This window comes from Halichoerus grypus, chromosome 4 (assembly GCF_964656455.1).
Source record: "Halichoerus grypus chromosome 4, mHalGry1.hap1.1, whole genome shotgun sequence".
In the NCBI taxonomy this organism is placed as follows: domain Eukaryota; kingdom Metazoa; phylum Chordata; class Mammalia; order Carnivora; family Phocidae; genus Halichoerus; species Halichoerus grypus.
Window position 1 is genome coordinate 82,438,877 of NC_135715.1, and position 72,089 is coordinate 82,510,965.

General features: G+C 42.1%; 1 long non-coding RNA gene across 1 annotated transcript; it reads left to right on the forward strand.

Annotated features, from left to right (window-relative positions):
* The first annotated feature begins 15,628 nt into the window (after positions 1–15,628).
* Positions 15,629–30,888, forward strand: LOC144381598 (uncharacterized). The gene is made up of 3 exons (XR_013447056.1): positions 15,629–15,974; positions 27,474–27,620; positions 30,746–30,888. It is a non-coding gene; the product is annotated as an uncharacterized LOC144381598 (long non-coding RNA).
* Positions 30,889–72,089: the final 41,201 nt, after the last annotated feature.

Here is a 72,089-nt window from a genome sequence, read left to right on the forward strand (position 1 = left end):
TTCAAAACTGGTAAAAGCAAGAGTATGTTGCAGAAAGTCAGCTTATAAAAAATGTAGATGGTACTGTAAGCGGTATACCCTGGTTATTTGCTATAGTACTTAATTCAACAGAGCTCAGATAATTTCCACATATGGAAATATGATGGACTAATACAGAAATAGATAAGCCCTTGAAGGTAAAATATGATTTTGACCATTTGACTATTTAGTTGGTATTAGAAGTTTTTTTACTTTGGGTAGAGTGTTAATTATACAATATTTTTTCTACTTAGAACAAAGCAGGTATCTTCAGTGGTCTCTAGAATATGTTCCAGTGCACCTCATACAAATTTGGTATTGATTTGGTTTTTTACTTTGGTTTTACTTCGAAACCTAGAATCAAACTGGGACTGTATCAGGTTTGAGCAAATCATAAAAATTTGTGGATAATTTGCATCAGAATTTTTAAGTTTTGCAGAATCTGAAGGACCGTTCAATTCAGTCCTTTCATTTTATACTTGGAGAAACTAAGGCTGAGAATCTCCGTATGTTTCTGTTTAAGGTTTTGTAACTGTTTAGTCAAAGAGCCAGAACTAAAAATGAGAATCTCAGACTCTGGCTTATCATAAATTAATTATGGAGTCTAAACTGGGAGAAGAATGTTCACTAGAAAGAAAAGAGTTAACCTCTCACTATAGCAGAACATATATATCTCTCGACCTATTTGTAGATGAACCAGTCATTTCTGTCGAAATTCATGATAACCTTAAGACCATTCTAAGTCATTAATGTTGTTGGCTCCAGTAAGTGAAACACTGCTCAAGTAAGAATAGCTGTCTTTCCTTTCTCTTGCATTTCTAAATTATCAATGCCACATGATTGATATCTCAGAAATACCTTCCAGATGGCTTTACTGTTTGTTTACTGAACTGTGTTGCAAAACTGCTTGTTCCTCATTCAGGCTGGTCAGATAGGGTTGGTTTTTGTTTTTGAGGTAAAGAAGACTGTTTGCATATAAATTCATTGTGTTTTGTGTGTGTGTTAAAAAAAAACTTCATTTTTCCAAGTAGTTTGATGAATTAAAACCTTTTTATTTTAGTTTTTTATCTGTGTAGAATTTTACTTTTAATAAAGCTTGGAGGAAAGTAAAACATCCCTTTCTAAAGTTTCTCAAAAAATATCAGGGTATCCCTGCAAACAGTCCCTTTTTCTTCCCTCCATTACTCAACTCAATCCCCCCAAAATATTTGCAGAAGTGGAGTTCTAAGGCTGGTCAGAGCCATCAAACTTAGGATTTCCCATGAGATCCTCTTAGAAGGGATTAAGAAGACTTCAGGAGCCCCTTCTCCTCCACACCCTCCCCTAGTGCTCCATCTTTTCTGTCTTTTGTCACTCATTTCCCTCCCTGAGGTTGATTTGCTGGTTTTTGTCATCTTAAAATTATAATGCCTAAAGGATGATAAATTCTGTGTTCAGTGAGTAGTTTTGAGATTTTTATAACTCTTTAATTGCAGGCATTTAATCCTGTGTTTAGAAAGCTATGTGTTACGATGCTCAAACCCTCTGGCGCTTTCCCCGTCTCCTCCCAAAAGACCACCAACAAAACCCCAGGCAGGAACAATGTATTGAGCACCTTCTCTGTTTCAGACCTAACTCTATGTCCCACAGCAGTGCTCTTACGGGAAGTCATACTATGTGATTTTACATTTGAGGAAACGGAAGCCCTCTGAGGTCAAGTGATTTAATCATTAGTCTCTACGAGTTCTCTTGTGCATTCAGTTTTGCAGTCACTTCCTACCCTTACCCCATCCCTGGTACCAGGGAAATGCCGATCTGCTTCCTGTCACTATAAATGAGATTCTTTCCCTAGAATTTCATATAAGTAGAATCACACAGTATACAGTGTTGGGTCTGGCTTCTCCTCCACATTTTTTTGAGATTCATCTGTTCTGTTGAGTATATCACCAGTTCGTTTTTTTTCACTGCTGAGTAATGTTCCCTTATATGCCACAGTTTACGCATTCATATGTCTGTGGAATCCTTTCCAGGTCCAGTCAACTTTTCATTTGACAGTTTATGTCATATGTATTGTCCCAGATTTGTAAATAATTAGGTTATAACGTGATTATATCTTTGTATCTTTGGAGGGAGGGCTGTAATGTTGGACCTTTTAGATAATGGTGTTAATGTCCTGGCAGATGCTGTCCCATTCCCTCTTGCTATTCGTGGCTCGATCTTTCAACTTAGGGTTTAAGCTGATGAGTTTGACATGGGTAGGGATTATTACATTTTCTTTATAGTCCTCCCACTACTGAGGACAGGAACTACCATACACTCACCTTTGTAGTTTGTAACTTCACAGTAATAACAGAAGCAGTAGTAATAGGTGATATTGAGCACTTAGTATAATAATTATATGAAGTTGGTGCTATTTTTTGCATTTTACCTGTAAACAGACACAGGATTTATACAACTTGCTTGTCTGATTCTGTAGCCCTCCCCTTTTAACTCTGCTGCCTCAGTGCTTAATAATTGTGGGACAAACAAATGAATGTGTAGAAGAATAAGGATTGCTTCATAGTTCTCTGGATATGGTGTTAGTTACACAAAAGTATATAACTTCGTCTGAAATGACTCATTGGTAGTCTTAGTTTTCATCATCCTTCCCTGTTCCCACAATAAATGATGTGACTTTATTAATCATATACACACAGAGCAATATCTAGAACTCCATTATGGTTGCCAGAAGTGAGGTTACTCTCTGAGGCAGAGACAGTCTAGATGAATTCCTACTTGGATGGTGACAAGCAAGTAATCGGTCTTCATTATGTTAAAGCACTGAGATTTTTTGGCTTGTTTACTGCAACAGCTAGTGTTAATGACCTTGATTTTATTTATTTATTTATTTTAAAGATTTTATTTATTTATTTGACAGAGAGAGAGAGAAAGAGATCACAAGCAGGCAGACAGGCAGGCAGAGGGAGAGGGAGAAGCAGGCTCCCTGCTGAGCACAGAGCCCGATGCGAGGCTAGATCCCAGGACTCTGGGATCATGACCTGAGCCGAAGGCAGACGCCCAACTGACTGAGCCACCCAGGCGCCCCATGACCTTGATTTTATAGTGTCATTAAGTTTCATACTTTATGTCTGTATTTAGTTGTGGTTTTGAAAGGAGTTATTATTTTTAAACTAATTTGTTAATCTATCAAAAGATATTAAAAATCTGTCTTAAAGTTGATGTGTGGTTTAATCTATTATCTTAAAGAACAATATAAGTTTTTAGATGGCTTTAATATCTGTTGCTTTCAACAGAATTCAGTTTGTAAGTTGACATTTACAAAGTTTAAACAAATATTACTAAATTAGATTAATTTAGAAGTAAATAATGAGATGAGATTCAGTAGTAGGTCCTGAAAACTCCACTTGGAATATCATTGTTAAACACAAATCTGGTCATGTCATTCTTGTGGAGCATAGGGCCTTTTGCCTTATAGGTAAATTTCAAACTCAATTTGGGGTGGTCTGGCCTGTGCCAGTCTCCCTCCACTCTGCTTCCTTGTCTCCAGGCTCCAGTTACATTAAACTTCCTCAGTTCCCAAAATACTCAATGTTCTCTTTTCTCTAAATCTTATAGATACTGTCTCTCCCTGCTTTCTTCTTCCCCTTCTTCCTTTACATACCACCTTAAATATGGCATTTTTCTGGCTAGCCTTCCATGACAAAGCCAAGGCTAGGCACCCTTCCTTTGTGCTCCTATAAACACTGTGTCCCTTATATTGATACACTTTCTGTAATATTGTAGCACTTTTCACTTATATGTATACCCCACTGGATGGGGAACTTCTGGAAAACAGGGAAAATAGCTATTCCCAGCACTTGGCAACCTGCCTGCTACATAGTCAACTCAGAGTAAATATTTGTGAAATATTGAATGTGTGAATAAGTGAATGAATGATGAATGAGTGTGAATAATGCCCCAATCTACAAACTTTATGGTCTTACTTTTTTTACTCAGGTACAGATCCTAGTAAATTAACAAGCTAACTATATCAGCGTCCCAGTCCTGCCTTTTAGACTTGATAGTTTTACATTACAGTCACTTACATTGCATTTGAGGTATTTAAAATAGCTCTAGGGGCACCTGGCTGGTTCAATCTATAGAGCATGCAACTCTTGATCTCAGGGTCATGATTTCAAACCCCATGTTGGGTATTGAGCCTACTTAAAAAAAAAAAAAAAAATTAAAAAAAGATGAGCGACTCATATTTTAGACTTACTTATGCATATTTATGTCTATATAAATTCATGCCAAATTATCAGTATAAAAAATTAATACAAATTGATATTAAGGACAATCATTGGAAGTTGTTAATAAGTGTCAGGGTAGCTAATTTAAACATATACAAATTTCTGGGCACCTGGGTGGCTCAGTCAGCTATGCATCTGCCTTTGGCTCAGGTGTTGATCCCGGAGTCATGGAATCGAGCCCCAGGTCAGGCTCCCTCCTCAGCGGGGAGTCTGCTTCTCCCTCCCCCTCTGCCCCTCTCCATTGCTCGTGCTCTCTCTCTCTCTTTCTCTCAAAATAAATAAAATCTTTTTTAAAAAGTTTCTCAAAAAATATACACAAATTTCTTTAGAAACTGAATGTGAAAAACCCCCAAACTCTAGAATTGCTGTTAAAAAAAAGAATCCAAAAAAGTTGGTACCCAATTAGAAATATATGAAGTATGATGTTATCAGTTACTACACAGATAAAAATTTCTCTCTTTCAACATATATCTTTTGAGTGACTAATATGTTATGCATTGCTGTAGGCACTTGGGATACATAATTGAACAATGTTAACTTCCTGAATGCTTTAATAAATAGGAAAAAATGGAGCCTAGGACACATACACACACACACGTTTATGCATATATGTAAAATACTAATTAGTATGTTTTAGATAAGCCTATTTCTGAAACCAATACCAAAAGATTTTAGGATTATTTAAAGTGAGATATTAAAGTTACTGTGAAAAAAACTAAATGATGGTAGGATTTGGGAGGAAAGGGGGAATTGTGCTTTGAATTTCCTTAAATGTAATAAACAAATACAATTGATCTTCAAGAATAATATACCTGGCCCGTATGGTAGACTGTGTTATTGTTCAGAAACCTTTGCTGCTCCTCCCTATCCTATTGGCCTCATGCCAGGCCTTAGCTTTGCCTTGACTAATAAAATAAGAGTGGAAATGATTTATGCTTACTTATGAGCAGAAGTTTTGAGTCAGAACATAGTGTCCTATATTCTCTTTTCTTCTCTGCTCTGACAACCAGCAGATCTGATAGATGCTTCTTCCTCACCCTAACGTCTGAAATAAAAATGACCTATAAGACGAGCCATTGCCAACCCTTGTTTGACATGTAACATGAGCAAGAAAAAAAAATGTTGAAAGCCATTGAAATTTTATTACGGCAACATAACCTCACCCAGTGGTTGTCCAACTTGAGCATGCATTAGAATCACGTGAAGATTCTGTTAAAAGGCGATTGTACAGGTTTTACACTGTTGGGCCCCTTAGAGTTTCTGAATTCAGTAGGTCTGGGGTGGGGACCAAGAATTTGCATTTCTAACAAGTTACCATCAGATGCTGAGGTGCTTCAGAGCCCGCACTTTGAGAACTCACCTTCCCTGATACAGCCCGTGAATTCATATTCCTGGATACTCTAATTACTTAATAAATATTACAGCAACAAAATGCGGAATATTTCCCAACTTCATTAATAAAGAAGTAAACTCTGTAAAATGCTCCTTTGATTTGTGGAATATGGACACACAAAATGTCGTAAGAAACCCTAAATTTGGTAGAGTGGATTAGATAACCATGGAAATTACTATCATATTAGTCAGATTCAAATAAAAGGTGCTAAAAATATACAAAGAGCAAAGGGAATTTGAGAAAGAAACAGTCACATCTGATTGTGGGAGAAAATGCCATCCTGATGGACTTAGTAGGAATTCTCTCAAAAAAGGAGGGTAGTTAAAGAGGTCATTGCATATGGAAGGACCACGGATGACCAAAATGAGAGAGGTGAGAAAGTGTGAAATGCATCTGAACGTAACACTAATAGAGTTCGCTACTGAGAGACAGATAAAGGAGAGTCTCTTTCAGAAGTCCAGTTTCTAACTTGGTCTGTAATGAAACACAGTGAAGCTTCAGTTCAGTACTGTTTTTTGTATTCATGTTTACATTGAGGTGCTTTGGGAGTTTTTGTTGCTAAAGGTGGCAAATTAATACCAAGGGTAGGCCTTATGATTGTCCAGGAAGTCCTGGAGAGACTGCTGTGAATAATAGCTATTGTCGAAGAGGAAGTGGGTGAGAGAGGCCAGCATGGAGTCTTGACCAAAGGACACTCCCCAGTACGTCAGGTTTAGCTAGGAGACATGTGGAAGTGAGGAAATGGAAATTGGTTCCATGCGCTTCAGTCCTGTGTAAAGTCTTTGCATAGAACTAGTTGGAAGAGCATTGCTCTCTGTGTTCACATGTTTTGTGGTTTCTTTTCTATGGCCCAAGGTCCCACTGCTTCTCTGTGGTATTTCTCCTTCACAGGGAGACCTCAGCAGGCAGAAAGGGAGTTGACTGGGATGTAGAATGATTTTAGTGTTGTGCGAGGGTGTCTAGGAACAAACTGTTTTCAGGGAGATCACTTAACCTCTTTGGGCCTTGGTTTCTTAATTTGTAAAATATAATTCTCTCAGGTTCCAGTATTCCATTTTTCTAATACTTTCGGCCAACAAAATTCCGGTATGTGTTAACTTGCCCAATTTCTATTATACATACCACAAATTAAGTTCATAATCTTTGAGATGCATGAAGTACGCTGCAGTATTTGAAATAAATGTATTTCTTTTAGAGTTAGGATACTCTGTAGTGCTCAATCAGAAAATAGTTTTCTAAAAGCTTCCAAAATTTTGTTTTTACTCCATTACCTATAGATGGCGTATTTTATTTTTAGATTTGAACTTTGATACTGAATAAGCATAAACTTATGAAAAAGCATGGCCTAATGTTATAGTTTCAAATAGCTGCTTATTTTGTTCAGTATGAAAACCAATTGCCATTATTATTTTAATGACATAGATACCAACATGCATTTGAAAACAAATTAATGTTGATTCAAAGAGTCTGTATAATTGAAAACATTTGTTTTAATCTTTTACAACCATTATGGGAGGGAGAAAAAATGAAAATACTTGCCAGGCTTGAAGTCTTTAAAAAATGGATTGGTTCAGAATTGTGGTTATAATTCTGTTTAATGTAAATAATTTGTGGCTATTGCAATGCCATGATCTTAAGGAACTTGCAAAGTTTTTCCTTGGATTTACATAAAACACCATTTTGATCTTAAATTTGGCTTTTGCCTCTAGTTAATTTGTCAGGTCTCAACACATGCCATTTCCTCAGCAACTGCAAACAGGCCTTTCATGTTAGGTCCAATACAACTCAAATCTACTCCTTTTACAGGTATTTTAAAGCTTGACTAGTATTGCTATTACTGTTTCATTTTGGGAGGGAAATTCATCCTAATTAGCATTTCTTTTAGAAACATTCTGTAGGTGATTCTTGGTTCATATTTAGGACACACCAGAAAAAGTGCACAATAATCATCTGGGGACTTACAAACACACTTGATTACCCGTAACTGCTGCCTGCTTCAGTAACGTCCCTTAGGTTCTTGAGAACAAAGCTAAACACCAATGTTCCATTCCATATGAAATAAAGTACTGTAAAATATTTGCCAGAATCAAAAATAACATTTTTGATGCTCTTGGAGAATTCACTTATATTTAAAGAAATCCAATTGAAAATTAGTTTGAAGATATATAATGTGTTCATGAAGCAAAGAAAATAATCGTCCTCAAATTTCTTGATTTGTTGCTATTCCGACTTCAGATTTTTGTATGAGGTTCTTAAGATAGGAACATAACATTAGTTATTTTGCTTTCTCATATACAGTGCCATATGCAGACTGAAACTGAGCTCTCTCAGTCTATTAGTCAAATAATATTAGATCTAAGAGAAAAAGTCTCTTGTGTGTATGTAAGCAATGAATGTATTTTAATTGAGCACCCCAAGTTCTGAGTAGTAAATTGAAATTGTTGATTTAAACTATTGGAACATGCTATGTGATTAAGACAGTGAAGTGTTGGGCGCCTGGGTGGCTCAGTCGTTAAGCGTCTGCCTTCGGCTCAGGTCACGATCCCAGGGTCCTGGGATCGAGCCCCACATCGGGCTCCCTGCTCAGCGGGAAGCCTGCTTCTCCCTCTCCCACTCCCCCTGCTTGTGTTCCCTCTCTCGCTGTCTCTCTCTCTGTCAAATAAATAAAATCTTTAAAAAAAAAAAAAAAAAAAGACAGTGAAGTGTTTTTTTTGTTTGTTTGTTTTTTTAAACAAAACGAAAACAAAAGGCTGGAATTAATTCCATGTCGATCTTTTTTTGTTATTCTTATGATAAACAGGTGTCAACCAAAATTCTATAGTTGTTGATCAAATTTCAGTTACTAATTTATAACTGAGTACTTAGATGAGTTTCTACACTTGAAAATGGATTAGGAAAATTAATTAGAAAAAGTGGTTTATTCTTTTATGTGAGTTTTCAAAACAAAATAAGAAAAATTTAACTTTAAGTTGAGTTCAACAAAGATGATGCAGATGGCCTCAAGAGCAGCCTAATCCCAGAACTTGCACATCCCTTGTGGAAACATTGACATTTTCATTAACATTAGGAAACCACCAAATACATTAATCCTGTCCAACTCTGCTGAATGGGCTAGACTTGGCATATATCTAGCCAGAAAAGGGAGCCAGAGAAATAAGAATATACCAGGGCTGCTCAGTCTCTAACATAAATATATTAATCAACTTATGGATATACTATAACCTTCCTTTTTTAGAAGTCAACTAGATTCAGGAATATGTCATTTTCAATGCTGTATTGGTTTAGGATATATGATTTTAAGATCTTCCAATGCTGTACTAAAACTTTTTTTTTTTTTTTTTTGAGAGAGAGAGAGAGAACGCATGCGAGTGTGCATGAGCGGGGGCGGGGGTGGGGTGGCTGGGAGGGGCAGAGGGCCAGAGAGAATTTTAAGCAGGCTCCATGCCCAGCGAGGAGCCTGCCCGCAGGCCTCGATCTCACAACCCTGATGACCCAAGCTGAAATCAAGAGTTGGATGCTTAACCCACTGAGCCACCCAGGGTGCCCAAGTGTATTAAAACATTTCAGTAAAATCATGGACTTTTTCTTTCATTTAAAAAAAAAAACTATATAAAATTGCATGAGTTTTCTTTATAATAAATACAACAATGAGTCACAAATTTGAAGCATTTAAATAGGCATTCTGGTTCCTTTTTTAACTTTCACATTAAACTTTTCAGTCATATTCACTCCAAATATATTTATGTTTTTAATACCAGTAATAATTAGACAAATCAAAACTTTGATTTTGATTCAGCTATTATCTGTAACTATTATTTATAATTAACTTTATATGTCATTCTTTTTATACCTTCTATATGCCTGAACTTTAAGCATTTTCTGTTTTAAATAATTTTGTTCACATATAATAATGTAACTTGTTTTTGATACTGAGTGACTTAGGTGATTACAATATAATCAACAGAATAGAATATTTTAAGGCTTATCAATGTACTCAACTATTTTAAATCTAATTCATCTCTATTTATTGCCAGTCTTTTAGCATCGTTAATTATGGTTTTGCATGTACTGCTTTTCTCAAATCAAATAATTTAAGAAGATAAATGAAGAAAAAGACTGGACAAAGAAATTTGAAGCTGAATTATAAATATAAAGCACGGTAGAGTAATTAAACTCTTGAGAAGCACTACTGATACAAGAAATTTTGTGTCATAACTTGTAGTCAAGGTTATAACTTTTAGTCAAGGTTATTTTTATTCTTATGAGAAACAAACACAGAGCTTTGCATATACCTTTTTTTTAATGGTCAGAGATGGCATATAATTTATCTTTCCCTTCCTCAAGAAATAAGCAATACAGTGTTTTCTGTGTATTAGCTGCCCAATAAAGAAATGACTGTTGAGCGAATAAAGATAGATGATGTAATATTTAATCAATATTTGAGTTTCCTTTTAATCAATTCAGTGATTAAAAATGGACAGAACTCTGAAATTGATACTTAATGCATGTTTCTTTCTTTCTTTCTTTTTTTAATCCTTGTAGTCACCTAATTATCCATGTTGATTGGGGATATAGTTTCTGAAAATTTTAATCTAAACTATCTACTTTAGTTAGTAATTTTACAAAACTTTTACAACAGTGAAGTTGACTACTTTGAGTTTACATTCTCTGCCATTGTGGGGGTGAAATAGAGATGAATAATTTGCACTGTTTAATCTGTTCCTAAGTACTCAAGTATTGATGTTTTAAATGAAACTACACAATATATAAATATATACTTGTAAAAATTTTTTTAGTAATATATAAATAGAGAGTAAAAGGTTATGTTCTTTTCGTGCATCTTAACCCATTCGACTTCATTAGGTAGCCTACTATCAAGGGTTTCAGATATTTCTTTTTGACCACTTTTTCATATGTATATAAACAACATTTTTACGTTTTCTCATTAATTATATTTCAGCATTGATATTTAATATAGATAATAATGTAACATTTAATCATTATTGAGATTATATCTATAGAATTCCTTCTTTTATTTGATGGTGTTTCTTATCAGGTCTTTCTATAGCAGACTAATCCAATAGTTGGTCTTGTAATCTTAAAGTTAAAAAAGAAAAGGTTCCCTTTGAACCTTTGCAGGAATAAGTTCCACATCAGTAAGTATTACAAAACAATAAGCAAATGTAATAATATTAGTAGCAGGCCAGTAATCTCAAGGCAAATTCAGGGGGGTTTTTTGTATGGTTTTTAAAAAATTTTTTTATTCTCGATGGTGAGATCAATTTTTTGTTTATGTTACTAGTGACAGAATAATTCATTCTATTTTTCTATTGTGATTTCTAATAACACTAGCAGTAAATAAAATGATAAAATAATTGGTAGAATTTCAGAATTAGAAGACATTCAGTCAGTCAATTATGAAGGTAATTTACTTCCAGGCTCTTGTTTAACAGACAACAAAATTGAACCCTAAAGTTAAATGATTTACTCCAGGTTGGTAGTGAAGTTATGACTGTGAATCATTCAAATCAAGAGTCTTTTCCACTGTAGCATGCACTGCCTTCAAGAAATATTTTAAAGATTTATTGAGTACTACATCTTTTATATTCCATTATGTTTACCAAATAAAAAAAGTGGGAAACAAAATAGTTTTCATTGTTTTCAGCTTAATAGAGACCATAATGATATAGCACATGTACATACCAGATTTTATGTTGGTGTCAAATGGTGGGGTGTTCTTAAAGATTTCATAACTGTATAGAATGATAGGAATGAACATCAGTTGTAATTAAAAGTCTAATATGACGATATTTACTTGTGGGAATTTAATGCAATGTAGCTAAGATGAACAACATTTCAAATGTCAGTAAATGTGTTTTTAAGGGAAAACATGCAAAAAATGATAAATCACCTCACAGAGCTACAAACTCTTCAAAAAATGGTTTACTAGTGACATCTGCTGGTGTAATTTGGTAATAAAAATAAAAGTATCTCCTGGAAATAATTTCATGGAAATTAAGCGTGAGACAAAGAATCTTTGTGGGCAAATTGTTTTGTTTTTTTTTTTAACTATCATTTACACTTACAATTTAAAAAAAAATTGTGTTTGTGGGTTCCCCCTCTCATTGGCATTTGACCAAGTATGTTATTCTAATAACAGTATGAAACTTTATACTTTCTTCTCCACAGTGTATAATTCCAGCCTGAACCTCTCTAATAAGTTGTGTATCACCTAAGTTGTTTGATATGGTGCTGCACTTTTTCCTCCTCCTCTTTCCTGAACCTTGCACATAACCTTGCAAATGTAGAGATTCAGTAACTACGATTGACTCTTACTAGATATTTATGCCATTTATAGGCTAACTAATAGAAAAGTCTGTGTGTACATGAGTTATAGGCATTATATTTATGCACGCTCAAAAATAAAAATGAGACTTTGTATTAGAGAACAATTTCTTTAGGAAGAGAAATGACTTTGTTTTTTGTTTTTTTCCTATGGAACAGATTTTCTGCACTATAAAATAATAGAGAAATAAAATACACTCAGTCCCTGGGTATTTTCTCTATTGGCACTTATTTCCTAGATGATTGTACTGTGGATTTAAGTTCTACTTATAGATGAATCACCCCTCTTCCTTGACCCCCAAACCTGTACAGCAGCCACTTGTTTCATTAACATTTCCATTTGTAGGTAACAGTCATCTCAAACTTACCATGTCCGAAATAAAACTGATTTTCTCCTCAAACCTGTTCTTCCCGTAGTCTTCCTCACTTCAGTAAACGGACGTTTTATCCTTTTGCTTGCTCAAATCAAAAATATTTTAATAATTTGTAAATTTTCTCTTTCTCTTGTACCATCAAGGAATTCCACCAACTCTATTTTTGAAATACCTTTGGAGTCTTACCACTTTTCTCTACCTCTACCACTTAATGACCTAGTCAAGCCACAATCGTCTTTCCCCTCCCAATTCACCTCTTTGCTGGTTTTTTTTTTTTTTTTAAAGATTTTATTCATTTGAGAGACAGAGAGAGACAGAGCACAAACAGAGGGAGAGGCAGAGGGAGAGGGAGAAGCAGACTCCCCGCTGAGCTGGGAGCTGGGGCTCCATCCCAGGACCTGAGATCATGACCTGAGCTGAAGGCAGACGCTTAACCGCCTGAGCCACCCAGGCACCCCTCGCCTCTTTGCTGTTAACCTTGCCTTCCTGTGGTTTGTTTTCCAATGAGCAACCAAAGATTATCTTAAAATTTAAGACAGGTCTTTGTCACTCTTCTGCTGAGGTTTTGTTTTGGTTTTTTTTTTTACCATGCCTAAAGGGCCCTACCAAGAACTTTGGACCACTCCTTCCCTCCTCCACTGTGACTGTGACCTCCTTTCCTACCACGGCTTCCCTCCCCTCTTTTGTTCCAGCTACAGTAATCTACTTTGCTGTTCTCCTTCAGTGCCACGAAAACTCCTAGTCAGGAGCTTTGTGCTTGCTCTTCCTTCAATCAGATACTCTTCCCTCCATCCTGTAAGGCTTCTGATCACATCATCAAATTTCACCTTCTTGGAGAGGCCCTTCTGGATTACACTACCTAAGATAAGAAGGCCCGACCACATCTGTTTCTCCTCTTCCCCTGCGTCGTGTTTTGCCATAGCACTTATCACCACCAGATATATTTACTTGTTTTCCTCGTACCTTTCCCTGGCCCAGAATGTCACCTGTATGGAAACAGAGATTCTGTATTGTCCGCTGTTACCTCCTTAGATCTGAAACTAGTGCTTACACATAGTAGGCATTCAGTCAGTATTTGTTGAGGAAATCAGTGAGCCTTAAGACGTGAATGTAGAAAGTAATTTGATTTGCATTATAATAACTGGATCTGTTAAATAGTGAGGCCCCTTCTAATGGGGTCTGTTCTGTATAAATCTTTCTGTGCATACCATACTTTTTACATTTAACTCAGATTACGATAGTGTTTCATAGTTAGGCTAAGGCTCAGACAATACTCTTGGTATCAAAATGCAGGGCGATATTATTATTTTAAAGATTCTTTTTAGGGGAATAATTACTTTTTGGTTCTTTTGACATAGACATCTGACCCTCAATTACATTAACAGACCTTATACACATGAATGGAAAGAAGAATAGCCCCTTTTGAATTCAGGCTAAGACTTTATCAATATGAAGTGCTTCCCACAGGGTTCTGCTGAAAGAACCAAACTTCCATCATAATGAAATTGCAAATTCATTTGTACATGCCCTTTTTTATTTGAAAGCTACTTTTTGATGTTTGGTCTGCAATTAGATTTATTGTTTAAGGTCACAAATATGCAATCCTGACTAGACCAAGTTGTCAGAATCCTTTATCTATTCAGCATTGCACAAAGATAAATGGCTATCTCTTAACAATAGCATACCAAAGCCAAAATTTGTTTCCACTTGTATATAATCTTAATCAATCTGCTGCTTTCTGTTTTCCAGTCAGTAGACGCCTAGCCTAACCCGCTCACCACCCCACCTATCTAGAAATTGCCCAATTATGGGTTTTAAATTACTGAGAAACACTTCAGATGGAAAAAAGATAAGTTTAAGAATGTTAATGCTATAATTTTCTCATGCATATTTTTAGCTTAACATATGAATTCTTTTGCCTTTACCCTCATTCTGTGTGGGGTGAGTAATTATGTAGTATGTTAGCTAAATTCTGTGATTACATTTCTCACTGTTAACAATATCGCAAAGTAGATCATGTTTCTTAATTAAAATGAATTCTTAAGTGTTTTAAAAGATCTATGCACACGAATTAAATTCTTTTCTGAGATTCTGTGTGTCCCCCAGTAAAAATATCTACATTTAGACTTGTTCAGAAGGACTTCTTATATTTTTATGCATTTCCTTTGTGACCTTTCATATAAAAGGTATACTGAGAGAGTTGCCCAATTAGATTTGAGGCTGTACTTTTTATCCAAGAATATCCAGTGTCTAAAATTAACATACATTTGAGCATCATTGTATCACCAATCTCTATAGTTTCTCCAAAGGATTCTGATACTAGATATACAACAATTCTTTAGTAACTTGATCATACTTATAAAGCAGGCCATTAAGACTAGTATAGTAATGTCCCCATTTTAAAATCTTGTTTAAATATTTTTTGCAGATCTGAGAATCTTTTTTTAATTGTCATGCAGTTTGAACCTTCCCCCAGTTAAAAGGAATACACGATTTCAGAAGGAGGTATAAGAGAAAACCACAGTTTTTAAGTCAGAGGAACTTTTTTTTCCTGAATTCCGACTATTATTTATTTTGTGACCTCTTGGAAGTTGCCCGTTTTGGGGGAGGGGGCCTCTGCCCAGCTATAGAATAGAGAAATACTTATTCATAGAGGTGTGATATAATTAAATGAGACAACACATATAAAGTGCCCAAAACAATGCCCAGCAATAGTAAATACTCAATAAATATTATTTGAACTCCTGCCTCTGTGCCCTCCCCTTACCCCCACTCTGTTCCCGTTGCTATGTTATCCATTCTGATTGGGCTTACTCAAAAGTTAAAACTGTTGAACTAAACTTGAAGCCTTTTTGTGCCTGCCAGCTCTACATTGCTCTGCATTCACTGAATTAATAAGTAGGGAGAAGTCAGGACCTTGAATTGATCTATTCATAATACCCAGCAGGTGTATGTGGCCTTTTCTTCTCAACAATTTGCTCCCCCAGGGATTGGGTAAAATGAATATTCCACTCTGAGCCTTCATTTTAAGTCCACATGGAGCCCTTAGAAGATATACTTAAATCTCTCTTCCACCTGCAAATAGGAGAGTTGAGCCTTAAATTATGTTAATTTGACATAGGAAATTTTAATCATCCTGTGTAAGATGGCTTGCTTGTTTGTTGCATTTGTACTGCTCAGATCACTGTCCTAAAAGTTTCACCTTTTAAAAGTAATCTGTTTCAGGGGCGCCTGGGTGGCTCAGTCGTTAAGCATCTGCCTTCGGCTCAGGTCGATCCCAGGGTCCTGGGATTGAGCCCCACATCGGGCTCCCTGCTCGGCGGGAAGCCTGCTTCTCCCTCTCCCTCTCCCCCTGCTTGTGTTCCCTCTCTCGCTGTCTCTCTCTCTCTGTCAAATAAATAAATAAAATCTTTAAAAAAATAAAAAAATTTTAAAAATAAAAGTCATCTGTTTCAGAATAAATTTTAATAGCTACTTAATATACTACTTTATATCTCAAAAATTGTTACTTTATCATAATTTTTATTGTTTTAGGTGCAAAGATGGTTTGAAAGGATTTACATTCTCTGCTCTTAGGTAAGTAGTTTATTTACCTTATGTTAAGAGAGAATTTGCAAGTTAACTTTTTCAAAAAGTAATATTATTGCGCATAATTACAATAGATGTTTATCGACTCAGTTTTCTAGCCCAAAATAATTGCAGGAGTCACAGTCACTTTTACGATATTTTATTAAAAGAGTCTAATTTATTGGATTTCTTTCCCCCTAAAAATCAGTCAATCAACAACTGTTTTTGGAGGTGCCTGGGTGGCTCAGTCGTTAAGCGTCTGCCTTCGGCTCAGGTCGTGATCCCAGGGTTCTGGGATCAAGCCCCACATCGGGCTCCCTGCTCAGCGGGAAGCCTGCTTCTCCCTCTCCCACTCCCCCTGCTTGTGTTCCCTCTCTCACTGTGTCTCTCTCTGTCAAATGAATAAGTGAAATCTTTGAAAAAAAAAAAAATCAACAACTGCTTTTGGGACCTATTGTGTGCCTCATATCACTGGGTGTTAGGAAAGAATTAGAAGAACTCTCTCTTCAAGGAGCATTGGAAAAACAAAGCTACATGTGAATAATTACTGCAAAATTAAATACTGAATTGTGTGGTACCACATTATGGGCTTCATTAGGACAGGGCTCATGTCAGACACATTTTGAATCATAAGCTTACTAGAGTCACTAGAATCTGCTTTTCACCCTGTATGCCATCTCTTGCCATAGTTATTGGCCGATAGTAGTAGATAGTGTAGAAAAGTTGGTTGGCAGCACTTCCATTGTATTTTACAGTTCACCAAGCATTTTCACATAGATTAGAAAATTTTCACAGCAGTTCTGTGAGATGGGTATTTTTATGCCCATGTGACGTGAGGCTTAGAATACTTAACTAATTTAATGTCACACAGTGACTGCATATACTTACTTGAAACCTAATGCTCTTCCAGTTTGTATTATAAATGTTGCCTCTTTTATTCTCCTAAGTACATATAGTAGATGCTTAGTGAAGATTAGGTGTGGAGTATTTATTATAAATATAGGAGGGAAAAATTAGGGTAGCCTTCGGTATGCTAGAAGATTTCATATGACTGTCTTTTTTAGGTTATTTTGAGGATCAAATGAGTTAATGCATGAAAAGTGTTTAGAACTGTGCATGGCACATAGTGCTCAAGAAATGTTGGCTATTACTGTTATTATTATTCTTATGGGGATAAGCCTTAAACTGCACTTGAAGGATAGCTTTAGAGAACTAGAAGGGAAGAGGAGGAACCTTCTGGGTAGAAGTGAATAATGTTAGCAAAAGTATGAAAATTATAAACATGAAATATGAGGTAAGAGTGGGAAAATCAACTTAATTGGTATGAAAAGCTTATTTTAGGGATCATAAGGTTTTGTGGGGTTTTTTGATTTTTTAAATGATGGTCAGAGCAGGGCCAGATTTTGGAAGACCTAAACAGAAAAAAAAGAAGACAAATTTGAATTTGATAAGATGGGCAGTAGAGAGCCACTAAAGGGTTTTGAGCAGGGTAGTTGACATTGTTTCAGAAAGATTAGTCTGGCCACAGTATTTGGGACAGACATTGTGAAAGAGAGAATCAGAAGGAAGAAAGATGAAGTGATAAGGACTGGGATTTGGCGACAGTGGAGGATTAAAGAGAAAGAGGCAAAGTTGAGACTGGTGTCGAAGGAAATGAAGACCTACTGATTGATATTTTCCTTCTTCCTCTTTCCCTCCAATCCTTGCTACGAGCCAAGTTTTGAAAACCTAAGTACATGAAAAAAGGTGCTATTAACAGAAAATCAGATGGTGTGCAAGGAAGCTAGTTTGGGAGGGGACAAATTGAGTCCCCTGTGTGAATAAGAGTATCTTTGGTTGTGGAAACTCTGTGGTAACAGTAACTAAGTCATAATACACAGCGGTAATTTTTTCATATTATATTTTTCATTGAAAGATCATGAAACATTTCAGAAAATAACTTTTTGTTGTTGTTGCATTGAATGTGAAGATTCTATGTTATGTCAAAAGTTTATAACAAAACCAAAAGTTGGTTTTCCTAAAGAGAAAACTTTGCCTTTTCCCGTGTCTCTCCATAGGCTCCCAGAATCCTTACAGAAACTCAAAATGTATCCGATATTTTTGTGTCTCTTCGTCAAATCCACTCAAAATAAGGGGCTGGATAACTATTTGCACTTAGAATTTACTCTGTATTATAGGAAAATATTCTGGAAAAAAATGGTTATTAATTCTTGCTAAGTTAGTAGAAGTTATGAGAACAGATAGAGTCAAGGATAGAGTCAAAGGCTGGGAACCAGTTCAGGAGCCTTATGGTATACCAAACCTGCATCAACATAGTTTAATACTTAGAAGTGTATAGGCAGCTTAGTGATTAAGAGCCCAGGCTTTAGAGTCAGACAGTTTTTTGGGTCCAAGTAATTGTTTTTGGATGTGGTCAAATGCTTTTTCATGCTAACTCTCACGGAAATGATGGCACCTACTTACTTCGTAGTGTTGCTATGAGGATTAAATGATTTAATCCTCTGTACTGTCCTGTCATATAGTAAATGTTCAGAAAATGCTCATTATTACTATATTTGATCATTCAGTATGTATTAATTAAATTTTTACTATGTGCCAGTCCCTGGGGTGTAATAGCAAAAGATGTATAGAGTCTCACAGACCCACAGTTTAATGGGGGATGCAAACTACTAATAAGGTGCTTCTGCTATTGGGGACTCATTGGGCTTTGATAGCACAAGGGAAGGATTGCTAACTCACTGCAGCTTGGGCGGGGACAGTTTCTCCAAGGAAGTGACCTCTAATCTGAGATGGTCAGTCCTGGCCAAAAGAGAAACAGTGTTATGAACAGTGTGAGAGAGATGATTTTATCTGTTCTAACATAGTTTTTGTCTTGTTTATAAAGAACAGTAGTACAGACCTTGAACTCTCCATGCACACCCATGATTAAGAACCAAATTCTTTTGGAATAACAGCGACTGAGACTGCACAGCTGCCACCTTGTGACAATCTCATTACATGCCCTTTATGATTTAATAAGCTAGATATTTTACCAAGTTTGTCCGAATGAGATGGGATACAGTTGTTGATAGTAATAGCTTGTTTCACCTCTCTTTTCTGAGTGTTTACATTTTCTTATTCTATTTGTCATAGGTCCCATGTTCCAGAACCTTAGTGTAGTATTACTGATCCCTTGTTTTTGTCTGCATTTTATGGTATTTTCTGAAAGTTCAGCAGGTAGAGTTCTCTTAAGAAAGCTTAGTTATTCTTTATAAGAGCAATGACTCATAGTGAAGGTACAAACAGCAAAAATGGAAAACTAGTAAAGGATACTGATTGAATGATATCTAATGGTAGCAACTCTTTTTTTCTTTTCTTTTCTTTCTTTTCTTTTGCATTGTCTGGGAAAAAAATACTCCAGTTTTGATGAGATAAGAATAGTGTCTTCTCCCAGATATTAGGTTTTTCAGAAGAGAAATAACTAGATTAGAATAATATTGAGTTTAAGGTTTTCTAATGAAATTATGTGAGAATGCATGGAATCTTGACCATTTTATGATTCTCAGTCTTTAGTTTCCTCCATTTCCCTGAATATCTTTATATGACCTAATATTGCATTGCAGCTATTTTATGACTCAAAGTGACATGAGATATAACTTTATACTGAAAAATGAGAACCTCATTCAATTGTAACTATTAGTAGAATTTAGACAAAAAAATAGAATTTTTTGATCAACTAGTAGACCCAAGTAAATATTTCACCTGCTTTTTTGTTTGGAAAAACTTCAAGGTGTGTAATATCTTTAAAAAGTGGTAACTTAAGTTAAAAAGGTGCATCATAAAAGTGTTATGCTGTATTTTACTTGGTTAATTTGATTTTAAAATACGTGCATTGTTGGGAAGCTTGGGAAGATGGTGGAGTAGCAGGACCCTAAGTTCACCCCATCCCATGTTGACAACTAGATATCACTCACATCGATGTAAATACGCTAGAGGGCAATCCAAAGATGGGCAGAACAAACTCCACAACTAAATGTAAAGAAGCTGCATCTGAGGGGGTGCCTGGGTGGCTCAGTCAGTTAAGTGTCTGCCTTCAGCTCAGGTCATGATCTCAGGGTCCTGGGATCAAGTGCCATGTCAGGCTCTCTGCTCAGTGGGGAGTTTGCTTCTCCCTCTCATTCTCCCTCTGTGCTTTCCCTCTCTCTTTTTCTCTCTCAAATAAATAAATGAACTCTTTAAAGAAAAAAAAAGCTGCATCTGAGAGGTTACCAAGGGTAGAAACAGTGGTTGGGAGCTGCCCACAGGAGGGAGGGAGCTACGGGTGTAGAGAGGGGAAAGAAAACAGTCTCTCACACTAGGGATCCCAAACCATAACATCTGGCTTTGAAAACCAGAGGGGCTGAATTCCATGAGTTTGTATAAATCACAGGATTTGGAGTCTGGAGCTTAAAAAGTCAGCTGACTCAGCACCGGGCAAGATGGGAGAGTGAGTGATAGCTGGATCCTGCCTTTAAAGATACAGCAGCCCATAGAGAGGCAACATAGAAATGACAGTTTGCATAGTGCCTGGGACAAACAAGAGGAAGATATGTTTATACTGATTTTGAGTGTGTTAGGGGACTTCTCTGGGAACAAAGGAGGTGGCAGGCACCATTTTCCTCCCCTGCTGCCCAGCATAAACACAGGGCCACCTGTGGGCAGTACTGCGCAGACACTTGCTACCTAACCTGCTAGCAGTGTGCCTTGCCCATGTGTTCTCCTGAGGACTGGCACACTCCAAGCATGCTGACCTCAGCCCTTAGCTCACCTGATGTCTTCTCAGAGCTCGCAGCCTGTGTCTCACTAACACCACAGAAAGCAAGCAAAGCCCACAACAGATACAGAGTCAATGAAGATGTCTGGACTGAAAGAAAAAGCGACTCAGACACAACACAAGCAACACAAACAGGAGATTCCCCTGAAGTGCCAGGTTCTGGTGAACAGGGGACACTATACTGCAGAGCAGTACAGGACCTCTTCTTCATGAAGCCATTACTTTCAAGAGCAGAAGGTGTAGCTGACTTTCCTAACAAAGAGAAACTGACACAGATAGACAAAATGAGGAAACAGAGGAATATGTCCCAAATGAAAAAACAGGACAAAATCACAGCAGGAGATTAAGTGAAACAGAAAAAAGTAAGATGTTTGATAAAGAATTTAAAGTAATGCTCATAAAGATAGTGGACTTCAGAAAAGGGTGGAGGACATCAGTGAAACTCTTGACAAAGAGATAAAAAATGGGTGCCTGGATGGCTCAGTCATTAAGTGCCTGCCTTCAGCTCAGGTCATGATCCCAGGGTCCTGGGATCGAGCCCTGCATCGGGCTCCCTGCTTGGCAGGAAGCCTGCTTCTCCCTCTCCCACTCCCCCTGCTTGTGTTCCCTCTCTTGCTGTGTCTCTCTCTGTCAAACAAATAAATAAATAAACTCTTTAAAAAAAAGAGAGAGATAAAAAATAACGTATCAGAGGTGAAGAACTCGATAAATGAAATTAAAAATACAATAGACGGAATAAATAAACAGTAGGCTACAGGAAGCAGAGGAGCCTGTAAGTGACCTGGAGGATAGAGTAATGGAAAGCAATCAAGCTGAACAGGTGAGAGACAAATAAATACTACATAATGAGAATAGACTTAGAAAATTCAGTGACTCCATCAAGCATAAGAGAGAAAGGGGGACAGAAAATGTATTTGAAGAAGTAATAGCTGAAAACTTCCCACATCATGGGAGGGAAACAGAGATCCTGATTCAGGGGCACAGAAATCCCCCTGTTAGGATTCAACCTAAGGAGGTACACACCAAGACACATAGTAATTAAAATGGTAAAAAATAGTGATAAACAAAGAATTTTATTTTATTTTATTTAAAGATTTTATTTATTCGACACAGAGAGAGAGAGAGCGAGAGCAGGAACACAAGCAGGGGGAGTAGGAGAGGGAGAAGCAGGCTTCCCGCCAGGCAGGGAGCCCGATGCAGGGCTCAATCCCAGGATCCTGGGATCATGACCTGAGCCAAAGGCTGACACTTAACGACCGAGCCACCCAGGTGCGCCAGGAAAGAATTTTAAAGATTGTAAAAAAAAAAAAAAAAAAAGATGGTTACATATACAGGAAACCCCATAAGGCTATCAGCTGATTTTTCAGCAGAAACGTTGCAGACCAGAAGGGACTGGTATGATATATTGAAAGTGCTCAAAGGGAAAAATTGGAAGCCAAGAATATTCTATCCAGCAAGGCTGTCATTCAGATTAGAAGGAATTTCCCAGACAAACAAAACTTAAAAGAATTCATGACCACTAAACCAGCCCTACAAGAAATGCTAAGGGGGGCTTTGTAAGAGGAAAACAAAAATCATAAGTAAGAGTAAGAAAAAACAGGAAGTACAAAAACAACAAAAAAATAAGTATATCTATAAAAATCAGTCAAGAGAAGCACAAAATAAAAGGATGTAAAATATGATACCAAATATGTGAAATGTGGAGAGGAGAGGAGTAAAATTAAGCAACCATTAGCTGAACATAGACTGCTATATGCGGAAGATGTTATATATAAACCTAACGGTAACTACAAGTCAAAAACAGTAATAAATTGAATGAGATCTTGCCATTTGCAACGACGTGGATGGAACTGGAGGGTATTATGCTGAGCGAAATAAGTCAAACAGAGAAAGACATGTATCATATGACCTCACTGATATGAGGAATTCTTAATCTCAGGAAACAAACTGAGGGTTGCTGGAGTGGGGGGTGGGGTGGGAGGGATGGGGTGACTGGGTGATGGACACTGGGGAGGGTATGTGCTCTGGTAAGCGCTGTGAATTGTGCAAGACTGTTGAATCTCAGATCTGTACCTCTGAAACAAATAATGCAATATATGTTAAGAAAGAAAAAAAGAAGAAGAAGAATGTAGCAGGAGGGGAAGAATGAAGGGGGAGAAATCGGAGGGGGAGAAGAACCATGAGAGACGATGGACTCTGAAAAACAAACTGAGGGTTCTAGAGGGGAGGGGGGTGGGAGGATGGGTTAGCCTGGTGATGGGTATTGAGGAGGGCACGTTCTGCATGGAGCACTGGGTGTTATGCACAAACAATGAATCATGGAACACTATATCTAAAACTAATGATGTAATGTATGGGGATTAACATAACAATAAAAAATAAAAAAAAACAGTAATAAATTAAAAAAAAACAATAAGGAATCCAAATATTTTGCTAAAGAAAGCCAACAAATCATGAAAGAAGAGAGCAAGAGAAGAAAGGAACAGAGAGGAACTATCAAAATAACCATAAGTCAAGTAACAAAATGGCAATAAATACATACATATCAATAATTACTTTGAATGTACATGGACTAAATGCTCCAATCATGGCACATGATGACAGAATGGATAAAAAAGCAAGACCCATCTACATGCTGCCTGCCAGAGACTCATTTCAGACCTAAGGACATATGCAGACTGAAAGTGAAGGGATAGAGAAACATCTATCATGCAAATGGAAGTGAAAAGGTAGCCTGAGTAGCAAGTTATATCGACAAAATAGACTTTCACACAAGGACTGTAAAAAGGGACAAAGGACACTGTATGATCATAAACAATACAATCCAACAAGAAGATATAAAAATTGTAAATATTTATGAATCCAACTTGGGAGCACCCAAATAAATACATAAAGCAGTTAATAACAAACATAAAGAAAATGATCAATAGTAATACAATAATAGTAGGGTACTTCAACACTTCACTTACATCAATAGACAGATCATTCAAACAAAATCAACAAAGAAACAGTGGTTTTGAATGACATATTGGCCCAGATGGATCTAACAGATATAGTCAGAACATTCCATCCTAAGACAGCAGAATACACATTCTTTTCAAATGTACATGGAGCATTCTCCAGAATAGATCACATATTAGGCCACAAAACAAGTCTCAACAAATTCAGAAAACTTGAAGTTATAAAAATACATCTTTTCTGACCACAATGGTATGAAACTAGAAATCAAGCACAAGAAAAAACATGAAAAGCACATAAATACATGGAGGTTAAATAACATACTACTAAACAATGAATGAGTAAATCAAGAAATCAGAGAGGAAATAAAAAATACATGGAGAGAAATGAAAATGCAAACACAATAGTCCAAAATCTGGGATATAGCAAAAGCTGTTCTAAGAGGGAAGTTTATAGCAATATAGGCCTACCTCAAGAAGCAAGAAAAATCCTAAATAAACAACCAATCTAACCTTACATCTAAAGGAACTAGAGAAAGAACAACAAACAAAGCCACAAGCCAGTAGGAGGTAGGAAATAATAAAGATTAGAGCAGAAATAAAGTAGAAACTAAAAAAACAATAGAACAAATCAGTGAAACCAGGAGCCAGTTCTTTGAAAAATCAACAAAATCATAAGCCTTTAGCCAGATTCATAAAAAGACAGAGAGGACTCAAGTAAATAAAATTAGAAATGAAAGGGGAGAAGTAACAACCGAAGCACAGAAATCAAAAAGATTGTAGGAGAATGTTAACCTATGTCCCAGCAAACAAAAGTCCAGGACCAGATGGTTTCACAAGGGGATTCTACCAAACATTTAAAGAAGAGTTAACACCTGTTCTCAAACTATTCCAAAAAATAGAAAAGGAAAACTTCTTAATTTATTCTATGAAGCCAACATTACCCTGATACCAAAGCTAGATAAAGACACTACAAAAAAAGAGAAATACAGGCCAATATCTCTTTCTGAACATAGATGCAAAAATTTTCAACAAAATACTAGCAAACTGAACCCAACAATACATTAAAAATTCATTCACCAGAATCAAGTGGAATTTATTCCTGGGGTGCAAGGGTGGTTCAGTATTCACAAGTCAATCAATGTGATTCATCACATCAATAAAAGAAGGAATAAAAACCAAATGATCATTTTAATGGATGCAGAAAAAGCATTTTAGAATATAAAACATCCATTCATGATAAAAACCCTCAGCAAAGTGGGATTAGAGGGAACACCTCAACATAATAAAAGCCATAAATGAAAAACCCACAGCTAACATAATATTCAATGGTGAAAAACCGAGAGCATTTCCCCTAAGGTCAGGAACAAGACAAGGATGTCCACTCTCACCACTCATATTTAACGTAGTACTGGAAGTCCTAGCCACAGTGATCAGAAAAGAGGAAGGAAGAAGTAAAACTTTTTCTATGTGCAGATGACATGATACTATATATGGAAAACCTTAAAGACTCCACCAAAAAGCTATTAGAACTGATAAATGAATTCAGTAAGATTGCATGATACCAAATCAACATATAGAAATTCATGGTATTTTTATATACTAATAAGCAACAGAAAGAGAAATTAAGAAAGCAATTCCATTTACAATTGCACCAAAGGTAATAAAATATCTAGGAATAAACTTAACCAAGGAGGTGAAAGACTTGTGTAAAAATATATAAATTATCTTTTATCAATGTTTTATAGTTTATATTTTATATATATATTATATATAGTTTATATATTTATAAACAGTATTCATAAACATTGATAAAAGATGTTGCTGTTTCTACACAAACAAGTGGAAAGATAATCTGTGCTCATGGATTGGAAGAACAAATTGTAAAAGTGTCCATACTACACAAATGTATACAATCTACAGATTTAATGTTATCCCTATCAAAATACCAACAACATTTTTCACAGAACTGGAACAAAGAATCCTAAAATTTGTATGGAACCACAAAGACCCCGAATAGCCAGAGCAATTTTGAAAAAGAAAAGCAAAGTTGGAGATGTCACAATTCCAGACTTCAACTTATACTACAAAGCTTTAGTAATCAAAACAAGCATGGTACTAGCACAAAAATAGGCACATAGATCAATGGAACAGAATAGAAAACCAGAGGTAAACTCACAATTATATGGTCAGTTAATCTTCGACAAAGCAGGAAAGAATATCCAGTGGGAAAAAGACAGCCTCTTCAACAAATGGTGTTGAGAAAAGTGGACAGCAACATGCAAAAGAATGAAACTGGCCCACTGGCTTACACCATACACAAAGCTAAATTCCAAATGGATTAAGGACCTAAATGTGAGACATAAAACCGTAAAAATCCTAGAAGAGAGCACAGGCAGTAACTTCTCTGATATCGGACATAGCAACTTTTTTCTAGATATGTCTCCTGAGGCAAGGGAAGCAAAAGCAAAAATAAAACTATTGGGACTACATCAAATAAAAAGCTTCTGCACAGCAAAGGTAATAATCAACAAAACTAAAAGACGGCCTATGGGATGGGAAAAGATATTTGCAAATGACATATCTGATAAAGGGTTAGTATCCAGAATTATAAAGAACTTCTATAACTCGATGCCTGAAAAACAACTAATTCAATTTAAAAATGAGCAGACAAGATGAACGAACATTTCTCCAAAGAAGACATCCAGATGTCCAACGGACACATGAAAAGATACTCACCATCAGTGATCATCAGGGAACTGCAAAGCAAAACTGCAATGAGCTATCACCTCACACCTGGCAGAATGGCTAAAATCAACAACACAGGAAACAACAGGTGTTGGCAAGGATGTGGAGAAATAGGAACCCTCTTGCACTATTTGTGGGAATGCAAACTGATGCAGCCATGCTGGAAAACAGTATGGGGATTCCCCAGAAAGTTGAAAATGGAACTACCCTACAACCTAGTACTCACAGTACTGGGTATTTACCCAAAAAATACAGAAACACTAATTCACAGAGACACTACGTGTACCCTCTGTTTATTGCAGCATTATTTACAATAGCTAAATTATGGAAGCAGCCCAAGTGTCCATCAATAGGATAAAGAAGAGGTTTTATACACACACACACATACACATATACACACAATGGAATATTGAGCCACAAAAAAGAATAAAATCTTGCCATTTGCAACAACATGGATGAGCTAAAGAGTATAATGCTAAGCAAAATAAGCCAGCTAGAGAAGGACAAATACCGTATTATTTTACTCATATGTGGAATTTAGGAAACAAAACAAATGAGCAAAGGAAAAAAAATGAGAGAGAGAGACAAACGAAGAAATAGACTCTTAACTACAGAGAACACACTGATGGTTACCAGAGGGTAGGTGGGTGGGGGATGGGTGAAATAGGTGAAGGAGATTAATAGTACACTTATCTTGATAAACACTGAATAATGTTGAGTCAGTGTATTATGCACCTGAAACTAATATAACACTGTATGTTAACTATGCTGGAACTAAAATAGAAAACTTAATAGAAGAATTTATTGCATTATTAAAGAAATGGCTGTCAGCATTTTCTTATAAAGGATAAGATTTTATTTAAATTTTGAAAAACATTATTTCAAATGATAAGGTACTCTCCAAAATGTATTTGTATATTAACAGAATCAGGATGGGTTTTTTTTCCTTATTGTCTTTTTCCTTTTATTTTTTAAAGGTGAAAATGCCTCACATTGTGCTCTTTTCTTTAGGTTTATTGTAGGGAAGGAAGAAATTCCCACACATTCTTATTCACCAGAAGCAGCATATGCAAAAGTGGAACAAAAGACAGAGAAACATGAAGAAAAGCCAAGAAGATTGAATATAATTGCTCTAATCAGGAAACTTGTGGATTCAGTGTAAGTTTTTTATCTTGATATTTAGCACACTGTGTTACTGTTTTATATGATATTTGTACTTTGCCAAGGTGTTTTATTTTCTTTTCAGTAATGATATACATATATATCATATCTATCTTTTTTTTTTTTTTTTTTTACCAGAAACAGTGCATAGAGTTTTATAAAAGGCACATAATGGCAAGTCAGTGTTATTTATTATTTTTGTCTGGACTATAGACCAACATATGCCTTTAGAATAGATTTATATGAACTTGTAATAGTTTTCTATGTCAAACTAGACACAGTTGTAGGAGGCTAGAATGGGGAACTTTAGGAAACAGGTTAATATGTGCTAATCAAATATTCCAAATGTGGAAAGGAGAAACAAATGTTCTGGGGCACATTCAAGAAGATAGAGGAATAATAAGGAGCAAACCTTACATAAATGTTTTTTGTAAGAGTAGAAATTTTCAGGGCTTTGGAAATGGAATAAAACATCTTTATTTGTATATTATACAAAGAAGTCTGAATTTCATACAAATAGTATTTTTTTGTTGTTTTTTTAACTTTGTCCTTTTTTTGTTGTTGTTATGTTAGTCACCATACAATACATCATTAGTTTTTGATGTAGTGATCCACGATCCATTGTTTTCGTATAACATGCAGAGCTCCACGCAATATGTGCCCTCCTTAATACCCATCACTGGGCTATTTCAAGTATAGGAATTATACTTCTATATAATATTAAAATACATCTATAATTAATAGAAAATTTAGTGATTTAAAATTAGAACATCAGTTAATAAAAATAATCTTTGTAGTGATATTTTAGAGAGTGTTGAATGAATAGCCAATATAGAAAGTTAGGGATCAGTTATGGGAAGCTGAAGCCAATAAATCAGACCTTAGACTCTCATTTCACCCCTGCTGGCTTTGTGACTTTGGGCAAGTGATTTAACCACTCTGGACCCTAAAGTCCTCATCTGTTAACTTGGGTTAATGATCTCTGTTATGGAGTGTTGTGTCCATTAGATGAAATAACATGTGAGTTGCCTCACGTACATGAGCACAGAGTAGGTGCTCAAAATTTTTACTGTATTTAAAGACTTTGTCTTCATTTTAGTATACAGCACATACAGAAGGTAAGAGGGAGGGAAGGAATAACAGATGGCAGGAATAATTGTGGTAGTAAACTTTTTAAAAAAATTTATGTATATCCTTTTGTTTTATCATGATAAGTGCACTCCTTAATCCCCATCACCTGTTTCACCCATATCCCTAACTACCTCCCCTCTGATAATCAGCAGTTTGTTCTCTGTAGTTAAGAGTCTGTTTCTTGATTAGTTTCTCTCTTTTTTTTTCCCTTTGCTCATTTGTTTCCTAAATTCCACATATGAGTAATACGGTTGAATATTACTGTGTGTGTGTGTGTGTGTGTGTGTGTGTGTGTGTGTGTGTGTATACCACCTCTTCTTTATCCATTCATTGATTGAAATGGGCTGCTTCCATAATTTGGCTATTGTAAATAATGTTGCAATAAACATAGAGATGCATATGTCCGTTTGAATTAGTGTTTTGTAATTTTGGGGTAAATAGCCACTAGTGAGATTGGTAATGAACTTCTTAATTCTTAAGCAAGTTCAAAATAGTTACTGATCACCTGAGTGAAGAAAAGAGACAAGGAATCCCTATTCATGGAAATCATGTCACCATGAATCAGAGGGGAATGCGGAGACGGGAATGCAGAGAATGTATTATGTGGGTGAATGATGCCTTGGGTATCAGAACTAATCAGGTCATGGCAGAACTTGTCAGACTCGCCTCCGTGAGTCCACTGCTGTGGAAGCAGATGCAGGGTAATACATAAGCAGAGCAGATAAGACAGGAGATGGGGAGTCCAGGTTTTGAGAAGTTTTAATAACAGACTGAGGGAAGATTAAATGACAGTATAGCTGATACCAGAATTGAACTTCACTAGCAAAGAGAGTTTAACGATTTCTGTGTAGTTCCAGTAGCACTGGCTGAGGAATGCCTTTGAAGAGGACGCTTAGAAGTATGAAGAGTGATGATTTACACATGGCCACCCCTCTCTGATTTACCTCTTTTAGGTCCCAGCTTTAATCCCTCAACTTCACATGGCCAGATATGTCCCATCATCCTGATGACATAAGGGCTACGGGCAGCAGGAATCCCTGCCGTCCCCCTTGTCTGTGAAGGGCTACACGTATATGCCAGCTGTGGTGCAGAATTGGATTTCCGAAAGGGTTTTGCTAATCAGTTTGCAAATGGAATTAAAGAGGTGTGGAGCCAGAATATCACTCTACACATTATTGTTACAAACAAGAAACTTAATGTGTTCCAACCATGAGATAATTAATTAACTGCAGTCTGCAAGAATTACAAAGACTACTCATTTTGGAACATGAACACTTCATAGAGAAAGGGGGAGAGCCAGACCCCTGTTAGATATTTTACTTACTTTTTTACGCCTCAATATAGTCCTGGAGTCAGCATACCAAATAATTAAAAATCTATGTGTCCTGAACAGTAGCCCCCCCAGCAGAAACATTTACTAAACACCAGAGGACCAAGTGGTTTGCATTTAAATCACAAATAACCTACTTTTGAATTCCCACATGATCTATTACTCTATTTATTTTAAAAACTGAATTTTGAATTCTAATACCGTATCATGTTTCTTTTCCAGATGTTTTCTCTCAAATATAATTAAGTATAAATTCCTGTAACCTGAGCACTTTCTCATTATGATTGTTGCTCAAGTACTGACTTCATGGGTGACTTATGACCGTTATACTCTACAGTAAGCAACTTAAAGCTTCCAAAAGATTTGGCAGAGTATAGAGATAATATATTACATATTTTTCATATTTAGTCACAAATATTTACCAATGTTTTTTCTGTTCTGCATTTAAGTATTTTGACTGCAGTCACATATTTTATGCACTGTGTCAAATGGTGAACTGAAAAGAAAAAAAAATCTGTTATCTTTGCTTTTTTATGTCCTAAGAAACCAAAAGATGCATGCATTTAGAAACAAGTAGGTAATGTTTTCTGCTTTTTTGGTTAGAGAGTGTTAGGCACATCTACACACATACACATCATTTATTATTTTTGTCTTATTTCAGATGTAAGCATGGACCAAGGCATAGGTGTTGCAAACACTATGAAGATAATTGCATCTCTTATTGCATTAAAGTAAGTATATAAAAGTATCACTGTTAGCCATGGGGAATATATATAGAAATAACTTTTTAAAGATTGTATTTATTTGAGAGAGAGAAAAAACATGAGTGGGGGGAGGGGCAGAGGGAGAGGGACAAGTAGACTCCCCACTGAGCACAGAGCCAGATGCTGGGCTTAATCCAGGACCTGAGATCATGATCTGAGCCAAAGTCAGACACTCAACTGGCTGAGCCACCCAGGCGTGCCCCATATAGAAATAACTTTTGAATTAAAGCATGATTTCAAAGTAAATGGAAAAATAGACAGTAATTGCTATCATTCTTTGCATTTGACTTGAAGAATGAGAAATTTGTGAAAAATAGATAACAATTTAGCTTTTAGTATTCATTTACCAGATCCTTGGTTAATTAATTTTAAAATTCGCTTATTTAAAAGTTAGTGAAGGGGTGCCTGTGTGACTCAGTGGGTTAAGTGTCTGCCTTCAGCTCAGGTCATGATCCCAGGGTCCTGGGATCAAGCCCCGTTTCAGGCTCCCTGCTCAGGGGGAGTCTGCTTCTTGCCCTTCCTCTCCCTCTGCCCCCTCCCCTGCTCATGTTCTCTCTTTCTGTCTCAAATAAATAAAATTGTATAAAAAAATCAGTGTAAAACTTTTAAAGTAGAAGAGAAGGTGAAGCAACAACAGCAAAAAAGACAGAAAAATAAAGTTATTAAAATTTATATGTTGTAATGTGTTCTCATTAGAATGCGTGCTAGAACAAGGTCCCTGGGGTATGCTGTCTACTAGTGGATCAGCAGTCATACACATACCCTGTGCGCAATCTGATACAGTGGCATTTGGTGTTGGACTTGTAAAGCTGTTACATTTTTGAAGGCATGGAGGTTACTGGAGCATGTTCAACAGTTACTCTACATGAAGGAAGTTAGCTGTGCCCACTGGCAGAAATTCCTCCCTCCCTAGTATATTTGTGTACTAGAATGTCTCTGCTCACACCCGTCCCCCGTTCTGTGCCTGCCGTCCTTCCATCCTCCATCACCACCACCTCTGGGGAGGAAGTCATTTTCATTGCAGTTAGTCTGGTGCAGGTGGCACCACCTGCCACAAATTCTCTAGTTTTGTCTGTCACAATCCTGATGCTTTAAAAAGTTTATGTTCTTCCTTTATAATATCTGATCCCCACTCAGTTGGTGATGGGAAGTTGTACAGCACCCCCAAAAGACAGCCTCCCAGCAGTCACTCTGAGGAAGAGGGACTGTATCACATTTTGCTTCTGAATGTGAATGCCTGTGGTCTAATATTGATGGTGGCATATACCCAAGCTAACACTTACCTTAGAGTCCCTGAAGATATGAGCAGAGGTTAAAGCAGTATTTTTTCATTTGTGCAGTGGTTTCTGAAACACTCCTTCCAAATCTGATTTCCTGCCCCACTTGTACAACGGCGGGGGGGCGGGCAGCAATGTTGCTGGCAGCCCTCAAGATCTGCCAGCTCCCAGGCAGGAGTTACGCCCTCCAAATGGACGTAATTCTGATTTAAGGGGAGACTTCAGGAGGGGAACTAAGAGAACTATTCTGATTAAATCGGAGGTATTTGAGAAAGTTTGGAAAGAGGGCAAGTGATATTTAAAAAAAAATTATATGAGAAAAGGAGAATTACTGAGGAAGGAAAACATCTAGTCATTGTATCAAAATGTGTACCAGTCCTATAAACTTGGCAATTTATGTATAAATTGGAATATTGTCCATGAATGTAAAATTATTTGGAGACCTGTAGGTGAGGAATTTACGCTACAAATATAGTAAAATACTTTGACAGTGCACCTCATTATCCTAACAGCTCAGTTATACCACATGTTAAATCACATCCCTGAGTAAATATTCGTATGAATTAGCCTTCCCTGCAGCTCACTATGCTCCATTCATACTTTTTGTTGGTTCCTCGTAAGTGCCAATCTCTGTTTTGTCTTTGTGCTTTCTGCCCAAGCTATCTGAAATGTTTTTCTCATGCTAGCTCCTTCTCTTTTCTGTTTAAATGTCACATCCTCTTTCACTTTCCCTTACCACCTAATTTAATATCGGCTGCCTCTTATTTGCCTCCTAGAGTCTTATTTCTTGCACAACACTTAACTGTAATCTGTAATTATTTTATGTACTTACTTATTTGCTCTTTCTCTAATGAGCGTGAAGCTCCATGAAGACAAAAACTTTGTGTCCTCTTCACCACTCTGTCCCCAGCATCTAGTGTAGTGGTTGGCACATGAGAGGCCTTCAGTGAATGTTTTCTGAATACGTGAAAGGGTGAATGGATGGAAGGATGAATGGATCTCTTGAAAATAGCATGGAAAGATTGAACAGGAGTGTGATCCTTGAATCTTTAGATTAATATTGTTAAGATTATTAATGGCAAGATAAAGTGTGAACACTTCATGCATTAAACATATACTGGGCAGTTTCAGTTAAGCAAATGCATGGTAATTTATGCTGATTGGTCAGACAATTTAATTTTCATGTTTTAACCAGGTGTTAAATAGTTTCAGGTAAATTAATGAATGTTTCTTCATAGTAATTCAGTTTTTTTTCTAAAAAAGAAGGCTGCTCTCTGGAAGATACAAACCTGACCTTTGGAACTTAGCAGGAATGTAGACATTTTTCCATCCCACTGGTGGTGAGAGAGGAGGAGGATGGGAGACTGGTATTACAATGTATTGGTTGAATCATGTGAACTACTGTTCTTTTATACAACATTAGCTTTTGTGCTAATTGGAATTTTTCAGCCTCTCAGTATGAAGTGACATTTAAACTTCATTACCCTAAATACTGAAATGAAATTGACCAACAGTAGTCATCCTCTCTGTTCCCTTTTGCCCTATAGATAGTTGCAGGTAATATGGAAAAATGTTGGCAGCAAGTATGCCTTTGTAGTGGATTTGCTTTTTCGAGTTTTGTTTAGTATACTTTAAAGCTACCATTTCTTAGAGATGTTTTAGCCTGACACTGTTGAGCATAGAAATAAAAACCTAGGTATAATTATATTTTTTTCCTGGAGAATTCTTTTAACCTGATCATTTAAAAAATTGATATTAAAGGTCTAAAAATAAAATTATTTTTCTGTCAAAAGAATTCCTATTTATAGTAATGATTAAGAAGAGTTCTCTGTTAAAATTTCTGAAAAGCATTTTTTTTTTTTTGGAATTTCAGTGCTTTTGTTCCTAAAATTCACTTATGGTTTAGGAATTTTAAATCCTATGTTAACAATGTTAACAAAATGTCAAGAAATGGAAGTTTGGTGCATAGACAAGCTTGGCCAGTGCTTGTGAGCCTTTCAAGTTTTGGAAAATCAAAGATGAAGTACAGTCACTGAAAAATTTTACTCTTATTTTAAGGTAATTGTTTTAAAATTGAGGTCTTTAAGGCTTAATTTTGAAAATACTTTGATATAAACTGGGGTTATTTATTTATTTGAAATTATGTTTTGATTCTGCGACAGTAAAATTTATATCTGACGGACCTCTCCACAGGGTGGCAGCATTTTCAACTCTGCTTGAGTGCAAACCTGGGGAATGAGTCCCAGCAGAATTCTGAGGGAGAAATAAGCATGGGCAGGAGGCAGCTATCGACTCAACTCTTGTTTCGGGAAACTAGATCGGCTCTCCCATGTGTGCGTGTAGTCCTAAGTGCCATCCACCCAACGCAAAGGAACAAAAGTGCAGAGGACCCGTGCCTCAGCAAAGATGGCCCTTCCTGAGCGTGCACTTCATCTATTGTGTGTTTTTGTAAAAGCATGAGAAATGGAACCTAAACGTAACTCGGAGTGAGAAGCAGGCCTGTAAGGAAGGCTGCTGTGGACTCACCTCTTGTTTGAGGAGATTAGCACTGCTGTACCCTGTGTGCCTGGAAGCCTAGTTCCCAGGCTACTAACACCAAGAATCAATGCTATAGAGTTACTGCGCTTTAGTTAACATTGCCGTTCCTGAAGCCAGGGGAATTTGACAGTGCTCGTATATGACAGCCCGGGGAAAGGGTCCCATACGTGAAATGGAGTGAGAAACAGGCCGGAGCGGAAGGCAGCTCTCAACTCACCTCTTGTTTATGAGGCTGGTACCCTTGCCCCGGGTGTGCCTGCAGGCCTAAAGCCAACCACCTAACTCAAAGGAACAACTCTGTAGAGAATTCCTGCTTTGGCTAAAGTAGCCATGCCGGAGGGTGGACGCATTTTGCTGTGTGCATGCGTGAGCGCACTGCAAGTGAGTCCAGAACCATTTTCCGTGTGGGACTCAGGCCCCGGCAGAAGGCAGAACACGACTCCCCACTTGTTTCCTGAGGCTAGCACTGCGGCCCTACTTTTGCATGGAAGTCTAATAGCAAGCGTTCTTTTTTTTTTTATTAAATTATTTTATTGTTATAAAAAAAATTATTTTATTGTTATGTTAATCCCCATACATTACATCAGTAGTTTTAGATATAGTGTTCCATGATTCATTGTTTGTGCATAACACCCAGTGCTCCATGCAGAACGTGCCCTCCTCAATACCCATCACCAGGCTAACCCATCCTCCCACCCCCCTCCCCTCTAGAACCCTCAGTTTGTTTTTCAGAGTCCATCGTCTCTCACGGTTCTTCTCCCCCTCCGATTTCTCCCCCTTCATTCTTCCCCTCCTGCTACATTCTTCTTCTTCTTTTTTTCTTTCTTAACATATATTGCATTATTTGTTTCAGAGGTACAGATCTGAGATTCAACAGTCTTGCACAATTCACAGCGCTTACCAGAACACATACCCTCCCCAGTGTCCATCACCCAGTCACCCCATCCCTCCCACCCCACCCCCCACTCCAGCAACCCTCAGTTTGTTTCCTGAGATTAAGAATTCCTCATATCAGTGAGGTCATATGATACATGTCTTTCTCTGTTTGACTTATTTCGCTCAGCATAATACCCTCCAGTTCCATCCACGTCGTTGCAAATGGCAAGATCTCATTCCTTTTGATGGCTGCATAATATTCCATTGTATATATATATATACCCCCTCTTCTTTATCCATTCATCTGTTGATGGACATCTTGGCTCTTTCCACAGTTTGGCTATTCTGGACATTGCTGCCATAAACATCGGGGTGCACGTACCCTTTCGGGTCCCTACTTTTGTATCTTTGGGGTAAATACCCAGGAGTGCAATTACTGGATCATATGGTAGCTCTATTTTCAACTTTTTGAGGAACCTCCATACTGTTTTCCAGAGTGGCTCAGGCATGGCTATTTTAGCCGAAGCAGGAATTCTCTAAAGAGTTGTTCCCTTGAGTTAGGTGGTTGGCTTTAGGCCTGCAGGCACACCCGGGGCAAGGATAGTAGCCTCATAAACAAGAGGTGAGTTGAGAGCTGCCTTCCGCACCGGCCTGTTTCTCTCTCCATTTCACGTATGGACCCTTTCCCCGGGCTCTCATACACGAGCACTCTGAAATTCCTCCAGCTTCAGGAACGGCAATGTTAGCTAAAGCGCAGTAACTCTACAGCATTGATTCTTGGTGATAGTAGCCTGGGAGGCGAATGAGATTCAGCTGGGATTCTTTACAGGTTGTTAATTCCAAGTCAGTGTTGAGCACGGAGCATTCCAGGCACACATGGAGCAGTAGTGTTAGCTTCAGGTAGCAAGAGCTGAGTCCAGAGGTGCCTTCTGCCCAGACCTGTTTCTCCCTCGGTGTCACGTATGGAATCCGTTCCCCAGGCTCCCACCCACGGTACCCCGTATACTGCTTCCTCCGTCTAGAGGTCGACAGTAACTAAATCACGATTTCTCTGCACTGTTGTTTCTTCGAGTTAGAATGCTAGTGATGAGGCTTCCATGCAAAGGTGGGGCCGCAGTGCTAGCTTGATGAAACACACGTGGAGTCGTCTTCTGCCTTTGGCTGGGGACTGAGTTATCACTCGCAAAATGGCCTGGGACTCCCTTGCAGTTCTCGCACGCATGCACACGGCAAAATGCTTCCACCCTCAAGAGCGGCTATTTTAGCTGAAGCCTGGATTCTCTACCAAGTTTTTCCTTCGACTTAGGTGGTTTGCTTTAGGCCTGCACGCACACCCGGGGCAACGATACTAGCCTCATAAACGTGCTGTGAGTTGAGAGCTGCCTTCTGTACCGGCCTGTCTCTCCCCCGATTTTACGAAATGGAACCCGTCCCCAGGATCTCACCCACTTGCAGCGTAAACTGCTTCTTCCTTACACAGTTTGACGGTAGCTATTGCACGGTTTCTCTACACTGTTGTTTCTTTGAGTTAGAATGCAAGTGATTAGACTTCCATGCAAAAGTGGGGCTGCACTGCTAGCTTGATGAAACAAGTGGGGAGTCGTGTGCTGCCTTCTGCAGCAGTGTGAGGCTCCCTCGGATTTAGGTTTGGGACTCCCTTGCAGTGCTCTCACGCACGCCTACAACAAAATTCTTCCGCCCTCAGGAGGGGCTGTTTTAGCTGAAGCACGGATTCTCTACCGAGTTTTTCCTTCCAGTTAGTTGGATGACTTTAAGGCTGCATGCACACCAGGGGCAGTGTTACTAGCCCCATAACCATGATGTGAGTTGAGAGCTGCCTTGTGTACCAGCCTGTCTCTCCCCGATTTTACAAAATGGAACCCGTCCCCAGGCTCTCAGCCACAGTACACCCTTAAGTGCGTCATCCCACATTGAGGTCGACGGTACCTAAAGCACGGTTTCTCTAGTGATCTTTCTCCGAGTCAGAACTATAGCGATTAGAGTTCCATGCAAAAGTGGGGCCGCAGTGCTAGCTTCAGGAAACAAGGGTGGAATCGTGTTCTGCCTTATTCTGGGGCCTGAGTCTCTCATGGAAAATCGTTTGGGACGCCCTTGCAGTTCTCTAACGCATGCACACGGTAAAATTCTTTCAGCCTCGGGAATGCCTATTTTCGCTGAAGCAGGAATTCATTACGGAGTTGTTCCTTCAACTTTGGTGGCTGGCTTTAGGCCTGCAGGCACACACGGGGCAACGGTACTAGCCTCGTAAACAAGAGGTGAGTTTACAGTTGCCTCTGCCCCGGCCTGTTTCTCCCTCGATTCTATGAAATGGAACACGTCCCCAGGCTCTCACCCACAGTACACCCTAAATGGCTTCGTCCCATAGAGAGGTAGACAGTACCTAAAGCACGGTTTCTCTAGTGTTGTTTCTCCGAGTTAGAACGCTAGCGATTAGACTTCCATGCGAAAGTGGGGCCATCGTGCTAGCTTCATGAAACAAGTGGGGAGTCTGTTCTGCCTTTTGCTAGGGCCTGAGTCTCACTTGGAAAATGCTTTTGGACTCCCTTGCAGTTCTCTCCCGCATGCACACAGCAAAATGCTTCCAGCCTCAGGAATGCCTATTTTCCCTGAAGCAGGAATTCTCTACAGAGTTGTTCCTTCGACTTAGGTGGTTGGCTTTAGGCCTGCAGGCACACACGGGGCAATGGTACTAGCCTCGAAAACAAGAGGTGAGTTGACAGGTGCCTTCTGCACCAGCCTGTTTCTCCCTCGATTTTACCTATGGAACCTGTCCCCAGGCACTCACCCACAGTGCAGCGTAAACTGCTTCCTCCCCCACAGAGGTTGACGGTAGCTAAAGCACGGTTTCTATACACTGCTGTTTCTTCGAGCTATAATGGAAGCGATTAGACTTCCATGCAAAAGTGAGGCCGGAGTGCTAGATTGAGGAAACAAGTGGGGATTGATGTCCTGCCTTCTGCAGCATCCTGAGGCTCCCTCGGAATTAGGGTTGGGACTCCCTTGCAGTGCTCTCATGCACGCACACAACAAAATGCTTCCACCATCAGGAGGGGCTGTTTTAGCTGAAGCACAGATTCTCGATGGAGTTTTTCCATCCATTTAGGTGGCTGACTTTAAGCCTGTACGCTCACCAGGGGCAACGGTACTGGCCCCATAACCATGATGTTCTCTACCGAGGTTTCCTTCCAGTTAGGAAGGGAGTCCAAAGCATTTTACGACTGAGTCTCAGGCCCCATTAAAAGGCAGAACAAGACTCCCCGAGTGTTCGATTTAGCTAGAACTGCGGCGCTCCTTTTGCATAGAAGTCTAATTGCTAGCATTCTAACTCGAAGGAACAACAGTGTACAGGAAGACTGTTTTAGCTTCTGACGACCTCTCTGTGGGTGGAAGGAGTTTAGAGAGTAATGTGGGTGAGCGCCTGGGGATGGGTTCCATTTCGTAAAATCGGGGCAAAGACAGGCCGGTACAGAAGGCAGCTCACAAATCACATCATGGTTATGGGGCTTGTAGAGTTGTCCCGGGGGTGCGTGCAGGCTGAAAGTCATCCACCAAACTCGAAAGAAAAACTCGGTAGAGATTCCGAGCTTCAGCGAAAACACCCGCTCCTGAGGGTGCAAGCATTTTGTTGAGTACGTGCATGAGCGCACTGCAAGGGAGTCCAAACCATTTTACGGGTGAGTCTCAGGCCACATCAAAAGGCAGAACAAGACTCCCAGTGTGTTTGATATAGCTAGCCCTGCGGCCCTACTTTGGCATGGAAGTCTAATCTCTAGCATTCTAACTTGAATAAACAACTGTGTACAGAAAATGTGTTTTAGCTTCTGACGATCTCTCTGTGGGAAGAAGCAGTTTATGGTGTACTGTGGGTGAGAGCCTGGGGATGTGCTCCATTTCGTAAAATGAGGGAAGAGAGAGGCCGGTATAGAAGGCAGCTCACAAATCATATCATGGTTATGGGGCTAGTAGCGTTGCCCCGGGGGTGCCTGCAGGCTGAAAGTAAGCCACCTAACTCGAAGGAAAAACTCGGTAGAGAATCCGTGCTTCAGCGAAAACAGCCGCTCCTGAGGTTGGAAGCATTTTGTTGTGTGTGTGTTTGAGAGCACTGCAAGGGAGTCAAATGCTTTTTACGAGTGAGACTCAGGCACCAGCAAAAGGCAGAACCAGTCTCCGAGTGTGTTTGATTTAACTAGCACTGCAGCAGTATATTGCATGGAAGTCTAATCCCTAGCATTCTAACACGAAAAAACAACAGTGTACAGAACCAGCGTTTTAGCTTCTGACACCGCTCTGTGGGAGGAAGCTGTTTAGGGTGTACTGTGGCTGAGAGCTACGGGACTGGTTCCATTTCGTAAAATCGGGTTAGAGACAGGCCTGTACAGAAGGCAGCTCACAAATCACATCATCATTATGGGGTTAGTACGTTTGCCCCGTGGGTGCTTACAGGCTGAATATCGGCCACCTAACTCGAAGGAAAACCTCGGTAGAGAATCCATGCTTCAGCGAAAACAGGCACTCCTGAGGGTGGAAGCACTTTGTTGTGTGCGTGCGTGAGAGCACTGCAAGGGAGTCCAAAGATTTTACGAGTGAGACTCAGGACCAGCAAAAGGCAAAACAAGACTCCCCATGTGTTTGATTTAGCTAGCACTGTGGCCCTACTTTTGCATGGAAATCTAAACGCTAGCGTTCTAACTCGAAGAAAGAACAGTGTAGGGAAACAGTGTTTAGCTTCATACGACCTCTCTGTGGGAGGAAGCACTTCAGGGTGTACTGTGCCTGAGAGCTACGGGACTGGTCCATTTCGTAAAATTGGGGTAGAGACAGGCCGGTACAGAAGGCAGGTCACAAATCACCTCATGGTTATGGGGCTAGTAGTGTTGCAGCGGGGCTGTGTGTAGCTGAAAATCAGCCCCCTAACACGAAGGGAAAACTCTGTAGAGAATCCCTGCTTCAGCAAAAAGAGCCGCTCCTGAGGGTAGAAGCATTTTTTTGTGTGCATGCGTGAGAGCATTGCAAGGGAGTCCAAAGATTTTACGAGTGAGACTCAGGCCCCAAAAAGGCAGAATAAGACCACCCCTGTGTTTGATTTAGCTAGCACTGTGGCACCTATTTTGAATTGAAGTCTAATCACTAAGGTTCTAACTCGAAGAAACAACAGTGTACAGAAAGAGTGTTTTAGATTCCGCCGACTTCTCTGTGGGAGGAAGCTTTTTAGGGTGCACTGTGACAAAGAGCTGTGGGACTGGTTCCATTTCGTAAAATCGGGGTAGAGACAGGCCGGTACACAAGGCAGCTCACAAATCACATCATGGCTATGGGGCTAGTAGCATTGCCCCAGGGGTGCGTGCAGGCTGAATGTCAGCCCCCTAAGACGAAGGAAAAACTCGGTAGAGAATCCGGGATTCAGCAAAAAGAGCCACTCCTGAGGGTGGAAGCATTTTGTTGTGTGCATGCGTGAAAGCATTACAAGGGAGTCCAAAGGTTTTTACGAGTGAGACTCAGGCCCCAGCAAAAGGCAGAACAAGACCCCCCCTGTGTTTGATTTAGCTAGCACGGTGGCACCTCTTCTGAATTGAAGTCTAATCACTAGGGTTCTAACTCGAAGAAAAAAGAGTGTACAGAAAGAGTGTTTTAGCTTCCGATGACCTCTCTGTGGGAGGAAGTAGTTCAGGGTGTTCTGGGGCAGAGAGCTACGGGACTGGTTCCATTTCGTAAAATCGGGGTAGAGACAGGCCGGTACACAAGGCAGCTCACAAATCACATCATGGTTATGGGGCTAGTAGCGTTGCCCCGGGGGTGCGTGCAGGCTCAAAGTCAGCCACCTAACTCGAAGGAAAAACTCGGTAGAGAATCCGGGCTTCAGCGAAAACAGCCACTCCTGAGGGTGGAAGCATTTTGTTGTGTGCATGCGTGAGAGCACTGCAAGGGAGTCCAAAGCTTTTTACAAGTGAGACTCAGGCCCAGCAAAAGGCAAAACAAGACTCCCCATGTGTTTGCTTTAGCTAGCACTGTGGACCTACTTTTGCGTGGATGTCGAATCGCTAGCATTGTAACTCGAAGGAACAACAGTGTACAGAAGCAGTGTTTTAGCTTCCGATGACCTCTGTGTGGGAGGACGCAGTTTAGGGTGTAATGTGGCTTAGAGCTACGGGAATGGATCCATTTCGTAAAATCGGGGTAGAGACAGGCCGGTATAGGAGGCAGCTCACAAATCACATCATGGTTATGGGGCTAGTAGCGTTGCACCGGGAGTGTGTGCAGGCTAAAAGTCAGCCACCTAACTCAAAGGAAAACCTCGGTAGAGAATCCGGGCTTCAGAGAAAAGAGCCGCTCCTGAGGGTGGAAGCATTTTGTTGTGTGTGTGCGTGAGAGCCCTGCAAGGGAGTCCAAAGCATTTTACGAGTGAGACTCAGGACCCACCAAAAGGCAGAACAAGACTCCCAGTGTGTTTGATTTAGCTACCACTGCGGCCCTACTTTTGTATGGAAGTCTAATCGCTAGCATTCTAATTCGAAGAAAGAACAGTGTACAGAAACAGTGTTTTAGTTTCTGACGACCTCTCTGTGGCAGGAAGCAGTTTAGGGTGTACTGTGGGTGACAGCATGGGGATGGTTTCCATTTCGTAAAATCGGGGTAGAGACAGGCCGGTACACAAGGCAGCTCACAAATCACATCATGGTTATGGGGCTGGTAGTGTTGCCCCGGGTGTGCTTGCAGGCGTAATTTCAGCCACCTAACTCGAACGAAAAACTCGGTAGGGAATCGGTGCTTCAGTGAGAAGAGCCGCTCCTGAGGGTGGAAGCATTTTGCTGTCTGCGTGCCTGAGAGCACTGCAAGGGAGTCCATATATTTTTCGACTGAGACTCAGGCCCCAGCAAACGGCAGAACAAGACTCCCCTTGTGTATGATTTCGCTAGCACTGCGGCCCAACTTTTGCATGGAAATCTAATCGCTAGCGTTCTAACTCGAAGAAACAACAGTGTACAGAAACAGTGTTTTAGCTTTCGACGACCTCTCTGTGGGAGGAAGCAGTGTAGGGTGTACTGTGGGGGAGAGCCTGCGGATGGGTTCCATTTCATAAAATCGGAGTAGAGACAGGCTGGTACAGAAGGCAGCTCACAAATCACATCACGGCTATGGGGCTAGTAGCATTGCCCTGGGGCTATGTGAGGGCTGAATGTCAGCCCCCTAAGGCGAAGGAGAAACTCGGTAGAGAATCCGGGCTTCAGGGAAAAGAGCCGCTCCTGAGGGTGGAAGCATTTTGTTGTGTGCATGCGTGAGAGCATTGCAAGGGAGTCCAAAGGTTTTTACGAGTGAGACTCAGGCCCCAGCAAAAGGCAGAACAAGACCCCCCCGTGTTAGATTTAGCTAGCACTGCGGCACCTCTTTTGAATTGAAGTCTAATCACTACGGATCTAACTGGAACAAAAACAGTGTACAAAAACACTGTTTTAGCTTCCGACGACCTCTCTGTGGGAGGAAGCAGTTCAGGGTGTACTGTGGCAGAGAGGTACAGGACTGTTTCCATTTCGTAAAATCGGGGTAGAGACAGGTCGGTACAGAAGGCAGCTCACAAATCACATCATGGTTATGGGGCTAGTAGCGTTTCACCGTGGGAGTGCACAGGCTCAAATTCACCACCTAACTTGAAGGAAAAACTCAGTAGAGAATCCGTGCTTCAGCGAAAACAGCTGCTCCTGAGGGTGGAAGCATTTTGTTTTGTGCGTGCGTGAGAGCACTGCAAGGGAGTCCAAAGCTTTTTACGAGTGAGACTCAGGACGAGCAAAAGGCAAAACAAGACTCCCCATGGGTTTGCTTTAGCTAGCACTGCGGCCCTACTTTTGCGTGGATGTCTAATCACTAGCGTTGTAACACAAAGAAACAAGAGTGTACAGAAGCAGTGTTTTAGCTTCCTATGACCTCTCTGTGGGAGGACACAGTTAAGGGTGTACTGTGACTTAGAGCTACGGGAACGGATCCACTTCGTAAAATCGGGGTAGAGACAGTCCGGTATAGAAGGCAGCTCACAAATCACATCATGGTTATGGGGCTAGTCCCGTTGCATGGGGGTGTGTGCAGGCTGAAAATCAGCCACCTAACTCGAAGGAAAACCTCGGTAGAGAATCGCTGCTTCAGCAAAAACAGCCGCTCCTGAGGGTGGAAGCATTATCTTGTGTGCGTGCGTGAGAGCACTGCAAGGGAGTCCAAAGCATTTTACGAGTGAGACTCGGGCCCCACCAAAAGGTAGAACAAGACTCGCAGTGTGTTTGATTTAGTTAGCACTGCGGCCCTACTTTTGTACGGAAGTCTAATCGCTAGCGTTCTAATTCGAACAAAGAACAGTATACAGAAACAGTGTTTTAGTTTCCGACGGCCTCTCTGTGGGAGGAAGCAGCTTAGGGTGTACTGTGGGTGACAGCATGTGGATGGTTTCCATTTCGTAAAATCGGGCTACAGACAGGCCGGAACAAAAGACAACTCCCAAATCACATCATGCCTATAGGGCTAGTAGCATTGCCCCGTGGGTGCACGTAGGCTGAATGTCAGCCCCCTAACATGAAGGAAAAACTCGGTAGAGAATCCGTGCTTCAGGGAAAACAGCCGCTCCTGAGGGTGGAAGCATTTTCTTGTGTGCATACATGAGAGCATTGTAAGGGAGTCCAAAGGTTTTTACGAGTGAGACTCAGGCCCCAGCAAAAGGCAGAACAAGACCCCCCTGTGTTTGATTTAGCTAGCACTGCAGCACGTCTTTTGAATTGAAGTCTAATCAGTAGGGTTCTAACTCGAACAAACAACAGTGTACAGAAACAGTGTTTTAGCTTCCGACGACCTCTCTGTGGGAGGAAGCAGTTCAGGGTGTACTGTGGCAGACAGGTACGGGACTGGTTCCATTTCGTAAAATTGGGTTGATACAGGCCGGTACACAAGGCAGCTCACAAATCACATCATGGTTATGGGGCTAGTAGCGTTGCCCCGGGGGTGCGTGCAGGCTCAAAGTCAGCCACCTAACTCGAAGGAAAAACTCGGTAGAGAATCCGTGCTTCAGCGAAAACAGCCGCTCCTGATGGTGGAAGCATTTTGTTGTGTGCGTGCGTGAGAGCACTGCAAGGGAGTCCAAAGCTTTTTACAAGTGAGACTCAGGTCCAGCAAAAGGCAAAACAAGACTCCCCATGTGTTTGCTTTAGCTAGCACTGCGGCCCTACTTTTGTGTGGAAGTCTAATTGCTAGAGTTGTAACTCGAAGAAACAACAGTGTACAGAAGCAGTGTTTTAGCTTCTGACGACCTCTCTGTGGGAGGAGGCAGTTTAGGGTGTACTGGGGCTTAGAGCTACGGGAATGGATCCATTTCGTAAAATCGGGGTAGAGACAGGCCGGGATAGGAGGCAGCTCACAAATCACATCATGGTTATGGGGTTCGTAGCATTGCACCGGGGGTGTGTGCAGGCTGAAAATCAGCCACCTAACTCGAAGGAAAACCTCGGTAGAGAATCCCTGCTTCAGCAAAAACAGCGGCTCCTGAGGGTGGAAGAATTTTGTTGTGTGCGTGCGTGAGAGCCCTGCAAGGGAGTCCAAAGCATTTTACGAGTGAGACTCAGGCTCACCAAAAGGTAGAACATGACTCCCAGTGTGTTTGATTTAGCTAGCACTGCGGCTCTACCTTTGTATGGACGTCTAATCGATAGCGTTCTAATTCGAACAAAGAACAGTGTACAGAAACAGTGTTTTAGTTTCCGACGGCCTCTCTGTGGGAGGAAGCAGCTTAGGGTGTACTGTGGGTGACAGCATGTGATGGTTTCCATTTCGTAAAATCGGGGTAGAGACAGGCCGGTACACAAGGCAGCTCACAAATCACATCATGGTTATGGGTTAGTAGTGTTGCCCTGGTGTGCGTGCAGGCTTAAAGTCAGCCACGTAAGTCGAAGGAAAAACTCGGTAGGGAATCGGTGCTTTAGCGAGAACAGCCGCTCCTGAGGGTGGAAGCATTTTGCTGTGTGCGTGCCTGAGAGCACTGCAAGGGAGTCCAAAGATTTTTCGAGTGAGACTCAGGCCCCAGCAAAAGGCAGAACAAGACTCCCTGTGAGTATGATTTAGCTAGCCCTGCGGCCCTACTTCTGCATGGAAATCTAATCGCTAGCGTTCTAACTCGAAGAAACAACAGTGTACAGAAACAGTGTTTTAGCTTTCGACGACCTCTCTGTGGGAGGAAGCAATGTAGGGTGTACTGTGGGGGAGAGCCTGCGGATGGGTTCCATTTCATAAAATCGGGGTAGAGACAGGCCGGTACAGAAGGCAGCTCACAAATCACATCATGGCTATGGGGCTAGTAGCATTGCCCCGGGGGTGCGTGCAGGCTGAATGTCAGCCCCCTAAGGCGAAGGAGAAAGTCGGTAGAGAATCCGAGCTTCAGCGAAAAGAGCCGCTCCTGAGGGTGGAAGCATTTTGTTGTGTGCATGCGTGAGAGCATTGCAAGGGAGTCCAAAGGTTTTTACGAGTGAGACTCAGGCCACAGCAAAAGGCAGAACAAGACCCCCCCGTGTTTGATTTAGCTAGCACTGCGGCACCTCTTTTGAATTGAAGTCTAATCAGTAGGATTCTAACACGAACACACAACAGTGTACAGAAACAGTGTTTTAGCTTCCGACGACCTCTCTGTGGGAGGAAGCAGTTCAGGGTGTACTGTGGCAGAGAGCTACGGGACTGGATCCATTTCGTAAAATTGGGGTAGAGACAGGTCGGTTCAGAAGGTACCTCACAACTCACATCATGGTTATGGGGCTAGTAGCGTGGCACCGGGGTTGCGTGCAGGCTGAAAATCAGCCACCTAACTCAAAGGAAAACCTTGGTAAAGAATCGGTGCTTTAGCGAAAAGAGCCGATCCTGAGGGTGGAAGCATTTTGTTTTGTGCCTGCGTCAGAGCACTGCAAGGGAGTCCAAAGCTTTTTACGAGTGAGACTCAGGCCCAGCAAAAGGCAAAACAAGGCTCCCCATGTGTTTGCTTTAGGTAGTCCTGCGGCCCTACTTTTGCAATGAGGTCTAATCGCTAGCGTTGTAACTCGAAGAAACTACAGTGTACACAGGCAGTGTTTTAGTCCGACGACCTCTCTGTGGGAAGAAGCAGTTTAGGGTGTAGTGTGGGTGAGAGCCTGGGGATGGGTTCCATTTCGTAAAATCGGGGTAGAGACAGGCCCATTCAGAGGCAGCTCACAATCACATCATGGCTATGGGGCTAGTAGCATTTCCCCGGCGGTGCGTGCAGGCTGAATGTCAGCCCCCTAAGGCGAAGGAGAAACTCGGTAGAGAAACTGGACTTCAGTGAAAAGAGCCGCTCCTGAGGGTGGAAGCATTTTGTTGTGTGCATATGTGAGAGCATTGCAAGAGAGTCCAAAGGTTTTTACGAGTGAGACTCAGGCCACAGCGAAAGGCAGAACAAGACCCCCCCGTGTTTGATTTAGCTAGCACTGCGGCACCTCTTTTGAATTGAAGTCTAATCAGTAGGGTTCTAACTCGAACAAACAACAGTGTACAGAAACAGTGTTTTAGCTTCCGACGACCTCTCTGTGGGAGGAAGCAGTTCAGGGTGTACTGTGGCAGAGAGCTACGGGACTGGTTCCATTTCGTAAAATCGGGGTAGAGACAGGCCGGTACAGAAGGCAGCTCACAAACCACATCATGGTTATGGGGCTAGTAGCGTTGCCCCGGGGGTGCGTGCAGGCTCAAAGTCAGCCACCTAACTCGAAGGAAAAACTCGGTAGAGAATCCGTGCTTCAGCGAAAACAGCCGCTCCTGAGGGTGGAAGCATTTTGTTGTGTGGGTGCGTGAGAGCACTGCAAGGGAGTCCAAAGCTTTTTACGAGTGAGACTCAGGCCCAGCAAAAGGCAAAACAAGACTCCCCATGTGTTTGCTTTAGCTAGCACTGCGGCCCTACTTTTGCGTGGAAGTCTAATCGCTAGCGTTGGAACTCGAAGAAACAACAGTGTACAGAAGCAGTGTTTTAGCTTCCGACGACCTCTCTGTGGAAGGATGCAGTTTAGGGTGTACTAGGGCTTAGAACTACGGGAATGGATCCATTTCGTAAAATCGGGGTAGAGACAGGCCCGTATAGGAGGCAGCTCACAAATCACATCATGGTTATGGGGCTAGTCGTGTTGCACCGGGGGTGTGTGCAGGCTGAAAATCAGCCACCTAACTCGAAGGAAAACCTCGGTAGACAATCCCTGCTTCAGCAAAAACAGCCGCTCCTGAGGGTGGAAGCATTTTGTTGTGTGCGTGCGTGAGAGCCCTGCAAGGGAGTCCAAAGCATTTTACGAGTGAGACTCAGGCCCCACCAAAAGGTAGAACATGACTCCCAGTGTGTTTGATTTAGCTAGCACTGCGGCCCTACTTTTGTATGGAAGTCTAATCGCTAGCGTTCTAATTCAAACAAAGAACAGTGTACACAAACACTGTTTTAGTTTCCGACGGCCTCTCTGTGGGAGGAAGCAGGTTAGGGTGTACTGTGGGTGACAGCATGGGGATGGTTTCCATTTCGTAAAATCGGGGTAGAGACAGGCCGGTACACAAGGCAGCTCACAAATCACATCATGGTTATGGGGCTAGTAGTGTTGCCCCGGTGTGCGTGCAGGCTTAAAGTCAGCCACGTAAGTCGAAGGAAAAACTCGGTAGGGAATCGGTGCTTTAGCGAGAACAGCCGCTCCTGAGGGTGGAAGCATTTTGCTGTGTGCGTGCCTGAGTGCACTGCAAGGGAGTCCAAAGATTTTTCGAGTGAGACTCAGGCCCCAGCAAAAGGCAGAACAAGACTCCCTGTGAGTATGATTTAGCTAGCCCTGCGGCCCTACTTTTGCATGGAAATCTAATCGCTAGCGTTCTAACTCGAAAACAACAGTGTACAGAAACAGTGTTTTAGCTTTCGACGACCTCTCTGTGGGAGGAAGCAGTTTATGGTGTACTGTGGGGGAGAGCCTGGGGATGGGTTCCATTTCATATAATCGGGGTAGAGACATGCCGCTACAGAAGGCAGCTCACAAATCACATCATGGCTATGGGGCTAGTAGCATTGCCCCGGGGGTGCATGCAGGGTGAATATTAGCCCCCTAACACGAAGGAAAAACTCGGTAGAGAATCCGGGCTTCAGCGAAAAAAGCCGCTCCTGATGGTGGAAGCATTTTGTTGTGTGCATGCGTGAGAGCATTGCAAGGGAGTCCAAAGGTTTTTACGAGTGAGACTCAGGCCACAGCAAAAGGCAGAACAAGACCCCTGTGTTTGATTTAGCTAGCACTGCGGCACCTGTTTTGAATTGAAGTCTAATCACTAGGGTTCTAACTCGAACAAACAACAGTGTACAGAAACAGTGTTTTAGCTTCCGACCACCTCTCTGTGGGAGGAAGCAGTTCAGGGTGTACTGTGGCAGAGAGCTACGGGACTGGTTCCATTTCGTAAAATCGGGGTAGAGACAGGCCGGTACAGAAGGCAGCTCACAAATCACATCATGGTTATGGTGTAGTAGCGTTGCCCCGGGGGTGCGTGCAGGCTCAAAGTCAGCCACCTAACTCGAAGGAAAAACTCGGTAGAGAATCCGGGCTTGAGCGAAAACAGCTGCTCCTGAGGGTGGAAGCATTTTGTTGTGTGGGTGCGTGAGAGCACTGCAAGGGAGTCCAAAGCTTTTTACGAGTGAGACTCAGGCCCAGCAAAAGGCAAAACAAGACTCCCCATGTGTTTGCTTTAGCTAGCACTGCGGCCCTACTTTTGCGTGGAAGTCTAATCGCTAGCGTTGTAACTCGAAGAAACAACAGTGTACAGAAGCAGTGTTTTAGCTTCCGACGACCTCTCAGCGGGAGGACGCACTTTAGGGTGTACTCTGGCTTAGAGCTACCGGAATGGATCCATTTCGTAAAATCGGGGTAGAGACAGGCCGGTATAGAAGGCAGCTCACAAATCACATCATGGTTATGGGGCTAGTCGCGTTGCAACGGGGCTGTGTGCAGGCTGAAAATCAGCCACCTAACTCGAAGGGAAACCTCGGTAGACAATCCCTGCTTCAGCAAAAACAGCCGCTCCTGAGGGTGGAAGCATTTTGTTGTGTGTGTGCGTGAGAGCATTGCAAGGGAGTGCAAAGATTTTTACGAGTGAGACTCAGGCCCCAGCAAAAGGCAGAACAAACCCACGCTGTGTTTGATTTAGCTAGCCCTGCAGCACCTCTTTTGAATTGAATTCTAATCACTAGGGTTCTAACTCGAACAAACAACAGTGTACAGAAACAGTGTTTTAGCTTCCGACGACCTCTCTGTGGGAGGAAGCAGTTCAGGGTGTACTGTGGCAGAGAGCTACGGGACTGGTTCCATTTCGTAAAATCGGGGTAGAGACAGGCCGGTACAGAAGGCAGCTCACAAATCACATCATGGTTATGGTGTAGTAGCGTTGCCCCGGGGGTGCGCGCAGGCTCAAAGTCAGCCACCTAACTCGAAGGAAAAACTCGGTAGAGAATTCGGGCTTGAGCGAAAACAGCTGCTCCTGAGGGTGGAAGCATTTTGTTGTGTGGGTGCGTGAGAGCACTGCAAGGGAGTCCAAAGCTTTTTACGAGTGAGACTCAGGCCCAGCAAAAGGCAAAACAAGACACCCCATATGTTTGCTTTAGCTAGCACTGCGGCCCTACTTTTGCGTGGAAGTCTAATTGCTAGCGTTGTAACTCGAAGAAACAACAGTGTACAGAAGCAGTGTTTTAGCTTCCGACGACCTCTCAGCGGGAGGACGCACTTTAGGGTGTACTCTGGCTTAGAGCTACCGGAATGGATCCATTTCGTAAAATCGGGGTAGAGACAGGCCGGTATAGAAGGCAGCTCACAAATCACATCATGGTTATGGGGCTAGTCGCGTTGCAACGGGGCTGTGTGCAGGCTGAAAATCAGCCACCTAACTCGAAGGAAAACCTCGGTAGACAATCCCTGCTTCAGCAAAAACAGCCGCTCCTGAGGGTGGAAGCATTTTGTTGTGTGTGTGCGTGAGAGCATTGCAAGGGAGTGCAAAGATTTTTACGAGTGAGACTCAGGCCCCAGCAAAAGGCAGAACAAACCCACGCTGTGTTTGATTTAGCTAGCACTGCGGCACCTGTTTTGAATTGAAGTCTAATCACTAGGGTTCTAACTCGAACAAACAACAGTGTACAGAAACAGTGTTTTAGCTTCCGACGACCTCTCTGTGGGAGGAAGCAGTTCAGGGTGTACTGGAGCAGAGAGCTACGGGACTGGTTCCATTTCGTAAAATCGGGGTAGAGACAGGCCGGTACACCAGGCAGCTCACAAATCACATCATGGTTATGGTGTAGTAGCATTGCCCCGGGGGTGCGCGCAGGCTCAAAATCAGCCACCTAACTCGAAGGAAAAACTCGGTAGAGAATCCAGGCTTCAGCGAAAAGAGCCGCTCCTGAGGGTGGAAGCATTTTGTTGTGTGGGTGCGTGAGAGCACTGCAAGGGAGTCCAAAGCTTTTTATGAGTGAGGCTTAGGCCCAGCAAAAGGCAAAACAAGACTCCCCATGTGTTTGCTTTAGCTAGCACTGCGGCCCTAATTTTCTGTGGAAGTCTAATCGCTAGCGTTGTAACTCGAAGAAACAACAGTGTACAGAAGCAGTGTTTTAGCTTCCGACGACCTCTCTGTGGGAGAACGCACTTTAGGGTGTACTCTGGCTTAGAGCTACGGGAATGGATCCATTTCGTAAAATCGGGGTAGAGACAGGCCGGTATAGAAGGCAGCTCACAAATCACATCATGGTTATGGGGCTAGTCGCGTTGCAACGGGGGTGTGTGCAGGCTGAAAATCAGCCACCTAACTCGAAGGAAAACCTCGGTAGACAATCCCTACTTCAGCAAAAACAGCCGCTCCTGAGGGTGGAAGCATTTTGTTGTGTGTGTGCGTGAGAGCCCTGCAAGGGAGTCCAAAGCATTTTACGAGTGAGACTCGGGCCCCACCAAAAGGTAGAACAAGACTCCCAGTGTGTTTTATTTAGCTAGCACTGCGGCCCTACTTTTGTATGGAAGTCTAATCTTTAGCGTTCTAATTCGAACAAAGAACAGTGTACACAAACACTGTTTTAGTTTCCGACGGCCTCTCTGTGGGAGGAAGCAGTTTAGGGTGTACTGTTGGTGACAGCATGTGGATGGTTTCCATTTCGTGAAATCGGGTAGAGATAGGCCGGTACAGAAGGCAGCTCACAAATCACATCATGGTTATGGGGCTAGTAGTGTTGCCCCGCGTGTGCGTGCAGGCTTAAAATCAGCCACCTAACTTGAAGGAAAAACTCGGTAGGCAATCGGTGCTTCAGCGAGAACAGCCGCTCCTGTGGGTGGAAGCATTTTGCTGTGTGTGTGCCTGAGTGCACTGCAAGGGAGTCCAAAGATTTTTCGAGTGAGACTCAGGCCCCAGCAAATGGCAGAACAAGACTCCCCGTGAGTATGATTTAGCTAGCCCTGCGGCCCTACTTTTGCATGGAAATCTAATCGCTAGCGTTCTAACTCGAAGACACAACAGTGTACAGAAACAGTGTTTTAGCTTTCGATGACCTCTCTGTGGGAGGAAGCAGTGTAGGGTGTACTGTGGGGGAGAGCCTGGGGATGGGTTCCATTTCATATAATCGGGGTAGAGACAGGCCGGTACAGAAGGCAGCTCACAAATCACATCATGGCTATGGGGCTAGTAGCATTGCCCCGGGGGTGCATGCAGGGTGAATGTCAACCCCCTAACACGAAGGAAAAACTCGGTAGAGAATCCGGGCTTCAGCGAAAAGTTCCGCTCCTGAGGGTGGAAGCATTTTGTTGTGTGCATGCGTGAGAGCATTGCAAGGGAGTCCAAAGATTTTTACGAGTGAGACTCAGGCCCCAGCAAAAGGCAGAACAAGACCCACGCTGTGTTTGATTTAGCTAGCACTGCGGCACCTCTTTTCAATTGAATTCTAATCACTAGGGTTCTAACTCGAACAAACAACAGTGTACAGAAACAGTGTTTTAGCTTCCGACGACCTCTCTGTGGGAGGAAGCAGTTCAGGGTGTACTGTGGCAGAGAGCTACGGGACTGGTTCCATTTCATAAAATCGGGGTAGAGACAGGCCGGTACAGAAGGCAGCTCACAAATCACATCATGGTTATGGGGCTAGTAGCATTCGACCGGGTGTGCATGCTGGCTTAAAGTCAGCCACCTAACTCGAAGGAAAAACTCGGTACAGATTCCGTGCTTCAGCTAAAAGAACCGCTCCTGAGGGTGGAAGCATTTTGTTGTGTGCGTGCTTGACAGCACTGCAAAGGAGTCCCAAACCTAATTCCGAGGGTCCCTCAGGCCGCTCTAGAAGGCATCACACGGGTCCCCACTTGTTTCATCAAGCTACCACTGCAGCCCCACTTTTGTATGGAAGTCTAATCGCTTGCATTGTAACTCGAAGAAACAACAGTGTACAGAAACTGTGCTTTAGGTACCGTCGACCTCTGTGGGAGGAAGCAGTTACACTGCACTGTGTGTGAGAGCCTGGGGAAGGGTTTCATACGTAAAATCGAGGGAGAAACAGGCCAGTGCAGAAGTTAGCTGTCAACTCACCTCTTTTTACAAGGCTAGTACAGTTGCCCCGTGTGTGCCTGCAGGCCTAAAGCCAACCACCAAGTTGAAGGAACAACTCTGTAGAGATTTCCTGCTTCAAAGAAATAGGCTTTTTTTTTTTTTTTTTAAAGATTTTATTTATTTATTTGACAGAGAGAGAGACAGCGAGAGAGGGAACACAAGCAGGGGGAGTGGGAAAGGGAGAAGCAGGCTTCCTGCCGAGCCGGGAGCCCGATGTGGGACTCGATCCCGGGACTCCAGGATCATGACCTGAGCCGAAAGCAGTCGCTTAACCAACTGAGCCACCCAGGCGCCCCAAAGAAATAGGCTTTTTGAGCCTGGAAGCATTTTGATGTGTGCATGCGTGAGAGAACTGCAAGGGAGTCCCAACCAGTTTCTGTGTGAGACTGAGGCCCCAGGAGAAGGCAGAACATGACTCCCCACTTGTTTCATGGAGCTAGCACTGCCGTCCCACTTTTACATGGAAGTCTAATCACTTGTGTTCTAACTCCGAGAAACAACACTACAGAAACCGTGCTTTAGGTACCATCAACCTCTCTGTGGGAGGAAGCAGTTTAGGGTGTACTGTGGATGAGAGCATGGGGACGGGTTCCATTTCGTAAAATCGGGGGAGAGACAGGCTGGTACAGAAGGCAGCTCTCAACTCACATCATGGTTATTGGGCTAGTACCGTTGCCCCATGTGTGCATGCAGGCTTAAAGTCAGACACCTAACTCAAAGCAAAAACTTGGTAGGGTATCCGTGCTTCAGCGAAAATAGCCTTTCCTGAGGGTGGAAGCATTTTGCTGTGTGTGTGCATGAGAGCACTGGAAGGGAGTCTGAAGCTTTTTGTGAGTGAGACTCAGGGCCCTGCAGAAGGCAGAACACGAATCCCCGTGTGTTTCATCAAGCTAGCACTGCGGCCCCACTTTTGGATCAAAGTCTAATCATTAGCGTTCTAACTCAAAGAAACAACAGTGTAGAGAAATCGTGCTTTAGTTACCATCAACCTCTAGACGGAGGAAGCAGTATACAGGGTACCATGCGTGAGAGCCTGCGGAACGGGTTCCATACATGAAACCGAGGGAGAAACAGGTCCGGGGAGAAGACACCTCTGGACTCAGCTCTTGCTACCTGAAGCTAAAACTACGGCTCCATGTGTGCTTGGAATGCTCCGTGTTCGACACTGTCTTGGAAGAAACAAGCCTGTAGAGAATCCCAGCTGCAGCTCATTCGCCTACCAGGCTACCAAAACCAAGAATCAATGCTGTAGAGTTAATGCACTTTAGCTATCATTGCCATTCCAAAGGGATTCGAAATTAGTCTCTCTGGAGCTCCGTGAGATCTCACGAGAATTGGAGTGAAATCTCACCCGAAATCCATGAAATCTCATGAGATTCCACCCAAGTTGGGGTGAGATTTGGGTGAGATCTCACGAGATTTCGGGTGCAATCATGTCCGACTCCGAGAGTTCTCAAGAGTTTTCGAGAAGACAGTGCGGCATTTGGATGCGAGCTCACGACTTTAAGAGGGAAATTTCATAATTTCCATGAAATCGCACCCAAACTCCACGAAATCTCACGAGATTTCGCCCGAGGGCGGGCGAGATTTGGGCGAGGTCTCACGAGATTTGGACTCTGCGTCTCGGAGGCATGATGGCAAGGTGGCAGGATTTTGTGCGAAATCTCCACTGAGCTCTGAGAGATATTTCGGGGTTTGGCCCAAGTCTGGGCAAGATTTGGGCGAGATCTCACGAGATTTGGACTGTGTGGTCTTGGTCTTGGAGGCTTGGATGCTCGTTCAGGGTTTGGGTTGTATCTCGATGGAAGCTTGTGTGATCTCACGTGATTTCGCCCTGGAAGGGCGAGATTTGACTGAGATCACACGAGATTTGGAGTGCAATCATGTCCGACTCCGAGATTTCTCATGAGATTTCGAAAAGACATTGCGGCATTTGAATGCGAGCTCACGAGTTTTGGGGCGAAATCTCGTGATAGCCATGAGATTACATGAGATTTGAAAAAAATCGGAGTGAGATTTGCACAGATGTCATGAGATTTGGAGTGAAATCACAACCGAATTCCATGCTCTCTCATGAGATTTCTACAAGTTGGAGCGAGATGTAGTTGCAAGCTCGGGAGATTTGGAATGAAATCTCATCGACTTCCGAGAGATCTCTCAACATTTCGCCAAAGTAGCAGCAAGATTTCGGTGAGATCTCATGTGATTCGGAGTGAAATCTCGCCCAAACTCCATGAAATTAATCGAGATGTTTCCCAAGTCTGGGTGATACTTGGGCTTGATCTCTCGCACTTTGGACTGGGAGGTCTCAGATGTTTGGATGGGGCTCAGGATCAGAGTTAATCTCTCTCGAGCTCCGTGAGATCTCACGAGATTTGGAATGAAATCTCGCCCGAACTCCAGGAAATCTCATGAGATTTCACCCAACTTGGGGTGAGATTTGGGTGAGATTTCACGAGATTTGTGGTGCAATCATGTCCGACTCCTAGATTTCTCATGAGTTTTTGAAAGACAGCGCGGCATTTGGATGCGAGCTCACGAGTTTTGGAGGGAAATCTCGTGATATCCATGAGATTACATGAGATTTGAAAAAAAATGGAGATTTGGGTGAGATGTCATGAGATTTGGAGTGCAATCACACCCGAGCTCCATGCTCTGTCATGAGATTTCTACAAATCAGAGTGAGATTAGGGTGCAAGCTCAAGAGATTTGGAATGAAATCTCATTGAGTTCCGTGAGATCTCACATTTTGCCAAAGAAGGAGCGAGATTTCGATAAGATCCCATGTGATTTGGAGTGAAGTCTCGCCCAAACTCCGTGAATTTAGACAAGATGTTTCCCAAGTCTGGGTGAGATTTGGAAGTGATCTCTCGCATTTTGGACTGGGAGGTCCTAGAGGCTTTGATGTGGCTCAGGGATTCAGAGTTAATCTCTCTCGGGATCCATGAGGTCTCCCGAGATTTGGAGTGAAATCGCGCCCGAAGTCCATGAAATCTCACGAGATTTCACCCAAGTTGGGGCAAGATTTGGCTGAGATCACACGAGACTTGGGATGCAATCATGTCCGACACCTAGATATCTCATGAGAATTCGAAAAGACATTGCGGCATTTGAATGCGAGCTCACGAGTTTTAGAGGGAAATCTCGTGATATCCACGACATTACATGAGATTTGAAAAAAAAAAAAACGGAATGAGATTTGCGTGAGATGTCATGAGATTTGGATTGCAATCACACCCGAGCTCCATGCTCTCTCAAGAGATTTCTACAAGTCAGAGCGAGATTTGGGTGCAAGCTCAGGAGAAATGGAATGAAATCTCATCAAGTTCCGTGAGATCTCACGACATTTTGCCAAAGAAGGAGCGAGATTTTGATGAGATCCCATGTGAATTGGAGTGAAGTCTCGCCCAAACTCTGTGAAATTAACCGAGATGTTTCCCAAGTCTGGGTGATATTTGGACGTGATCTCTTGCATTTTGGCTGGGAGGTCTCGGAGGCTTGTATGCGGCTCAGGGATTTGGAGTTAATCTCTCTCGAGCTCCATGAGATCTCACGAGATTTGGAGCAAAATCTCGCAGAAACTCCATGAAATCTCATGAGATTCCACCCAAGTTGGGGCGAGATTTGGGTGAGATCTCACGAGATTTGGACTCTGAGTCTCAGAGGCATGGTTGTCACTTGGCGGGATTTGCGGTGAAATCTGCCCAGAGCTCCGAGACATCTCTTGGTGTTTTGCCCAAATCTGGGTGTGATTCGGGGCCAGGTCATGAGATTTGGAGATGTGGAGTGAAATCACACCCGAGCTCCATGCTTTCTCATGAGATTACCACAAGGTGGAGCGAGATTTGGATGTGAGCTCAGAAGATTTGGAGTGAAATCTCGCCTGAGGTCCGTGAAATCTCACAAGATTTGATGCAAATCTGGGCAAGATTTGGTCAAGAGCTCACGAGATTTCAACTCTGTGTCTTGGAGGCATGGTTGCAACCTGGTGGGATTTGGGGTCCAATCTCCCCAGGCTGCATGAGATCTCTCGGGATCTTGCCCAACTCTGGGTGTGATTTGGGTGAGGTCTCATGAAATTTGGAGTGAAACCACACCGGAGCTCCATGCTCTCTCAACACACTTCCACAAGACGGAGCGAGATTTGGATGTGAGCCCACGAGATTTGGAGTGAAATCTCGTTGAGCTCGTGAGATCTCATGAGATTTTGCCCAAGAAGGAGCGAGATTTCGGTGAGGGCTCGAGATTTACAGTGAAATCATGCTTGAGCTCCGTGAAACATCAGGAGTTTTTGCCCACGTCTGGACGAGATTTGGGCGTGATCTCACGAGATTTGGACTGGGAGGTCTCGGAGGTTTGGATACGTGCCCAGGGATGAGGAGTCAATCTCCCGGGAGGATCGTGATATCTCACGAGATTTGGAATGAAATCTCACCCAAACCCCACGAAATCTCACGAGATTTCGCCCGCGTGCAGGCGAGCTTTGGGAGAGGTATCACGAGATTTGGACTCTGCGTCTCAGAGTCATGATGGCAAGGTGGCAGGATCTTGTGTGAAATCTCCCCTGAGCTCTGAGAGATGTCTCAGGGTTTGACCCAAGTCTGCGCATGATTCGGGCATAATCTCACGACATTTGGACTGTTGGTCTTGGTCTTGGAGGCTTGGATGCTCATTCAGGGTTTGCGTTGAATCTTGATGGAACCTTGTGTGATCTCACGTGATTTCGCCCTGGAAGGGCGAGATTTGGCTGAGATCACACGAGACTTGGGATGCAATCATGTCCGACACCTAGATATCTCATGAGATTTCGAAAAGACATTGCGGCATTTGAATGGGAGCTCACGAGTTTGAGAGGGAAATCTCGTGATATCCATGACATTACGTGAGATTTGAAAAAAAAACGGAGTGAGATTTGTGTGAGATATTATGAGATTTGGAGTGCAATCACACCTGAGGTCCATACTCTCTCACAAGATTTCTACAAGTCGGAGCGAGATTTGGGAGCAAGCTCACGAGATTTGGAATGAAATCTCGTCGAGTTCCGTGAGACCTCATGACATTTCGCAAAAGAAGGAGCGAGATTTCGATGACATCGCATGTGATTTGGAGTGAAATCTCGCCCAAACTCCGTGAAATTAAGCGAGATGTTTCCCAAGTCTGGGTGAGATTTGGACGTGATCTCTCGCACTTTGGACTGGGAGGTCTGGGAGGCTTGGATGCGGCTAAGGAATTTGGAGTTAATCTCTCTCGAGCTCCGTGAGCTCTCACGAGATTTGGAGTGAAATCTCGCCCAAACTCCATGAAATCTCACGAGATATCACCCAAGTCTTGGCAAGATTTGGGTGAGATCTCACGAGATTTCAACTCTGAGCCTCAGAGGCATGGTTGCCACCTGGCGGGATTTGGGATGAAATCTGCCCAGAGCTCCGTGAGATCTCTTGATGTTTTGCCCAAATCTGGGTGTGATTCAGGGGCAATCTCATGAGATTTGGTGATGTGGAGTGAATTCACACCTGAGCTCCATGCTTTCTCATGAGATTACACAAGACGGAGCGAGATTTCAATGTGAGCTCACAATATTTGGAGTGAAATCTCGCACGAGGTCCGTGAAATCTCACGAGATTTCATGTCAATCTGGGCCAAATTTGGTCGAGAGCTCATGAGATTTCGACTCTGTGTCTTGGAGGCATGGTTGCAAACTGGTGGGATTTGGGGTCCAATCTCCCCAGTTTTCATGAGAGCTCTCGGGATTTCCCCCAACTCTGGGTGTGATTTGGGTGAGGTCTCATGAGGTTTGGAGTGAAACCACACCGTAACTCCATGCTCTCTCAACAGACTTCCACAAGACGGAGTGAGATTTGAATGTGAGCCCTTGAGATTTGGAGTGAAATCTCTTTGAGCTCGTGAGATCTCATTTGATTTCGCGCAAGTAGGAGCGAGATTTCGGTGAGGGCTCGAGACATGGAGTGAAATCATGCCAGAGGTCCATGAAACATCACGAGTTTTTGCCCACGTCTGGACGAGATTTGGGCGTGATCTCACGAGATTTGGACTGTGAGGTCTCAGAGGTTTGGATGCGTGCCCGGGGACGAGGGGTCAATTTCCCGGGAGGACTGTGACATCTCACGAGATTTGGAATGAATTCCCACCCAAACTCCATGAAATCTCATGAGATTTCACCCGAGTCCTGGCGAGATTTGGGCGAGGTCTCATGAGATTTGGACTCTGTGTCTCGGAGGTATGATGGCAAGGTGGCAGGATTTTAGGCAAAATCTCCACTGAGCTCTGAGAGATCTCTCGGGGCTTGGCCCAAGTCTGGGCAAGAGTTGGGCATGATCTCACGAGATTTGGACTGTGTGGTCTTGGTCTTGGAGGCTTGGATGCTTGATCAGGGTTTGGTTGAATCTCGATGGAACCTTGTGTGATCTCACGTGATTTCGCCCTCGAAGGGCGAGATTTGGCTGAGATCACATGAGATTTGGGGTGCACTCATGTCCGACTCCTAGATTTCTCATGAGTTTTCGAAAAGACAGTGTGGCATTTGGATGTGAGCTCACGAGTTTTAGAGGGAAATCTCATGATATCCATGAGATTACATGAGATTTGAAAAAAAAAACGGAGTGAAATTTGCGTGAGATATCATGAGATTTGGAGTGAAATCACACCCGAGCTCCATTCTCTCTCATGAGAGTTCCACAGATGGAGCAAGATTTGGATGTGAGCCCACCAGATTTGGAGTGAAATCTCATTGAGCTCGTGAGATCTCATGAGATTTCACCCAAGAAGGAGTGAGATTTCGGTGAGGGCTCGAGATTTGGAGTGAAATCATGCCTGAGCTCCGTGAAACATCACGAGTTTTTGCCCACATCTGGACGAGATTTGGGTGTGATCTCACGAGATTTGGACTGTGAGGTCTCAGAGGTTTGGATGCGTGCCCAGGGACGAGGGGTCAATCTCCCAGGAGGACCGTGACATCTCACAAGATTTGGAATGAAATCTCACCCAAACTCCACGAAATCTCACGTGATTTAGCCCATGTCCGGGCGAGATTTGGGCGAGGTCTAACGAGATTTGGACTCTGCATCTCAGAGACATGATGGCAAGGTGGCAGGATTTTGTGTCAAAGCTCCACCGAGCTCTGAGAGATTTCTAGGGGTTTTGCCCAAGTCTGGGTGAGATTGGGCGAGATCTCACGAGATTTCGACTGTGTGGTCTTGGAGGCTTGGATGCTCATTCAGGGTTTGGGTTGGATCTCAATGGAACCTTGTGTGATCTCACGTGATTTCGCCCTAGAAGGGCGGCATTTGGCTGAGGTCACACGAGACTTGGGATGCAATCATGTCTGATTCCATGATTTCTCATGCGATTTCAAAAAGAAGGAGTGGCATTTGGTCGCGAGCTCACGAGTTTTAGAATAAAATCTCATGATATCCATGGGATTACATGAGATTTAAAAAGAAAAAATGGAGGGAGATTTGCGTGAGATGTCATGAGATTTGGAGTGAAATCACACCCGTGCTCCATGATCTCTCAAGAGATTTCTACAAGTCAGAGTGATATTTGGATGCAAGCTCACGAGATTTGCAATGAATTCTCGTTGAGTTCCATGAGATCTCACATTTCACCAAAGAAGGAATGAGATTTTGATGAGATCACATGTGATTTGGAGTGAAATCTCGCCCTAACTCTGAAATTAATGGAGATTTTTCCCATGTCTGGGTGAGATTTGGACGTGATCTCTCGCATTTTGGGCTGGGAGATCTCGGAGGCTTGGATGCGGTTCAGGGATTTGGAGTTAATCTCTCTCGAGTTCCGTGAGATCTCACGAGATTTGTAGTGAAATCTCGCCCGAGCTCAATGAAATCTCATGAGATTTCACCCAAGTCTAGGCCAGATTTTGGCGATATGTTATGAGATTTCGACTCTGAGCCTCGGAGGCATGGTTTCAAAGTGGCCGGATTTTGTGTGAAATTTCCCCAGAGCTCCGTGAAATCTCTTGAGATTTCATCCAAATCTGGCTGTGATTTGGCTTTGATATCATGAGATTTTGAGTGAAATCACACCAGAGCTCCATGGTTTCTCAGGAGATTTCCACAAGACGGAATGAGATTTGGATGTGAGCTCACGAGATTTGGAGTGAAATCTCGTGGAGCACGGTGAGATCTCATGACATTTCCCACCAAGAAAGAGTGAGATTTCTTTGAGATCTCATGAGATTTGGAATGAAATCTCTCCCGAGCTCTTTGAAATCTCAACTGCTTTCACCCCAGTCTGAGCACAAATTGGTTTAGATGTCACGAGATGGCGAGTGAAATCATTCAGGAGCTCAATGATTTCGGTTGAGACTTTGAAAAGATGGAGGGGGATTTCGGTGAGATCTCAGGAGATGTGGAGTGAAATCTCACCCAATCTCTGGGAAAAGTCACGAGATTTTGGTGTTTGGGTGAGATTTGGGCATGATGTCACGAGATTTAGACTGCGAGGACTCGGAGGCATGGATGCGGCTCAGGGATTTGGAGTTAATCTCTCTCGAGTTCCATGAGATCTCACGAGATTTGGAGTGAAATCTCGCCTGAGCTCCATGAAATTTCATGAGATTTCGCCCGAGTCTGGGTGAGATTTGGGCGAAGTCTCACCAGATTTGGACTCTGAGTCTCAGAGGCATGATGGCAAGGTGGCAGGATTTTGTGTCAAATCTCCACCGAGCTCTGAGAGATCTCTTGGGGGTTTTGCCCAAGTCTGGGTGAGATTTGGGTGAGATTTCCCGGGATTTGGACTGTGTGGTCTTGGAGGATTGGATGCTCCGTCTGGGTTTTGGTTGAATCTTGCTTGAACCTTGTGTGATCTCACATGATTTCACCCTAGAAGGGCGACATTTGGCTGAGGTCACACGAGATTTGGAGTGCAATCATGTCCGACTGTATGATTTCTCATTCGATTTAGAAAAGACAGAGCAACATTTGGTTGTGAGCTCATGAGTTTTAGAATGAAATCTCGTGATATCCGTGAGATTACATGAGATTTGAAAAAAAAAAAAAAAGGGAGATTTGCGTGAGATGTCATGAGATTTGGAGTGAAATCACACCCAAGCTCCATGCTCTCTCACGAGATTTCTACAAGTCGGAGTGAGACTTGGATGCAAGCTCACGAGATTTGCAATAAAATCTTGTCAAGTTCCATGAGGTCTCACGACATTTCGCCAAAGAAGGAGCAAGATTTTGATGAGATCACATGTGATTTGGAGTGAAATCTCGGCCAAACTCTGTGAAATTAATCGAGATGTTTCCCAAGTCTGGGTGAGATTTGGATGTGCTCTCTCGCATTTTGGACTGGGAGATCTCGGAGGCTCGGATGCGGTTCAGGGATTTGGAGTTAATCTCTCTCGAGTTCCGTGAGATCTCACGAGATTTGGAGTGAAATCTCGCCCGAACTCCATGAAATCTCATGAGATTTCACCTCAGTCTGGGTGAGATTTTGGTGATATGTTACGAGATTTCAACTCTGAGACTTGGAGGCATGCTTGCAAAATGGCCAGATTTTGCATGAAATTTCCCCGGAGCTCCGTGAGATCTCTTGAGATTTCATCCAAATCTGGCTGTGATTTGGCTTTGATATCATGAGATTTTGAGTGAAATCACACCAGAGCTCCATGGTTTCTCAGGAGATTTCCACAAGACGGAATGAGATTTGGATGTGAGCTCACGAGATTTGGAGTGAAATCTCGTGGAGCACGGTGAGATCTCATGACATTTCCCACCAAGAAAGAGTGAGATTTCCTTGAGATCTCATGAGATTTGGAGTGAAGTCTCGCCTGAGCTCTTTGAAATCTCACATCCTTTCGCCCCAGTCTGAGCACAAATTGGTTTAGATGTCACAAGATGGGGAGTGAAATCATTCAGGAGCTCAATGATTTCTCTTGAGACTTTGAAAAGACGTAGGGGCATTTCGGTGAGATCTCAGGAGATGTGGAGTGAAATCTCACCCAAACTCTGTGAAAAGTCATGAGATTTTGCTGTTTGGGTGAGATTTGGGCATGATGTCACAAGATTTAGACTGCGAGGACTCGGAGGCATGGATGCGGTTCAGGGATTTGGAGTTAATCTTGCTCGGGTTCTGTGAGATGTCACGAGATTGTCCCCAAAAAGGAGTGAGATTTTGGTGAGAGCTCTTGAGATTTGGAGTGAAATCATGCCCAAGGTCCGTGAAACATCACAAGATTTTGCCCACGTCTGGATGAGATTTGGGAATGATCTGACAAGATTTGTACTACGAGGTCTCGGATGCTTTCCTGACTTGTTAATTTTAGCCATTCTGACTGGTGTGAGATGGTATCTCATTGAGGTTTTGATTTGGATTTCCCTGATGCTGAGCGATGTTGAGCACTTTTTGATGTGTCTGTTGGCCATTTGGATATCTTCTTTGGAAAAATGTCTGTTCATGTCTTCTGCCCATTTCTTGATTGGATTCTTTGTTCTTTGGGTGTTGAGTTTGATAAGTTCTTTATAGATTTTGGATACTAGCCCTTTATCTGATATGTCATTTGCAAATATATTCTTCCATTCTGTCGGTTGTCTTTTGGTTTTGTTGACTCTTTCCTTTGCTTTGCAAAAGCTTTTTATCTTGATGAAGTCCCAATAGTTCATTTCTGCCCTTGCTTCCCTTGCCTTTGGCGATGTTTCTAGGAAGAAGTTGCTGTGGCTGAGGTCGAAGAGGTTGCTGCCTGTGTTCTCCTTTAAGATTTTGATGGACTCCTGTTTCACATTTAGGTCTTTCAACCATTTGGAGTCTATTTTTGTGTGTGGTGTAAGGAAATGGTCCAGTTTCATTCTTCTGCATGTGGCTGTCCAATTTTCCCAACACCAATTTTAGGATTATTTGTTCCATTTCTTTGAAAAAAGTGGATGGTATTTTGATGGGGATTGCATTGAATGTGTAGATTGCTCTAGGTAGCATTGACATCTTCACAATATTTGTTCTTCCAATCCATGAGCATGGAACGTTTTTCCATTTCTTTGTGTCTTCCTCAATTTCTTTCATGAGTATATTATAGTTTTCTGAGTACAGATCCTTTGCCTCTTTGGTTAGATTTATTCCTAGGTATCTTATGGTTTTGGGTGCAATTGTAAATGGGATTGACTCCTTAATTTCTCTTTCTTCTGTCTTGTTGTTGGTGTATAGGAATGCCACTGACTTCTGTGCATTGATTTTATATCCTGCCACTTGACTGAATTCCTGTATGAGTTCTAGCAGTTTTGGGGTGGAGTCTTTTGGATTTCCACATAAAGTATCATATCATCTGCAAAGAGTGAGAGTTTGACTTCTTCTTTGCCGGTTTGGATACCTTTGATTTCTTTTTGTTGTCTGATTCCTGTGGCTAGGCCTTCTAATACTATGTTGAATAGCAGTGGTGATAGTGGACATCGCTGCCCCATTCCTGACCTTAGGGGGAAAGCTCTCAGTTTTTCCCCATTGAGAATGATATTCGCTGTAGGCTTTTCATAGATGGCTTTTATGATATTGAGGTATGTACCCTCTATGCCTATACTCTGAAGAGTTTTGATCAAGAAAGGATGCTGTACTTTGTCAAATGCTTTTTCTGCATCTATTGAGAGGATCATATGATTCTTGTTCTTTCTTTTGTTAATGTATTGTATCACGTTGATTGATTTGTGGATGTTGAACCAACCTTGCAGTCCAGGGATAAATCCCACTTGGTCGTGGTGAATAATCCTTTTAATGTACTGTTGGATCCTATTGGCTAGTATTTTGGTGAGAATTTTTGCATCCATGTTCATCAGGGATATTGGTCTGTAATTCTCCTTTTTGATGGGGTCTTTGTCTGGTTTTGGGATCAAGGTAATGCTGGCCTCATAAAATGAGTTTGGAAGTTTTCCTTCCATTTCTATTTTTTGGAACAGTTTCAGAAGACTAGGTATTAATTTTTCTTTAAATGTTTGGTAGAATTCCCCCTGGGAAGCCATCTGGCCCTGGGCTTTTGTTTGTTGGAGATTTTTGATGACAGCTTCAATTTCCTTAATGGTTATAGGTCTGTTCAGGTTTTCTATTTCTTCCTGGTTCAGTTTTGGTAGTTGATACATCTCTAGAAATGCATCCATTTCTTCCAGGTTATCTAATTTGCTGGCACAGAGTTGCTCCTAATATGTTCTTATAATTGTTTGTATTTCTTTGGTGTTGGTTGTGATCTCTCCTCTTTCATTCATGATTTTTTTGATTTGGGTCATTTCTCTTTTCTTTTTGATAAGTCTGGCCAGGGGTTTATCAATCTTGTTAATTCCTTCAAAGAACTAGCTCCTAGTTTCGTTGATCTGTTCTACTGTTCTTTTAGTTTCTATTTCATTGATTTCTGCTCTGATCTTTATTATTTCTCTTCTCCTGCTGGGTTTAGGCTTTATTTGCTGTCTTTCTCCAGCTCCTTTAGGTGTAGGGTTAGGTTGTGTACTTGAGACCTTTCTTGTTTCTTGAGAAAGGCTTGTATTGCTATATACTTTCCTCTTAGGCCTGCCTTTGCTGCATCCCAAAGATTTTGAATTGTTGTGTTTTCATTTTCATTGGTTTCCATGATTTTTTAAAATTCTTCTTTAATTTCCTGGTTGACCCATTCATTCTTTAGTAGGATGCTCTTTAGCCTCCATGTATTTGAGTTCTTTCTGAGTTTCCTCTTGTGATTGAGTTCTAGTTTCAAAGCATTGTGGTCTGAAAATAAGCAGGGAATGGTCCCAATCTTTTGGTACCAGTTGAGACCTGATTTATGACCTAGGATGTGATCGATTCTGGAGAATGTTCCATGGGCACTAGAGAAGAATGTGTATTCCGTTGCTTTGGGATGGAATGTTCTGAATATGTCTGTGAAGTCCATTTGGTCCAGTGTGTCATTTAAAGTCTTTATTTCCTTGTTGATCTTTTGCTTAGACGATCTGTCCATTTCAGTGTGGGGGGTGTTAAAGTCCCCGACTATTATTGTATTGTTTTTGATGTGTTTCTTTGCTTTTGTTATCAATTGCCTTATATAATTGGCTGCTCCCATGTTAGGGCCATAGATATTTACAATTGTTAGATCTTCTTGTTGGATAGACACTTTAAGTAGGATATAGTGTCCTTCCTCATCTGTTATTACAGTCTTTGGTTTAAAATCTAATTTGTCTGATATAAGGATTGCCACCCCAGCTTTCTTTTGGTGTCCTTTAGGATGGTAAATGGTTTTCCACCCCCTCACTTTCAATCTGGGGGTGTCTTTGGGTCTAAAATGAGTCTCTTGCAGACAGCATATCGATGGGTCTTGTTTTTTAATCCAATCTGATAGCCTGTGTCTTTTGATTGGGGCATTTAGCCCATTTACATTCAGGGTAACTATTGAAAGATAGGAATTTAGTGCCATTGTATTGCCTGTAAGGTGACTGTTACTGTATATTGTCTGTGTTCCTTTCTGGTCTATGTTGCTTTTAGGCTCTCTCTTTGCTTAGAGGACCCCTTTCAAGATTTCTTGTAGGGCTGGTTTTGTGTTTGTTTGTCCTGGAAGCTCTTTATCTCTCCTTCTATTTTCAATGACAGTCTAGCTGGATATAGTATTTTTGGCTGCATATTTTTCTCATTTAGTGCTCTGAATATATCCTGCCAGTCCTTTCTGGCCTGCCAGGTCTCTGTGGATAGGTCTGTTGCCAATCTAATGTTTCTACCATTGTAGGTTACATATCTCTTCTCCCGAGCTGCTTTCAGGATTTTCTCTTTGTCTCTGAGACTCGTAAGTTTTACTATTAGATGTCGGGTGTTGACCTATTTTTATTGATTTTGAGAGGTGTTCTCTGTGCTTCCTGGATTTTGATGCCTGTTTCCTTTCCCAAATTAGGGAAGTTCTCTGCTATAATTTGCTCCATTATACCTTCTGCCCCTCTCTCTCTTTCTTCTTCTTCTGGGATCCCAATTATTCTAATGTTGTTTTGTCTTATGGTATCATTTATCTCTCGAATTCTGCCCTCGTGATCCAGTAGTTGTTTATCTCTCTTTTTCTCAGCTTCTTTATTTTCCATCATTTGGTCTTCTATCTCACTGATTCACTCTTCTGCCTCTTTTATCCTAGCAGTTAGTGCCCCCATATTTGATTGCACCTCATTAATAGCCTTTTTGATTTCAACTTGGTTAGATTTTAGTTCTTTTACTTCTCCAGAAAGATTTCTCTAATAACTTCCATGCTTTTTTCAAGCCCAGCTAATATCTTTAAAGTGATGATTCTGAACTCTAGATCTGACATCGTACTAATGTCCGTATTGAGTAGGTCCCTGGCAGTCAGTACTACCTCTTGTTCTTTTCGTTGAGGTGATTTTTTCCATCTTGTCATTTTGTCCAGAGGAGAATAGATTAATGAGAGAACAAAATGCTAACAGGTAACAACGTCCCCAGAAAATATACTCTAAACAAATCAGAAAAGACCTGAAGCAGTGGGAAAAGAAAGGGAAAGAGAGAAAAAAGAAAAAGAATAAAAAAAGAAAAAGATAAAGATAAAGATAAAAACAAACAAAAACAGAACAAAACAAAAAAAAAACAGAATATGATCAAATATGCTCAGGCTGTTATATAGATCAGTGCCACACACTAGATTTTGGGTGTATTTTGGTCTGTTAGAAAAAAGTGCTTCCCAAAATTTTAAAGAAAGAAAAACTTATACATGTACAAAAATAAGGGTTGATATGATGAAGGGTTGGAATATGACTGTAAAGATCGAAATTATAAAAAATTATAAAAGGAATTGATAAGAAGTTGTTTGAAAAAAGAAAGAAGAGGATTTAAAAAAAAAAAGGGAGAGAATGTGATCAGGCAAGGGAGTAGAAAAAACCATACACTAGAGATTTAGGGTATATTTTGATCTGTTAGAAAAAACTATCTCAAAATTTTAAAGAGAGAACAACTTATATATATATGCCAAAAATACGGGTAACTACTACGAAGGGATAGAATATGACTCTAAAAATGAAAAATATAAATGTTTTTTTAAAAAAGGGATTGATAAGATGTTGGCTGAAAAAGGGAAAAAGAAAAATTCAAAAAAAAAAGACATTTAAAAAAATTAACTTTGAAAGACCAAAGAATCATGGTAAAAAAGCCTTGGATTCTATGTGCAGTATTCCCCTAGCGCTGGAGTTCTGCTGTTCTCATTGATCGGTAAACTTGGTCTTGGCTGGCTGTTCTCGCTGATCTTCTGGGGGAGGGGCCTGTTGCCGTGGTTCCCAAATGTCTTTGCCGGAGGCAGAATTGCCCCGCCCTTGCCCTGTCCGGGCTAAGTAATCTGCTCGGGTTTGCTCTCGGGAGCTTTTGTTCTCTGCAAGCTTTCCGTACTGCTTTGGAGGAGGAGAGTGAAAATGGTGGCCTCCCAATCTCCACCCCAGAGGAGCCAAGAACTTGGGGCCCTGCTCCTCAGCGCACCCCCAGAGAAAAGCAGTCAGTCACTCCCGTCTCCCCGGTCTCCGGCTGCACTCCGTGCTCACCCGGCCTGTGACCACGCGTTTCTATCTCTGGCACCCGAACCCGTGTGGAGTCTCCAAACCCAGCAGATCCCTGCGGTGCGCTCCCGCGCTGCTCGTCCCAGGGCAGGAAGGGGAGTCTCCCCGGATCTGCTGCTTGTTGGGTCACTGCTGGAGGAGCAGTGGCCCGACTGTGCCGCGGATCACAGTTTTTGACAACCCTGAGCTGAGAGCCTGTGCCTGGGCTCCGTCTCTGCAGCCGGCTTCCCTGCTCTGATACCTGGGAGCTCCGCCGCACTCAGGCACCCCCGGTCTTCCTGTGACCCCGAGGGTCCTGAGACCACACTATCCCGCGAGGGTTCCATCCCCCTCAGCAGAGCAGACTTCTACAAGTTCTGATTTTGTGCTCCGTGGCTCTATCACTTGCCAGAAGCAGCCGACAGAGGCCCCTCTCCCGCCGTCTATCCTCCCGAATATCGCCTCAGATTCACTTCTCTGCACGTCCTACCTTCCAGAAAGTGGTCGCTTTTCTGTTCAGAGAGTTGTTGCTATTCTTTTCTTCGATCTCCTGTTGAGTTTGTAGGTGTTCAGAATGGTTTGATCCCTATCCAGCTGAATTCCTGAGACCAGATGAAATCCAGGTCTCCTACTCCTCCGCCATCTTGCCTAGAACTGTACGTGTGGTTTTATCACATGCTGAAATAAAGATCTCAGACAGTGATCTGAGTGACCGGACAGGACTGCCTCTGCAAGGGAGATAAGCTAGCAGTTGAATGTTGTACATAGCTGTTATTTGTTTTGTTTTGTTTTTTTAATCAGAAAAGCATGGACAGATGTATAAAAACATGGGAAAGGAGGACAAATGGTTGGCAATTATCTGGAATCCCTAAAGCAGGCTTGCACCCTCCCCTATGCACCGGCAGGCAGGGAGGCAGTCTTGGGATTAGGGAGGAGCGGGATGCTTGTGCCAGCAATCGCCAGGTGCAGGAAGGGGGCCTGAGGGTTACATTCTTTTAGATCTCTTCACCTATGCCTTGCCCCAGGGGATCATGGGGTCCCATTCATACCAGGCTATTGCATTCCATAACCCAAGAGTAGGAACGCTGCTGGTGTTTCAGCTTCTTCCACAGTCACCTCTTAGGGCTTACAATACATTTTCTAAGATAAACTCCCTAGTTCCCCTTTTTGTTTATTGGGATTTGTAGGTGGGCTATTGAAGGGGGTGGCGAGGATCTGTGTGGTCGCTACAAGCGTGCTTCGGGTCCTCCAAGCAGAACAGCTGGAGAGGCTTGCCTTGATGGCTGTAATGGGAAGGAAGGTCATTAAAAGCAGTATAGCCATGTGAAACCAAGAGTGGAGCCTGAGCTCAGTGAAACCAGCTGTTTGGGTAGAGCCAGGTAGAGATATCATTGCGAATATTAATGGTAGCTTGTTGACTTTCTTGGAGTTCCTGTATTTGTACTTGTAACCCAAGTTTTAGGTTTTTAGTGGAGAGATTTAAGGGGGGGAAGGCTTGTTGAAGATGAGTTTTCAGTTGCCCACCCCCGAGTCTTTTTATAGGGAGTGATAGTAATGAGGTAGGAGGTCAAATCCAAATTCCAAATTAATTGGAATCTGGTCCAGAGTGCCTGTTGATGTTCTCCTAGCCAGACCACGGCAGCTTCTAGAGCCTGCAGGTTAGCTGAAATTTTTTAATCCATTTTGACCTGTTCTGCTAAATTAGTTGTAGCATTTTGCATATATGAATGAACTTGTTGTGCCATTTGGAGCGAGATAGTCAAGGATGTGGCATTGGTTGCCACGGTAGCCACTACAGCAGTGATGGCTGAAATAGCTGCAAACAGGATACCTAAAACCATGTCACATCACCCCATGAACTGTCTTTGATATGCATTGGTTTATTTTTCAGGGAACCTGCCTGTGTGCTCATTTGTCATGCTTTGGGGGCAGGGGACAGAGGGACATTGCTTCTTCATTCCAGTGGTGCTCTTCTGTTTCTATCACCTCTGCTTGATGACAATTAAGAGTACACAAGACAGGGCGCCTGGGTGGCTCAGTTGGTTAAGTGACTGCCTTCAGCTCAGGTCATGATCCTGGAGTCCCAGGATCGAGTCCCACATTGGGCTCCCTGCTCAGCAGGGAGTCTGCTTCTCCCTCTGACCCTCCCCCCTCTCATGCTCTCTCTCTCTCAAATAAATAAATAAATCTTTAAAAAAAAAATACACAAGACACATTCCTCCTGAATTCAATGCTCCCATCATAGCTGCTCTCCACCAGGATGCTGAAACCCCTGGGATTTAGTGGGAGACTCCTTGTGGCTTCCAGCAGTTCATGTTCAGGATCAATTATTCAACCTGACATATTGGAAGTTCTGTGCAATCCTGGCATGTGCATTCAGTAGTGACATAAGGAGTGCCAAGAAGGCTCTGCTAGGGAGTGGCAGTTCCCCCCAAATGCCTGGGTGTTTGCCCACTGATTCATCAGGTTTTGGCCCTAGGTGTCAGTGGCTGGGCCAGAGATATCACAAGATCTGGATGAGAACTCGTGAGGTTTGGCTAGAAATCTCGTGGGATATGGGTGCAGTGATCTGATGAGATTTGGACTAAGATCTGGCGTGATATATGTAAGATCTCACGAGACTTGGACTGACACTGGGAGAAATTTAGAAGACATCTCACGAGATTTGGACTGAGATATCATGAGAATTCGTTAGAAATCTGGGAAGATATGGTGCGATCTCACAAGATTTTGACTGGGATCTAGTGAGATTTGGAAGAGATCTCACGAGATTTGGAGAGAGATTGGAGAGATATGGACTGAGTTTTCACAAGACTTGGAATGAGATCTCACAATATTTGGCTAGAATTCTGGCAAAATGTGTGTGAGATCTCACGAGATTTTGACTAAGTTCCAACAAAATTTGGACTGATATCTCACAAGATTTGGAAGAGCTCTCATGAGATTTTGACTGAGTTTTCATGAGATTCGGACTGAGATCTCACGAGATTTGGGTAGACATCGCATGAGTTGTGTGTGAGATCTCATGAGATTTGGATAGACGTCTCATGAGATGTGCATGAGATCTCACGAGATTTGGGCTGAGATCTCATGAGATTTAGGAAGAAATCTGGCAAGATGTGCATGAGATCTCATGAGATTTATACTGAGATTTGGCAAGACTTGGACTGAGATCTCAGGAGAATTGGGTTAAAATTTCATGAGGTGTGCATGACATTTCATGAGATTTGGACAGAGATTGGCGAGATTTGAGCTGAGATCTCATGAGATTTGGACTAAGATCTCATGAATTAGAATGAGATCTCACAAGTTTGGGTAGACCTCTCATGAGCTGTGTGTGAGATCTCACGAGATTTTGGTAGAAATCTAATATGTGCATGAGATCTCTTGAGATTTGGACTGAGATCTGGCAAGACTTGGACTGAGATCTCATGAGATTTGGGTAG